This window comes from Ambystoma mexicanum, chromosome 13 (assembly GCF_040938575.1).
Source record: "Ambystoma mexicanum isolate Mex_15411 chromosome 13, UKY_AmexF1_1, whole genome shotgun sequence".
NCBI classification, from domain to species: Eukaryota; Metazoa; Chordata; class Amphibia; order Caudata; family Ambystomatidae; genus Ambystoma; species Ambystoma mexicanum.
This window is the reverse complement of record NC_090938.1, coordinates 577137359-577209447: the sequence shown is the minus strand read 5'-3', so window position 1 is coordinate 577209447 and position 72089 is coordinate 577137359.

Below are 72089 nucleotides of genomic sequence, written 5' to 3'. Positions count from 1 at the left end.
TGGTGAAGTGCATGTGGATTGCTGTGCAGAGATGTGGTTGTGTGAGTTTGTGTATGGGAAGCGTATGCAGAAAATTAAGATATTAGTTACGTTTGCTCATTTTTTCTTAGCTCTTTGTCTCCGCGTCTCTGTGCTCAATATCCATGAACATCCTGTGTGCCTGGTATTGCAGTCCGTCCTCCTAACTGGCAGGCATGTAAAGGTGTCACAGCATTCCTCTGTGTTACTCTAGTGTTATATCTACCTGACTGGGGAAAGCGTCTTCCCGTCCCTGGATTGGCGATGTTAGAGTTTGGGGTTCTGGTCAGGCCCTGCATGTCCCTTGGGCGTTCTTACCTATCTAGGTTTCTTCGGCGGACTGGCTGCATGTGTCGCCAGGGGTTTGTGGGGTGTGCTCCCACCGCCTCTTGGTTAGGGAAGATTAGGTCAGGGTCATGGGCTAGTCATTTGTATTCTTGTTTCCTGTCAGGTGCATACTTCTTAGTCGTTTCCCTATGGTTCTGGGGCAAAGAGCCAAGATTTGAGTAGTTTCCTGAATTCCAAATGCTCCCTTATGTTGCGTATGTTTTTGGGTATGAAGGAGGATACTACCTGGCCCCCACCATTGAGTCGCTTATGGGCTCCACTGATAAGGGACGATATCCTATACCCCGAGAGATACCAGAGCTGGTTTTAAGCAAGGCTAGCAAGGGGGAGGGACAACTATGCGTGGATGTGAAACTCATCACTGTCCAGCAGTTAGAAGCATCACTACAAATTGTAAAACTGTCAGTATTTATGTATCTACAGTTAAAGGGAGTACTGACAGTGGAGAGGTGGAAGTTATCGGTGCCGAAAGAGTTCACAGAGACGGAAAGAATATTGGCTGCCCACACCGATAGGAAGGGGCTAATCACGCTACTGTACAAATTGGTGGTAGCGACTAGTATGGGAGATACCAAGGTACTTTGAACCAAATGGGAGCAGGATCTGGGACGGGAGGAGGACGAGTAGTTATGGCAGAAAATGTGTAGGGTGCCTTTAAGACCCCCATCGCCTGTCAATACAAAGTGCACAGGTTCAAGCGCTTACATCGATGGCAATATGATCCAGTTCAGCTCTCAAGGATGTTCCTGGGCAACACGCAACATATTGGCAGAGTGGTGGTCCTGCAGGAAGGTGCAACTGTACTGGTCGGAGTTGTTAGGGTGGCAAGGAGTCTAGAGCTCATGTTGGTACTATTTGGGTTGGCAGTGGTTGCAAGGGTGAAAGAGGGCGGGATAGCTTGCTTGGCCACATTTTGGAAGAGGGACAATTACCGGGGGTAAAAGAATGGTCCTCTAAAGCCAAAGAGATGTACCTGATAGAGAAGATCACTGCTGCACTCGACGGAAGCTGTTCGGGTTGGATGGAGAATGAACGGGGTTCCAAAGCAAATTTACAGTATCAGAACCCAACATTTTTCAGGGAGGAAATGGCCCTGACTCCGTGAAGGGGTAGAGTGAAAGGTGATGACCATATTGCCCCCCTATTTAACTACCCTCAGTTGAAGGGACATAGGTCATGGACCAATGTTGTACAGGATGGAGCAGCAAGTTTAGGGTATTAAGGTATTTGTACCATAGTTTCTAGTTTGTTATAAGTGGAAGGTTTCCGCACTAGGGGTGGTGGTTGGGGCAAAGGGGTTAAAGGGTAGAAAGACAAGGTACACTTTTTTTTATTGTATGACCAGATATTGATTTGTCTTTCTTTTTATGCTGAAAAACAATACAATGTAAATAAATGTTTTTAAAAAATTGGGTCGAGTTGCATAGGCAAGGGGGATTCGCGCAATAGCAGACTTCTCAATTCCGGTAAAATCTAGAACTTAGTTCTTCACCCTCATTTTCCCTTGTCCATTCCCACACTCTCCCACCTCTCCAATCTCCCCCTCTGCTCCCTACACTGTACAATCTGTGATGAACACTGTATCAATTGCACATGTTCCCCCTCCTGACCTTCCCATGTACATATTGTTATATTTCGTCTATGGGTACAACCATCTGCTTCCTCAATCTGTTTCTGTTCAAGGTATATGTCAGCACAAAAAATGGCATCAGCCTCAGGGATTGCCTGTCACCATATGTTCTCTGTACAGATGTTTTTATCAAAGCTCTTCACCATGCTCATATTTATTGAACGTTTGTCAATTGTCGCTATGTTCGTATCAACTTGGAGACAACTTTGTTTTAGAAACTGGCCTTGTGCTGCCCTCCAGTGGCTATATGTCAGATTGCAAGTGGCGAATATTCAGTGGATATATGTACATGGATCCCCTCGTGATATTTGAAATTGCCTCTCAATAATGAAATGTAAGTTGCAGAAGTTATAACAATAGAAAATCAAAAGATACATTTGATTAATTGAAATGTCTGTCATTACAGAAAACAACCTTTGTTTTAATCACAATCACTTTGCAATCTTTCCCACTCAGATCTCTTGGTTTCTTGCCATTGGCAAATTATATGTTATGTTATGTTAAAGGTTCTTATACCACGCACTGTAGCCACCTGCATGGTTTCTTGGTGCTCTGGTAGATCTGTAAAGCAAAGAGGGAGGTAGATAAATTAGTAGGGCTGAGCAGGGAAAAAAGAGCAAGGGAGCGGTGATGTGATGTTGGCAGCTTCAGTTTGCTGACACTGTTCACTGAGCGTGGGTGTGTTTTTTGGTTGGTAGCCACAATATCATGTTGGGCGAGACTATGTGTGGTTTGTTTCGTTGTTGTGGTGTTGTGAATTGTGTGCGGTTGGTGTAGGCAGAAGGGTGAGTATTTAGTATGGTTAGTTAGGGGCAGTACCTCTCCTTCCCCGATGCTCTGACTAAATGCAGCCCATATCCCTTGCCCTGTCATATATTATGGTGTGCACAAAAGTCCACCTCCATGGGTTCCCCCAGAGGTGTTGTGTTCCCTGTGCCCCGCGGCCCGTCCGTGCGAGATATGGCTCACTAACACAAATGTAGCAAGTCAAAGATTGCTCATCAAATAAATGGGCCAGATGTGAGACATGACTCACCAACACAAATGGTCTGAATGGGAGACATGGCTCACCAGCACAGATGGGCCAAACACAAGACATGGCTCACTAACATAGATGAGCTAGATATGGATCACTAACAAAGAAGGGCTAAATGTGAGATATGGCTCACTAACCAAAATGGTCTAAATGTAAGACATGATTCACTAATACAAAAGAGCTATAGCTCTCCTATACAAATGGGCTAAATGCAAGATAAGGCTCACCAACACAGAAAGGTTCAAAGCAAGACATGGTTCACTAATACAAATGGCCTAAATGCGAGACATGCCACACTAATACAAAAGGGCTAAGGGCAAGATATGGCTCACTAATACAAATGGGGTAAATGTGAAACATGACTCACTAATACAAAAAGGCTAAATGCAAGCTTTGACTTGTTTATAGTGAAGGCATTTTTTGTGGAGTTTCCCCCCCAAACTTCTGTTTCCCACCCCTAAAAATCCACCTGACCATTTCCAAAAATATTTAACCCTTTACCCCACCCCTAAAGGCATTCACTATAAAGGTTTTCGTAATAAAATATTTGATATATACTCTTTCAATATAAACGATTAGATATAAACACTGTATACCATGTGACTCACTAATACAAATGCGAGATATGGCTTGCTAACACAGATGTTCTAAATGCGAGCTATGACAGACTGACAAAAATGATCTATGTCCAAGGAGGTAATAAGAGTGGTGGGGCTTTACTACAGTACAGTAATGGCTGTAGTCCCTGGCCAGACCACATTTACCTAGTAAGTCACTGCGGGTTGACAGCGGCAGGTTTCTCAGGTGAACACGGGCAACACAGAGTGGAGCTGGTTCTTAGGGAGCTGCACTTTGTCTTGGGGCCCTTAGCATGGGGCTGCCTTCAGTGGATGTCTGAAATGGGGCTCTAAGGCCCAATCAGGAGGATGGTGGGTGGGTGGGCTGCAGGCAACAAGGAAGCCAGAGCTGGGGCTGTGGGAGGGGGAGACTAGTGCCGAGGTGCGTGGTTCAAGTAAAATAATGGAAACGACACCTTTGCAGGGTCGCTGGTCACACAATACCACTTACCCAAGGTCTGACGCAGAAGAAAAGTTTGGAATAGATGCACAAGCAGCCTCATGCTAGGTCCTTATTTGGATTTTGCTAATTGCAGTTTTGATTTTTCAATTATTTATCGAGCGAACATTCAAGATTTGTAGTGAGTTTTCATGCACTGAAACAAGTAGCACTTTTCTTTCTTTATGCAACAAAGCAGTGCACGCTCCTCATGATTTAAAATACCCTGATGACCCTGAACTCAAGTCTGACATCGTTCCACCTGTTAAGGATTTCAATCAGGCACACACCCAGGTCTCGCCTAGCATGTTGTGTGCAATGAAATACTTATCTATTTGCGTCTATAAGTTCAATATTCTGAATGATATACCACTCATATCACACCCTTCTTAAAATACCCCCAGGTCACACTGAATCAGGAATCAGGCTAGTTTTTAAAGGTAAATATTTATGTATTTATATAATATTCAAATCACACATACATTTTAATAGATATATATGGGGCAGCAATCACCAGGTGGTGACAATACAATTAAAAAAATAAGTAAAACAATTGAATTCACTTATATTAATGTAGAATAAAAAACACAGGAAAAATAACAGTTTTGGTTTGTGAACAGGTAGTGTTTAGGTTAATATTTCCCCCTGCAAAGTTTGTAAAGTACAAATGAGCAATCCTACACAGATGTCAATAATCAGCAGGTATTCAGGAATGAAAGATAATGTCTAGAGTTTAAATGCAATCTTCCCTCCCCAAACAAGAGAGAAAACCGTTTTTGGAAATTGACACTTTTAAAATGACAGGTGAAAATGGCTTTGTGTAACAATGCAAAAGGGTGTAAAAATGCTTAAATGAAGAAAAATTCTTAGGAAAGCAACATTAAACAGGTCCTAACAAACATGAGCTACAAGATAAACAACAGTACAGACTTTAGATCAGGATGGGAGTTGAAGAAACACTTTAAATGGGAAAAAGACACGTGTAAACTTTTGAAAACTGCAAATTCATGGCAAAATTTCACTATGCAACTTTTGATAAAAACGGGTTAAATACACTGATCTATCTATAAAATTGAAGAGGTTATGGAGGTTTTAGTGAGAGGCATTTTTGAAAAATAGGCGCAAAAATGAAAACAGAAATTTGGTTTTAAAAATTACAGATTGGTTTGATTACACTATATTTATAACTATGAAAAAGAGAATGCCACCCGGGAATCTTCACAGTTACGTGGCCAGCATAACCCTTCATGTGGTGGATACTCTATTTCTTTCTGGGATTTACCTTAGTTACTCAAAATCACTAATGGCTTATGGTTTTGTAACACAGATGTGAGAAAATCAGCACACTAATGGTTCTGACAATACTAGGGTTCTGAAGTTAAAGATGGGATGGGTTGAGATTGGCATAAGACAATGCAAATGTACTATGGGTCACTGTTCTTCCTATTAATACTTACAGTCCCTTGTAACAAAAATTGGATCATCAAGGTTCTGGTCATTGGATCGGGTCAGGTCTACCGGCAGCAGGGCACCTCTGGCGGGAATGGATCAGCAGCGCGTTCTGGTCAATTTTGGACTGGATTTGGATGAGCCCTTCTGGTCACTCGACATGGTAGATAGCAGGATGCAGGTTTCAGTGGGCAGGCCTTAATGGTAGCAAGCCAAGCTGAATCAGAATTAAATCCCCTTAAGTTTTGGGATTGTTGAATCTGGGCCTAGCTAAGAGTCAGCTACAAGATAAAGAAGTCAGGAACAAGACGCTGCGTGGAAATCTGGATGTGTTCTGGAAGCAGTGTGTGTTATGTGTGGTGAAGTTCCTATATTTATCCTCCCAAGTGACATCACAAAGTTTATGGTGTAGGCAGAATTTCAAAAACACACCCCCACAGCTGTGAGTGGCCTCAGGCATTTACCTTGTTTCTGTTGGCAGTCAGAACAGAGATGTCATCGTTATGATGGAATTTAGGAACTCCCACATTGATTTTGACCAAAACTTAACTTTTGCACAAATGTACATTTTTAAAATTATGTCATCTAATAAAATCATACACATACATTGGATATTTGATGGGCTATATTCACATTCAATCCCCATCTCTGTGAGAGCTGTCTTGGTCATTCTATAGAATTTTATCAATTTTAATCATAACAGTCTGGACTAATAATTTCCAATTCAGTACATCTCTGGGTGATTATTACTGGAGCATGAATATACAATCTTAGGCTTGCAACATTAATAGTTCTGCCACAATGAGGGTTTTCCTGTAACTTTGATTCCTTAGGTGGTACAGGTTTCATCAATGTCTTCAAAGCAAAAGCCTAAAATTAGGTTAACATCTACCAATTTTTAGATTTATCCTCCTTCAGGTTGCACAGTTAAAGAGTTTCAAACTTAACCACAAATAAAGATTTAAACACCAAAAAGTTCCTTTGAACAGTTTTTTTTTCTCTCCTTTCAACAAACAGCAGCTGTCAGATCCCTTTGATCAGGGTGGGGTGTAGAGGAAAGTATCCTGCCCCTCGCCAGCAGAGGTCATTGCTCAGCCTGTCCTTTGTTCTTGGCTCAGCCAAAAGACGAATGTCTAATGAAGTCTATTTTGCTCGAAATTGCGAGAACCTCCAGCATCCCTTAGCTTTCCTGTAGCAAGGGAGTGTCAAACCTAAGTGTCAAACTTTCCCAGGCTGGCCACTGCCCAATCAGAATTAAGCAGTTACTTAACTCCAATACTGGGTTGCTTTAAAATTCACAATGAAGTCATTTCTTTAACACATATAAAAATAAGCACAGTTTATAAGAGATTTGGACATTTAAAAGAATTAAGCCCTTCACAAACATGCTTTAAATAGGCACATTTTGCAATTTCTTCAGGAAAAAGAAACACATTTAAACTGGGGTTGACATTTAATTTCCTTATGCAGCTGTCAGGCAGTGAGGCCCGGTTTCTTCTGACTGTTCTGGATGATCTGTGGTTTCAGCACACTTTAATTTCAATAGTTCACTTGGAAAATGCCTGAATTTAGAGCCAAAACAGCACTTTGAAGCTTGCAATTGTTTGGGAAAACTGTATTTTAAAGGTATTGTCAGATTTTAGCCCACTTCTGTGGCCTTGCTTCATGTGACAGGTAACAGCATCCACTGGCATTCTCCTGCAGGGAGTTCTGTTTTGACATCAACTTTGCCTGTGTGTGGCAGGGTGATGCAGCCTTTTTGTGATTTATGAACCATGCACAGTTTTGCAGATTTGGCACGCACAGGGGTTAGTGCCTCCATTTTTGTCAGTTTCTTTCCCCTATTGGCAAAGGGATGTAGTAGGGTGCATTAGCATGGGTTGAAATATCCCAAACTTTGCTGATATCGATTCCATCGAGTGTATTACTTTGCAAAGCACAGTTGAGCTTGTGTTGAATCTTGGTGTTTTTCACTTTAATCATGGCCGCCACCTAAGCATGCACCCCTGTGCCTGTCCTTGCCCTCACATCTACCTGCCTGATTGGCCCAGCGTCAAACGTCAGGTGAACGCAGACCCCTCGCACCAAGACCTCTCACTAAGGCTCCAGTCTGGTCTTTGAAGCGTTCATAGGGCCCCCCATCTCACCCCCCACAGCACCTCACACACAACCACCTCCAATCACATGGAACAGTCTCCCAGCATGCAACCAGCCACTCCAAGAACTTGTGCCTCTCCTGGTGCTTTGCTCTCCCACTGCAGAGTACCTGTGAGTTATGTTCTGCCCACCTGTTGTCTATTCATTAATGCAAAAGTTGGCCTTAAGCTGTGTCAAAATCCAATTCCTGCTGTTTTGCCTACAGCTCACTATACCTCCTTTATTTTACTGCCTTTGTGTGCTGTTTGGACAATTTTGAACCAAGGTGGGTTTAGAAACTGTTCATAACACCTCCCTGCCCATTTTTGCATTGCTTTTGTGTGCTGTTTGGGCAATTTCTAACCAAGGTGTGTTTGACAACTGTTCACCATCCCGCCTTCCATTTTGCATTGCATTTGTGTGCTTTTTTGGGCAATTGCGAACCAAGGTATGTTTAACAACTGTTCACCCCTCCACCCTCATCTTGCATTGCATTTGTGTGTTGTTTGGGCAATTTTGAGCCAAGGTGTGTTTAACAACTGTTCACCCCCCACCCTTTTTGCATTGCAGTTTTGCTGTTTGGGCAATTGGGTAATAAACTGTACAGCCCCAATTTTGTACCCAAGTGTTTCTAATGCACTGTTTGCTCTCTTCTTTACTACTAGGCGGCCTGGTGATTTTGTAATAAGGCTGTGCAGTTATCCTTCCATCCTCCATCCTTATCTCTCCGACACCCATATTGCACTCACTGTCTCGCCTCCCTATTCTAACTGCTTTACTATCACCTATCCTCCTCTCTTGAACTCTGGTAGGAAAAGGTTTTTAAAAGAGTTCCTGTTCCCCAACCCTGGTCTGCCCATTGCAGACAACTACGTCAGCGCAACCTCCAGTCAAATTGTCCCTGATATTCTCTTTTCTGTACCCTCTCCAGTCCAGATCTCTGGACCCCTCATCTTATATTTACTCTCTCTCCTTTCCTTTCCTATCCTCACCCATAAATGGTGGCACTGGATGGGAAGTACTCTTGGCAGGCTCCTCATCATCCAGATGCATCATTAATGTTTGACGCAATGGCACTATCATGGCTCAGGGTCCTCACCCAAGCTGCTCCTCTATGACCGGCACCTGCAGTTGCAGATCAACTTCCTTCCTGCGCCTGCTACTCCTCCCTCCTCTCTCTCTGTCCCTCTTCCGCCTCCTCTGACAGGTGTACCACGCCTCTGTACCTCTCCTCGGAAAACCTTCAAAGGCAGAGACCTACTTCATCTAGCCATGCTTAATGCTCACTCTGCTATCAAACACTCCACTGGCATCTGTCTCCTCCTTGAAGACATTGACCTTGATAGCCTCCCTCTTACCGAGATGTGGTTCAATGCCAGCTCAGTCACCGCTTTTGACTCCCTTCTCCCTGATGGCTACAAGATCATCTCCAAGCCTCACCCTAACCATTCTGATGATGGGTTTGCCCTATTCTTCCCTGAGTTGGTCCCTTCTTCCCTTGTACCCACCCAGCCATATTCCTCCTTCGAGAGCCTAGTCTGCAAGCTGGTCATCCTCCTCCCTGACCACTGCCACCATCTATGGGCCACCTGGCTCTATTCTTCTGGTGCTCTCTGAATGTGCTCCTACCTCCTCCTCTCTCCTGTCATCTTCCTCTATGCTCCTTCTACTGGGTGACTTCAACATCCCCTTGACATCCCCCTGGCCGCTGCCATCCCCTTGACTACAGGAGCGTCCCTGCAGCCCGCGATCATCACCGCCGCAGGCCCGGATCCTGATTTGCTCCCCCGACTTGCCTGCCCCTCCCCACCTGCTTTAAATGGAGGTAGAGGGTGCCGTGAGGCGAAGCCGGGAGAAGAAGGCCGCAGAAAAAGGCCGGCGCTCCTCTTAGCAGCTCTTCGCTGCTCACAGTCTGCCGTTCGCCGTGGAACTCGGCATGAATCAAAAGGTAAGGAGTCCTGCACTCCTGAACTGTTCAAATCACTCGCAAACAGACTACAGCGGCTACGCACACGTACTCTCCCGAGCGTAATGCTCACTTTACCCATCCCCACAAGGGTACGCAATACACGCCTACAATCAAGAACCCTGAAATCAGCCACTAGCCTAAAGGCTCCTTCCTCAGTACTGCATAAATCCTATAGACTAAGCCACACAATGGAGCTGAGCCCACATAATAAGCATCGCCCTGACCCAACTGCACTTGATACAATGTCTAAGACTCCCGATAATGTGCCCCCCATTGGTTTGAATGTAATTACTGCAATGTGCAAATCTTCTACCCTAGCCATGCTACCCACTAATGCAAATGCCACTCTGCCTATGTCTATGGCCCCTGAAAATGTGCCCCCACTGGTTTGAATGTAATTACTGCAATGTGCAAATCTTCTACCCTAGCCATGCTACCCACTGATGCAAATGCCACTCTGCCTATGTCTATGACCCCTGAAAATGTGCCCCACACTGGTTTGAATGTAATTACTGCAATGTCCAAACCTTCTACCCCAGCCATGCTACCCACGGATGCAAATGCCACTCTGCCTATGTCTATGACACCTGAAAATGTGCCCCCCACTGGTTTGAATGTGCCACCCTCTACCATTAATGTCACCCCTGAACCGCACCTCAAATGTGCCCTCATCAACGCCCGATCCATCAATGCACATGCGCTAGACATCCACGACCTCATTACCACCCTAGATCTAGATCTTCTAATGGTCACTGAAACCTGGCTACACGAAGCCTCAGGCCCCGCCCTATCCCTCGCACTCCCACCAGGCTATGCCATCACTAGACAAGATCGCCTGACCACAGGGGGCGGTGTCACCCTCATAGCCAAAGACTCGATCACCATCAGAAAGGTTGACAAAACTATTAACAATAACAGCGACTACCTTCAACTGAAACTCACCATCTCTCACCACTGCACCATCACCTTACACCTCATCTATCGACCACCAGGCCCCCTAGGAGACTTCCAGGCTTCCCTCACCCACCTCCTGGCGGACAACTTGAAAAAGTCATCCAAAGCCATTCTCCTTGGAGACATCAACCTTGGCCTGAATGACGCCAAAGACCCTGCTGCCAAAGCACTTGACACAGCCTTAGCCACCCTAGGATTCGTCAACACCATCACTGACCCCACACATGCCCTAGGCAGATCACTAGACTGGATCGCCCACCACAATTGCCCCCTCACAGTCACAGGCAATACCCCCACTCCATGGTCTGACCACCACACCATCACCTTCAACATCCCCACCACCACAACCACATCCCATCCCCCCTACCCTTACCACCAGCCCTCACAAGAAGTGCCCGTCAACTGACCTAAAAAAAGACTCATACCCTTCTTACAGGGACCTGCCTTCAGAGCCCCCTTCTCCAACGACCCAGAAACTCTGGCCAAAAACTACGATACTGCTATCACGGCAGCAATCAATGCCATCGCCCCACTTAAACCGCGCAAAACCAAACCCACTAGACACGCCAATGCGTGGTTCACCCAAGACCTTCTAAAACTACGCACTGACAAACGAGCAGCATTAGCTCTATGGCAAACATCTCGTGATGATAAAGACAAACTTAACTTCAAATCTCTTGCAAATGAATACAAGAAAGCCATCATCAAAGCCAAAGCTAAATCATTTGAAGATAGAATCACGGAGGCCAAATCGAACACCAAGGAAATGTTCGCCATATTAAGGGAACTTGAGACCCCTACACCCACCCCCCAAAACTTCACCAAGGATAAAGAATGGTGTGACAGCATCCAAACAGCCATGCGTAATAAGATTAGCTCCCTCCAAGCCAAAATCCTGAACACCAAACTAGCACTCTCCACCCCCCCTACATCCTCCCCATCCCCACCGCTCCCCCCACCCACATAGGCTCCACCCACCTTCTCATTTAAAACCATCCAAGAGAAAGACATGATCAACATCATGAAAAACATAAAACCCTCCAATTGCAAAGGTAACCCCTGTCCTGCCTCCATCATCAAAGACTGCGCAGACACCCTGGCTCCTTTCCTAACAGCCTTCGTCAATGCCTCCTTTACCACAGGGAGAGTCCCCTCATGCCTCAAGGAAGAATGGGTCCGACCTCTCATAAAAAGAAACACACTTGACCCCACCTCCCCTAATAACTACCGCCCCATCACCACAGTCCCATTCCTCCTGAAGATTCTAGACAAAGCAGCCTACCTACAGGTCCAGCACTTCCTTGAAGAGCAGAACCTCCTTAGACTGAGACAATCCGGCTTTCGCCCCAGGCACGGGACAGAGACCGCCCTACTTGACCTCAAAAACCAAATGGATGACGCAAGGGACCAAGGCAATCCTGTCCTGCTCCTTCTCCTTGATCTCTCGGCAGCTTTTGATCTTGTAGATCACGCCACCCTCTGCCACCACCTCTCCTCCACAGCCAACTTCTCCCAAGAAGCCACCACATGGACAGCTCCTTCCTCCAAGGCAGATCCATGCAGGTCTTCTCTCACCTAGCCACTGCGTCACCCACCATCATGCTATGTGGGGTGCCCCAAGGCTCCTGCCTCTCCCCTACCCTTTATAACATCTTCATCCGCCCCCTCTTCCTCATCCTTGACGCCATGGGCATCTCTTACACCAACTACGCCGACGATACACAGATCCTTCTCACACTGACAGGCGACTATGACACGGACTGTGCTACTCTCAACAACATCTACAACACAATACAAATGTGGATGGCTATCTGCCTTAACTCTGACAAAACTGAGCTCCTACTCGTAGGCTCCCCGGACACCCTCAAGAAACTTAACGCCCAGTTCAGTCACTTTACCTTTGACTCAATCAGAATCCCAGTACTAGACACGGTAAAAACACTAGGCGTCTACTTAGACTCCAACCTATCCATGACCAGACAAGTAAATGCCATCGCCTCCTCTGCTGCTTACCATGCAGAACTCCTCAATGCAATCAGACCTTATCTGTCAAAAGACACTTGCACTAACATAGCCAGGGCCATAACTGGCTCGCGGCTGGATTACTGCAATGTTCTTTTCCTAGGGACCTCCAATAAAAACCTTGAGAAGCTTCAAGTAATACAGAACAGTGCCCTGCGTGCTGCACAAGGCATTGCTAAGAGAGAGCACATCACCGCTGCCAGAAAAGCGTCCCACTGGCTCCCCATAAAGGAAAGGATCCTGTTCAAAGCGCTAAGCATCACCCACAAATGCGTCCATCTCGCCGCCCCAGTGTACCAATCCCAGAGGAACCACCCGGTCTCCTCCACAAGACCCACTAGGTCTCCCTATGCCAACATGCTCTCAGTACCCAGGGTAAAAAGAGCCAGAGCAGGGGGCTCCAGCTTCTCGTACCTCGCTGCCTTACACTGGAACACCCGTCCTACCTCCCTGCGCTCCGAACCCTCACTGACTGCTTTTCGTAAAGCCATGAAAACTACCCTATTCACCTAACCAACACCATATGTCCAAGCCCTCATGAATATCATGTATGATGTATTAGGCTCTATGATACCACCAATAGCTTATCACAGGTCACCGCCTCACTGTAACCCAAGGCACAACCTGTACCCATTGTAACTAAGTCTCCTTACAAGTAACAGTGCCACAATGCCCCTGGGCTGCCTGTGCTCTATATAAATGTAATAAATAAATAAATAAATAAATAACATCCACCTTGACTCCTTGAGTATGGCTTCCTCTCTCTTCCGTGACCTCTGCACCTCTCTCTCTCTCTCTCTCTCTCTCTCTCTCTCTCCATTCTCCACTCTGATCCTACCCTCTTGGCTGGACACACTCTTGATGTCTTTATCCACACAGATATTTTGCTCTCCGCCCCACTTGCCACCCGACTCTCCTGGTCAGACCACTCCATCCTCGTCACCCACCTGGGTCCTCTCAACCCTCTGACCACACCTCCCCCAGCTCTGCCAATCACGTTCACGGACATCCACCCGATGAAACCGGTGTCAGTTGCTGCCTTTACATCCACCTTCATCCCACCCTCTCCTCCCACGGCTGACTCTACCTCCTACTCTTTTCTCAGCAACCTCCATCCCGCCATCACTAACACTCTCGACATTCTTGCCCCAGTCATGAGGATCCACCTGAAAGATGCCAACGACTCTAATCTAGTAGTACTGAAGCACAAATGCAGAGCTGCAGAATGGAAGTGGCAGACCACAGGCTCATACTCTGATAAATTGGCCCGTTGCCTTCTCCAAAGGCAATATCGTCTCTCCATTCATTCTGAGAAGAGGGCCCACATCCAGGCCCAAGTTTCTGGAGCTTCCAACAACATGGCTGAACTCTTTAAAATCAGAAAGGAGCTAGCAAATCATTCTGCAATCTCCATCTTGCCTCTTCCCTCTCAGGCCTTCTGCACTGCATTGGCCACCCACTTTACTGCAAAAACTCAGGACATCCTGACCACTCTTTCTTCCTCCCCTTCTCCTCCCCCCACTCTCAACACTGGCCTCCCATCTTCCCTCAGCCATTCTCTCCTCCTTTTGTCCAATCTCATTGGACAAGGTCACTAGGGTTTGTTCGCTCCATGAAGGTCTCCTCCAAACAGGTCTTCCCCTTGTTCTTCCAGAAATATTAAGGACAACATCGGCTCCCTTTAGCATGCACTTCCTGATTTCTGCAATCCCTCTCTTGCTACCGGGTCTTTCCCCTCTTCCCTCAAGCACTCTCTTGTGCGGCCCCTGCTGAAAAAAGCCTTCCACTGGCCACTTGTGTACAGCTAACTACCGTACCATCTCTGGCTACCACCCTGTACTCCCTGGGTATCTCGGAGTGGGCACTGGATTGGCTGACCTCCTTCCTCACTGACCGTTCCTCCCAGGTCGTTCTGGGCTCTTTCTCCTCTCCGACCTCTATCTCCACCTGTGGCATCCCCCAAGGCTACAACCTTTCACCTTTGCTTTTTAACATCTATCTTGCACCACTTGCTCACCTTATTTCCACTTTCTCCCCTCACTTCCAGTGTTATGTAGATGGCACCCAACTCTTCTTCAAACTTCCCTATGATTCTCTCCCTACTTCTTCTACCATCCTTCACTGTCTATCTGCTATTCACTCCTGGTGTGCCTCCAATGATATCTGCCTCAACTCTAGCAAGACTGAGATCCTTCCTATTGGGACTCCCACTTCCTCTTTCCTCCCTTCGCTTTGGCTACCCTCGATGGGCTCTCCCCCTTCTCCTGCATCTGAAGCCAGAAACCTTGGAGTCATCTTCGACTCCACTCTCACCTTCCTCCCTCACATCTTGGACCTTGCCAAAAAGGCTGATTTTCAACTCTACCTCCTCAGAGGTATCCTTCCTTTCCTCAATTTTCCCCAGAAGCTCAATGTCTTTAGAGCTCTAGTAATCTCTAGGCTGGACTATTGCAACAGCCTCTTCCTTAATCTACCCTGTTCCTCTCTCCGCCCCTCCAGCTTGGCCAGAATAGGGCTGCAAAACGTAACCTTGGCCTCAAGCGTATGGACTGTATCTCTCCAGCCCCAAAACCCATCCACTGGCTCCCGGTTTCTGCAAGGATCAAATTCAAATCCCTCTACATCATCCATAAGGCTCCATGGGGCCACGGAACAATCTAGCTACACCTTGCTCTCATCAAATACTCTCCTTCCAGATCTTTATGCTGCTTTGGCTGCAGCTCTCTGTGTGTCAAGCGCTTTTCTAAGCAGTGAGCTGGTGGTAGATCTCTCCCTTCAGCTGGCTCCCACCTCTGGAATAGCCTCCCCCTTCCTCTCCATCTTGAGTCAGATCCCCTCAAATTCCGGAAGCTCCTCAAGACTTTCCTCTTAACCTCCTTCTGCCCCCATCACTCCCTCGCTAATACCCCACAGTCACTGAGATTGGTGGCCTGGACCTTAAGTGTCCTTCTGGGTCCTGGCCTTCTGCCCAATTGCCCTCAGCCTAACGCCCCATCACTGCACTTGCCTCAGGCACCCACTGGATTATGTTCTCAAAGGCCTGCACTTATTATATTGGCAGGTTACTACCCTGTACGATAGCAATCTCTGCCAGGCACTTCCTGCTGCACACAACTGACTCCTGGAAATTCCCTCTGTGAAACTCCTACCACTTTCCCCCTTTCCCCTCTCTCTCTCTCCCTGCACTTGCACGTTCGGAATGCTCACAAGGCATCGGTTTATTGTATTGCCTTTTTGCTCCCATGTTCCTTCCTCTGTTTTGTCCTGTGGGCGCTTTGAAACACAATTTCTTGATGTATAAGTGCCCTACAAATGCACAATAAAATAAAAAAACGTTTTTAAAGTAATGTGTGAGGAGAAAATGGCTAGGGTAAATGTGTCTCGGGGGCACAGTGAGACATATGCAATTTTAATATAAGAATTGAGATGGAACTGTTAGATTAATTAGGAGAAACTAAAAGGTGTGCCTGTAACTGCAATATTTCCTGATTTTCATAAAAAATCCTTAAGTTCCAAGGAAATTGAAAGAGAATCCTAGAAGTGCTCCTTAGAATGAGGAAATTCTGTATCTTAAAAGAAGGAATAGAAATGAAGCAAGAAAAATTAAACGACAGCGTGTAGAAACTCCGATGGAATTGGAGTTGATGGAGTCAGTTGAAAAGGTTAAAATAATGCTATAAAAACAGAGTTAGAGGCATTCAGGCACTGGCATGTCAAAGAGAGGGGGAAAGATGTTTTCTTATATCAGGGCTAAGGGGGAAACAAATTACTGGAAACTCGTTAAGACGTAAGATGATTTTTCAAAGATTGACCCAGTCAAACCCTATTTTAGAATTCACTAGGACACAACATTTCTCACAGTTATACGCACAACCCGCTGATTCATTAAATAGATTGTGAAAGTCTGAAGAAAGAAGCCCTGATGGACTTTGTAATAAAGTAATCAAGGGAGAGCCCGAAATGTGGGCGGGAATTCTTTGTAATCTTTTCCAGTCTATCAATTTTTCAAAGAAGGCTCCAGAGACTTGGAAAGTAGCAGATATAGTACCCATTTACAAGATGAGAGGGACTGTCCCTTAAATTATAGGTTGATCGCTCTACTAGACGCAAATTCAAAAATGTTTGCATCAGTAGTGCTTTCAGTAGTGTGCGGATGAAAAGGGCATCCTTAAGCCCAACCAGGTGGGTTTCCGAAGGGCAGTTGGTACAACAGCAGCAGGGTGGGTGCTAAACTATGTGCAGTGCCTGGCCTCAAAGGCATTGCAAGGTGTTTGTCATTACAGTGGATCTTTCTCTTGCCTTCGACCAAGTAAAAAGTGACAAAATATGGTTGAAATTACAGAAATGGGGATTGCCGGTGGGTTTGTTAACAATATTGATTCCATGCACACCATGCAGCTCCCTCACCAGTAGACCTTTCAGAAGAATGTCGTGCGGCAACTACTGAGAAGCCTGGAACCGAAATGAGAGGCAAACAGAAGCTCTGACTGGAAACAACCTGATGTCTAGCCCTGCAGAAAGAATGACCACTGCACCATTGAGAAGGGAACCACCACTTTATTGAGAAAGGTACATGTGCATGGAATATGTGCAAAGATGGCCGCCGCCATAGCACACTCTCCCCTGTCCATGGTCAGTCCTCCTTCATTGTCTGTCACTGGCCCTGAAGCCTGTAAATGGACCAATGGATGAGCGCCAGCAGGCGAAGCCGGCCCCCTCCAAAGGCCCACTCACAAGGCCACTTCCTGTCTGGCCCTGTCAGCCATTACACCATCCAGCACCCTCATCAGCAGACCTGGATGCAGAATGTTGTGCTGCAACTACTGCAAAGCCTGGAACCGAAATGTGAAGCAAATAGAACGCCCTGACAGGAAACAACCTGATGTCTAGCCCTGCAGAAAAGAAGGACTGCTGCACGATTGAGAAGGGATCCACCACTTTATTGAAAAAGGTACCTGTGCGTGGAATATGTGCAAAGATGGCTGCCGCAATAGCACACTCTCCCCTGTGCCTTGATCAGTCCTCCTTCATTGTCTGCCACTGGCCCCTGCAGCCTGTAAATGGACCAATAGAGAAGCGTCGGCAGGCGAAGCTGGCCCCCTCCAGAGGCCCACTCACAAGGACACTTCCTGTCCGGCTCTGTCAGCCATTACACCATCCAGCACCCTCACCAGCAGACCTGGCAGAAGAATGTCGTGCTGCAACTACTGAGAGGCCTGGAACCGAAATGAGAAGCAAACATAATGCCCTGACTGGAAACAACCTGATGTCTAGCCCTGCAGAAAAGAATGACCTCTGCACGATTGAGAAGGGAACCACCACTTTATTGAGAAAGGTACCTCTGCATGGAATATGTGTGAAGATGGCTGCTTTCATAGCACACTCTCCCCTGTGCCTTGATCAGTCCTCCTTCAATGTCTGCCACTGGGCCCTGCAGCCTGTAAATGGATTAATGGAGGAGCGCCGGCAGGTGAACCCGGCCCCCTCCAAAGGCCCACTCACAAGGCCACTCCTGTCTGGCCCTGTCGGCCATTACACCATCCAGTACCCTCACCAGTAGACCTGCCTGAAGAATGTTGTGCTGCAACTACTGAGAAATCTGGAACCAAAATGAGAAGCAAACAGAATGCCCCGACTAGAAATGTGATGTCTAGCCCTGCAGAAAAGAATGACCGCTGTACGATTGAGAAGGGAACCACCACTTTATTGAGAAAGGTACCTGTTCAAAGATGGCCGCCGCCATAGCACACTCCCCCCGTGCCTTGATCAGTCCTCCTTCATTGTCTGCCACTGGCCCCTGCAGCCTGTAAATAGACAAATGGAGGAGGGCCGGCAGGCGAAGCTGGCCCCCTCCAAAGGCCAACTCACAGGGCCCCTTCCTGTCTGCCCCTGTCGGCCATTACACCATCCGGCACCCTCACCAGCAGATCTGGCTGAAGAATGTCGTGCGGCAACTACTGAGAAGCCTATACCCGAAATGAAAAGCAAACAGTACGCCCTGACTGGAAACAACCTGATGTCTAGCCCTGCAGAAAGAATGACCACTGCACCATTGAGAAGGGAACCACCACTTTATTGAGAAAGGTACATGTGCATGGAATATGTGCAAAGATGGTTGCCGCCATAGCACACTCTCCCCTGTGCTTTGATCAGTCCTCGTTCATTGTCTGCCACTGGCCCCTGCAGCCTGTAAATAGATAAATGGAGGAGGGCCGGCAGGCGAAGCCGCCCCCCTCCAAAGGCCTACTCACAAAGTCACTTCCTGTCCGGCCCTGTCGGCCATTACACCGTCCAGCACCCTAAGCAGTAGACCTGGCTGAAGAATGTCGTGCTGCAACTACTGAGACCCCTGGAACTGAAATGAGAAACATACACAATGCCCTGACTGGAAACCTGATGTCTAGCCCTGTGGAAAAGAATGACCGCTGCACGATTGAGAGGGCAACCACCACTTTATTGAGAAAGGTACCTGTGCAAAGATGGGTGCTGCCATAGCACACTTTCCCCTGTGCCTTGATCAGTCCCCCTTCAATGTCTGCCACTGGCCCCTGCAGCCTGTAAACGGACCAATGGTGCAGCGCCGGCAGGCAAAGCCAGCCCCTTCCAAAGGCCCATGTACAAGGCCCCTTCCTGTCTGGCTCTGTCGGCAACTACACCATCCAGATCCCTCACCAGCACACCTGGCTGAAGAATATCGTGCTGTAACTTCTGAGAAGCCTGGAACTGAAATGAGAAACAAATAGAATGCCCTGACTGGAAACAACCTGATGTCTAGCACTGCAGAAAAGAATGACCACTGCATGATTGAGAAGGGAACCACCCCTTTATTGAGAAAGGTAGCTCTGCATGGAATATATGTGCAGATGGCCGCTTTCATAGCACACTCTCCCCTGTGCCTTGATCAGTCCTCTGTCATTGTCTGCTACTGGCCCTTGACAGCCTGTAAATGGGCCAATGGAGGAGCACCGGCAGGCAAAGTCGGCCCCCTCCAAAGGCCCACTCAACAAGGTCACTTCCCTGTGAGGCAACGAAGGGCCTGAACCCTGCCCCTCTGCTAACCAGCCATCTCCATGTTCACCAAACCTGCACTTCACCACCTGGCAGTACTGCACAAAGGTAAGATGCTTTCAGCCTCACTAAGTCGCAGCACACTCTGCTAGCCATATATGCATCACAGGTCTTCGCCAACTCCCGTCTAGCACTAAGAACAACCAGTGCCTCCCCACTGAAATCTTACCCGTGCTTCTGCTCCTGCTGCACCTTTGCCCTAGTCAAAAAGGAAGATCATCCTGGAATCATTCTGGAGTCATCCGATGACTCCATTCTAGAGTCATCCATGGATAGTTCAGGAAGATCATCCAAAGTATTCCCACAGGCCAAAATATGTAATGAGATGATGACTCTTGAGTCATCACAGAAACTACTCCAGGATGAGTTTGGATTACTTCCAGTGATGATCTTGGATTACTCTAGGATGACTCCATGAGAACTTCAGGATGAGTTGGGATTACTCCCAGATGACTTCGGATTACTCTAGGATGACTCCATGACAACTCCAGGATGACTTCATGACAACTTCAGGATGGGTGGGGATTACTCCAGGATGACTTCAGATTACTCTAGGATGACTCTATGACAACTTCAGGATGAGTTGGGATCACTCCCGGATGACTTCGGATTACTAGAGGATGACTCCATGACAACTCGAGGATGACTTCATGACAACTTCAGGATGGGTGGGGATTACTCCAGGATGGTTCCATGATAACATTAGGATGGGTTTTGAATTGTGAATGATTATTGCAGACCACTCCAGGATGAGTTTAAATGATTTCAAGATGCTTCCAAAAGATTTAGGAAAAGGGGTTGGATTACCCCAGGATGTATCCCTTTTGAGTAAGATTGGTGGCATCACTTTAGAATGACACTATTTAGACTTACGTATAGTGTACTGGAAAAACTCCTAGGGAATTTTGCAGCCGTCACTTTCCCTCTTTGACTTCTATGCTATAGCACCCAAATGTCGTTAACTAAGCTGATTTAGCGTACAAAATTGCAAATCCCCCCATGTCACGAACCAATCTGTAAACTCCCACATTTCATTTCTCACCTCTAGCTAACATGTCCTCACACCCAATAAACTCCCACAATTACAAAGTGCTGCACTAAAATACACAATCTTCAAATAAACCCAAGCAATGGCTTCCTTTTGGTTTAATGCACCCGAAATATGTTAACTAGAAGTCCTTCCTGGTAGAAGCAATGAAATCCCACAACAATCCTATAAAAATCCAAAAGCAATGCAAACCCAAGACAATCCTATAAAAATCCCAAAGCGATGTTAACTATAACCCTGAAAAGAAACCCTCTTGTAGGCATTACACTCACTGGGTCTTAGTCGTCATTTGGGTAAAATGATATGACAGTCGAACAAGGCTAATGGGATATTATCTATTTTTAAAAAAGAACACACCTGCTTTTAATTAAATTGCATTTATTAAAAGAGGCACAATGAGGTTCAACCTGAAAATGGGCCGATATACACAAGCATGACTGTAGCAATCCCAGAACTGGGTACTTTACAATTAGTGCACATGTATGGATTTTAAAAAAAACAATACCAGCCAGGGAGTCGAACCCGGATATACCCAGTAAGCAAGAAGTCAGGTACGGACCAAGCTCACAGAGCAATTGTGAAGCAGGTACCCAGACTCAGCACAGCTTTCAAGGAAGTTAGGTGGGGAGCCAGAACCAGGCAATGAGTCAAATTGAGACCCAGGGCAAGCCCAGGGAGCAAGGGTGAAGGAGGGACCCGGAACCAGCGCAGGGAGCCAGATGGGTACCCAGACACAGCCCAGCAAGTAAGGAAGTTTGTTAGGGACCCAGAACAAGCCAGTGAGTCAAATGGGGAACCAGAGCAAGCTGGGGAGCGAGGGATTCTGATGTGGACCTAGGGTAAGTCCAGGGGAGTCAGATGGTGACCCAGAACCATCCCATGGAGCAAGGGGGGGCACAGGCACAGACCAGGGAGTTGGGGGGCACGTCGCATCCCAGGGAGGAAAACGGAGGTGTGCACACAACCCAGAGATTAAACAAGATGGTGGTGCAGACTCATCCCAGGGATCAAGCAAGTGTTGGGGCGGCCCTTGATTACCCTTGGGAGCAGAGGAGAGGGAAGACGCAGACCCAGCCCAGGACGCCAAGGGAGGGATACCGGCCCACGGAGCAAGAGAGTAAGAGAGGGGAGGGCACAAAACCATGTGAGGTAGCAAGGGGTGGCGGGGACTCAGCCACAACGCAGGAAGCAAGAGGGCCGGGGGGCCCCAGACAAGTACAGGCAGCAATGGAGTTCCCCTGAACCAACCCAGTTAGCATTTTATAATACAATAACTAAATGTTTTGAAAAATAAGATGAATTTTGCATTCTGTAAATAGTGACTAGACTTGCGTAGAAAAAGACAAGTCTGGTGCCTTCTGCTTCAGACAGTAGATCCCAATTGTGTTCGGCAGTGCTTTTCGGTATTCAACAGCAGAGTGTTCTCCAAAGCCCATTTCTGTTGCTTTAATGGATACATTCTGAAATGAAAAAAGGAATCATTCTGTAGAAATTGTTTGAAAAGAGCTGGAAAAAGATGCTTAACAAACATAACTTTGCTGAAGAAGTGCCTGGCACAGAGATGCCTGGATGAAAGGAAGTGCAGTAGACAATTAGCAGTGTACAAGCTTCAAATAAATATATTTAACATATGTGTTCTGAATGGCATTTATGTACCTTTTATTGCTTCTTGTCACTGACAATCCAATGTTAATCTTCCCTTTTCTGCCATTTTGCTACATTCACGTGCCAGCGCTTTTTTCAGCAGGTAGCGGGCCGAGTTGCTCATCTGTCTTTTTGTGCCGACATCACAATCTCCCTTGGTTCACCATGTAGCCTGTAACGAGACGAATGTTCCTATGTGTATATAAGAAAAGAAAAATGATTAGATTTCTCAAACCTGAAAAACTATATCAAGATCTGGAAATTGTTCAGATTTCAATATTTAATAAAGCCACATCCACAATTATATGCTCTCTTTTTGGCGGTCTGTTTATCTTGTTTCCTTACTGCTTTTCTGCCTAACTGGTTATTTATTCACATAGTATCGTGCTTTGGTGAAACAGCTTTGTAAGCACAATACATACAATTGTAGATCTGTAGGCTTAGGCATATAGTCAATTGCAAACTTTACAAGGGTATCAACCCCAAGATGTCTTCACAGGAATGCCGGGGTAGAGGCGAGAGATGAGGCAGGAAAAGACTAAGATTTCACTGGCATATTGACTGAGAAGATAAAGCATTACATTTAATAGGGGTGTCAACCAACTTGCTTTTTACTCAAGGAGTGCTTACTTCTGATGCTGATGCCGGACCAGGATCAGGCACTCGGTGGTTCCGGCTCCCCTCTTTCTTCACTGAAGAGCCAGTTCCAGGCAGTGTCCGTTGGGCAGCTTCCGATGCCAGTCCATTCTATCCCAGTACACCGAAATAGTAGCACAAACATTAATATTACACATGACCAGTGACCAAATTCCCTTCTGCCCCCAACTGCTTCAAGGCGAAACAAAGGGAGGGTGGACAACAATCATACTAAGCCAGGTGACATTCGGATCGCGCTAGTGCGTGGGAAGGGGGCAGGGATAGTGCAGTACAAGATGATAGCAATAAGTAAGTGACGGCCAGCAAGTGGCAAGTGCATGGGTAAGTGCAGACATCAGGGGGCTGGTAGGGGGACTGTAGGGGTTGCTAGGTGGGCAGTGCAGGTGTGAGACGCTGGCGGGGGAGGGACCTGGGCCCGTGATCAGAGGGTGTCCAGGTAGCCAGTGCAGTTCAGGATACAGCCAGGAGGTCAGCAGAGGAGAGGAGAAGAAAAAGCAGAAGCAAAGAGAAAGGTTTTGAGGTGCTTCCGGAACCAGAGATGATTCTCCTCAAGTTTAAGGGAGGCTGTTCCAGAGGGATGCATCAGCCGAGGAAAGAGATCTACCACCAACTCGTTGTTTGGAAAAGCGACTGACCCTGAGGGATTTGGAGGCGGATGAGCGAAGAGCACAAGAAGTAAGATATTTAGGAAGAGAGAGTTGAAGGTGTTGAGGCCCCAGAATGCCTTGTGGACGATGCAGAGGGTTTTGAAGTTAATCCTTGCAGCCACTGGGAGGCAGTGCAGAGATTTCAGTCCTGGAGAGATACGATCCCTGGGCTTGAGGCCAAGGACAAGTCTTGCAGTACTGTTCTGGATAAATTGCAGGGGGTAGAGAGTAGAAGCAGGCAGATTTAGAAAGAGGCTGTTGCAATAGAGTCCAGCCTAGAGAGAGAGCTCTGGAAACAGTGAGCTTCTGTGGGGAAGCAGAGGAAAGGAAGAATACCCCTGAGGAGGTGCAGCTGGTAGTGTGACTTCTTAGAGACGTCAGAGATGTGAGGAGAGAAGTAGGGTGTGGCGTCGAATTTGATCCAGCGGTTTTCAGAAGCATAAAATTGCAGAAGTGGTGCCTGGCACACGGATGCCTGGATGAAAGGACGCGCAGTAGACAATTAGCACTGTACAATCCCCAAATAAATATATTTAACATGTGTGTTACCTTCATGTCACCCTAGGGACTCAAAGACTGCACACCCCTTACCTGGGTCGACAGCAGCAACAGGCTGAGGATCACAGGAGAGGCCGCAGCATCTCCTCCATCCAACGAGCTACCTGCAAGAAGTAGACACAGTTTCAGGCTTGGCTGAACCCCTTCCTAGAGAGTGCGGTCTGAGCCTAGCTGCACGCGCATAATGACGCAAAGGCACAGAATTGAAAGCAGAGCACCAAAAGTTTATAGTCAGGCAAGGCTGCAAACAGGAGCACAGCCGAACGTCTGAATTGGGTCTTACTCCCCCCCCCCCTCCCCTTCTCAGAGCAGGATGTTACTACATCCGGAACTAATAGTTCGCCTGCAGCTCCAACACAGCCCCCCCTGCACCTCCCCCAGCTACCTGAGTCTACCGCACCAACCATACCCCTTCCAGGCGGGCTTCCTTTTGTTGTGCAAAAAGTAAAACACAGAGAGCGAACCAAATGAAATAACAGCGGATTTCCCACCTGTTACATTCGTCCGTGGTCGCAAGCTAGCACCCCATTTTGCTGCCCTTACACCCTGTGCCAGGCTTCCAAGAGGAGGGGGGGGGGTCTGTTATTTACCTGCACAGCTGCGAGTAATGCAGCCATCATGGCAGGGATGGAGTGATGCCCTGAGTCTCGCGTGATGACATAGTAACCACATTCCAGGATACGCTGGGGTTGCACCGATGAATACATCACATTTGCCAGGGCTTGTCTGCAATCATGGCAACAGAGACCACACGTTATACATATAACTTTTCCTTCAAGCTGCCTTGCTATCTTTATCATTTCTTTGAAATGCCCATTAAGTACAACCGAAATGGGCATGAATTGTTTTCTTACCAATTTGATACTGTAATTGTATTGTTCAAATTGTTCCATAACATGTAAAAAATTACTTTCTAACGGGTACATAATAATTCTTTACTTCCGAATCCTTCACATGGCGCCGAAACAACTGTGGGTTTGCCCTGAATAATACAGCGTGCGTGCGTGCGTGCACTGTGTGCGAGCGAGAGACAGCTGGCCTGCCAACATAGAATTTTGAACCCAGATTGCCCTGGTAAACAACCCTAATGATCGCTAATGCTATACCCGCTTTATATTCCAGTGACACGTATAGTTTCTGGTGTGCAGAAAATCCCCGTTGATTCCAGTGGCATCAGGGAACTGGGGACCGGTGTATTTTGTTCTCAGTTGGCATCTTTTACACAGCCTGATCCGTAGGGGAGCGAGAAGAAAGACTCTGCACATGCACACGAACTCTGTCGACAAGAACACAAGTTTTATTTGAATTTGTTATGAAACATTAGCGTCCCATATCTCCTTTGCCTGCAGGACATCCAGATTTCACGCAGGTAGGGCTTCATTGCGTGCGTCGCAAAGGGAAGGAGAAAGGAATTATTTTTCAGGGCGGCAAAGGCAGCAATGGCGGCGCCTATAAACTTTCCTCGAAGTGCATTCACATAGCGACTGACATTGAATGGGGAGCGGAGGGCGAGTAAACAAAAGTGAATTGGGGTGAAAAGGGCATCTACTTAAAGGCCTGCTTTGGCATAGCAGCGGCTCTGGTAGATAGGGGACACAGACTTTGCCGCGCTGATTGGGACAGGATGCTTTTGAACAAAGGCAGCTACGGCTCGCCTTGTAAATCAAATTAATGTGTCCTGAGAGACACGCAGATCCCCAGCATGCCAACCGAATGCCTTAGAATTAAATAAGCCCAAAAATGCCCACAAATGTACTGCCTCCTTAACTTACTGTGGCTTAATTTGCTCAAACCACACGGACGGATCATGCAGGTCAAATTCTCTTTATCCGCCATTGCTGCACTTGACTTCCAGAAACGGAAGCCTTTGTGTAGCCCAACGGACCCAGGAAAATAGCACAAACATAGCCCAATCAAATTGTGACCAATCAGCTCCAATATTCAGTGTCAATCAACAATTATTTATTTATTTATTTATTTATATTTATTCATACTGTTGTGGTTAAGTAAATCTTTAACACACCAAACAATAAAATACAAAAATACATTAACAATGCAATACAGTACATGTAACCCATATGTTATTAATAATTAAAACATTAAAACATCCCATACTCTGTCTGTTAGGCTTCACTCCTAACAGAAAGAGTATGGGATGAGGTGTGAACGCACTGCTTTCCCTGCGCTACTCTAAATTCTTTAATACACAGTTATGAACCCTCCCAATGGTATGTATTTTGCCAACCTCTGAAGCCTGAAAACTAGATACACGCAGGATTGACATGTGGCCAACTTTGCACCAGACCTGCCGATGAAATGGCCAAGCGTTAAATCTCAGTTACCAGTTTAATGGTATCCACTACTGAGTTTAATTTGCTTTCTGACTTTGAGAACATTCAGACATGTAATTGCTGATTTTACGATAGCTGGCAAGCTAGCAATAGCCGGGAAGATGACTCAAGAGGTTGAGCGCTTGCTGCTGCGTTATGTGTGTGATCTGCAAGTTGCAGGTTCGAATCCCGGCAAGGCCAACTCAGCCTGTCATACTTCTGAGGTTGATAAATGCATACAAACACAGGTTGGGTGTGTTTTGTTGTATATAAAGCACTTAAGTGAAAGTGCTATATATTAACATATCATTATCATTTGGCCTTGGCCATCTGCTTGCATTCTCAGTAATTTGGTGATATGGGCCTATACACACTGATATTAATGATGCATATGCTGATCCATTCTTGTATGAAATGTATATCCCATTACAGTGATAGTGTAACCATATTTTTCGTAGTGTACTTAGGAACAATGCTATGCGATGCCACTTCGTGTTTTGTCAAGGGGTGAAAGGTCGTGTTCATTCGCTTCCTGTGATGTCACTTCGGGGTGGGGTCAAATGTGGTGAAAGGTAAAGTGATGACCCTTCAGTTACCCCTGGCATTTTGGTGAGATTATGTCCCTGTCTCTATCCTGACCCTCTCTACACTACCCCCACTCATACTACCTCTACTTTCTCTACCCCCACCCAGCCACCCTACCCCCTCTTTATCTACCAGCCCCACATTGCTTTTCGATATTCATATGTCTCAAAAGTAAGACATTTAACAGAATAGCATAACTATACATAGGACACAGTGTGTTTAAAAATACAAATATTTTACTATAATCTGCTGCTCCCCCAGCAACCCCACTCTCCTCAGAAACACACTTTCTTTAAAAACACACTTTGTTATGAAAAGCACAGTTAAATGAAATCCTCTTTATTAACCAGCTGCACGCCTCTGTCAAACAATGACTAAAAGTAGGAGACATTATCACAAAGGTTATGTTTGTCAGCTGGTTTATCATGTGATTTCCATACGTTTTAAGTCATCTCCATCAAAACCCAAACATGTCCACAAACTGTAGCTGGTAAGATATGTGGTTAAGTACTTCAATTGCAAGACTGGACTCCAGTGATTTCACCACTTCCCTAAAGCGTCTTATCATGGGAAAATCATTTTGATCTTGCTGTCCCTAGTCTGACAACATTTGAGGTCCCTGGGAGTGATTTAATTTATTTGCAGGGAATGCACTTCTAAAAAGGCCTCAGTCATGGTATTGCTCCAAATGTTTCCTTGTCTCCCCTGGGGTGCTAATATCTCCCTTTCCAGTGCAGGGAACCACACAAGGGGACATTCTGGGTTCATGTATGAGGTTTTCCAGTCCCGATGGTGGACAATTTGCTATAAGGTAAGGCAATGCTGCATATGCCTGTTGTAATACAATGGGAGGAAAGTATATTCTTAAATGAAGGCGTTTTTCCAGCAGGGTGAAGTTTGAGTTTGTTCCACCACTAACAAAGAATAGCTTGGTACCTGTTTTTTTTTTTTTTTTAAATAAAACTTTCTTGTATTGTTTTACAATAATAAACAGGTGCCCAAGTGGGCACTAAACTCTCCCAACAATGTCCCACCAGCTCCACCGCCCCCCAACAAAAGAACTCACATTTCACAACCATCATTAGTGACGATCACCCAAGTTCCATGTACATTATCCCAGCCGGTTTACAGATTATTCGAGCCATCGGTTATGGTGACCTTCCCATATAGGTTTGAATCTTACCTCCAAATATGTATCACCCTGGTGGGTGTCCCGGGGAAGAGTCAGGCTTCTGCGCCTCTTGCGCTTTTTCCAATTGGTATTGCCTGAAAGGTGGCCAGTAGTCAAATGGGCGACTTGTGCTTAGGTGTGATGAGGCAAACATAGTCTCCCTGCGCTCACACAGGTCCATGCTTTCCAGTCATCTTGCAAAGGTGGGGGGATTGGCCTTCCCCCAGGTTCTGGCCACCAAGCATCTAGCCACCACTAAGGCCATGCTCAACATGGTCTCCGGCTTTACCCATGACACATTGGGGCTTTTGAGGGTGCTGGGTGCTTGCTTTTGACTGTGATAGCAAAGGATTCTCACCCAGGGGGTGCATGCTATGTTAAGGCCGGTGGCTTCCATTTTCGCCAGCATAGTCAAAAAGGTGTGCTTAGCAAAGCATTTGAAAATCATTTAGCACAAGTGCAACTAAGCAAAAGCTGAATGACTCTTGAAGTAATCAGTAGGTCATCCCAGAATCATCCCCACATCATCAGGGACAAACATGTTTTTGCCCTTCAAGTAATCAGCAGGTCATCCCAGAATCATCTGTTGATGCTCCTGAAGTAATCGGCAGGTCATCCCAGAATCATCCCCAAATCATCATGGTGAAGCTCTCGAAGTAATCAGCAAGTCATCCTAAAGTCATCAGGAACAAAGAGTTTCCTAAAATAGGGATGATGTTGGCATCATCAGCAAGTCATCCTAAGCTCATCCCCAAATCATCACCCACCATTCTGAGACATAGCTGATTACTTTAACAGCCTGATGACTTCTGATGATGTGGGAATGACTTCTAATGTAGTTTGATGATCATCGGATGACTCCAGGATGATCTCTAAAGTCATCCTTTTAGACCTGGGTGGCCACTGCTATAGCACTACAGTGCTCGCTCTCCGCTACAGCAAAGGCTACGGCCCTCGCTCTGTGCATAGCGATGCATGCCAGGCAAATCTTGCTCAACTCCTCAACTTCACAGTTCGGTCCACTTTCATCAACCTCTCCAGAGTCATACACCAATACCGTACCAGCGACATATGAGCGCGTGCTAGAGCCGTGCCTTGATCAGTGCTCCTACGTCACCATGGAATAACAACAAGAAACGAGCGACTGCCAATGTTATCACTGCCACCAAATGTAATGGTGATTCTCATATGGATACTCACAAAGCCCATACCCATATGCTTGCTCTGACACGTGCGTAAAAGCCACCGCCTGCATCGCTTACAGCTCCGCGAAGATGGGCCCGAGCAAAGGCCGCTCCACGTGCTCAATATCCCTCATTTCCGCTGCACCAAAGACTCCCTGCACTAACCCTGCACCAAAGACTCCCTGCACTAACCCTGCACCAAAGACTCCCTGCACTAACCAAACTCTTCCAGAGACGAAAACACCCAGGAACTCGAGTCTTCACCTACCAAATCAAACGGCCCATGACGCGCATGCTGTAACCGCTCTGACTTTTCCTCATACCTGTAAAGACAATAAGCCACTGCCCACTGCTCCTGCTGGGCTAAATATGCTGCATGTCCTTGCATCAGCGTTATTTTTTTATTTTTATATTTTTTATTTTACACAGTTTATTAGAACGTTTAAAATATATAGATCATACATTTTGTAATATTTGAATATCAATTTTGAGCAAATAGAAACTTTATCACTGTATAACTTTCTCAATTTCACATAGACATTACTATTCGCTAACGTCCTTTTCGCAGTGTAAGTAAGTTAGCTTAATAGTGCAAAAGTTAGTTCTTTGTCGGAACAATCTGCCATCTGTTTCCACCAGTCATCGGCACTCTGATGTTCCCACTTTGTGAGTATCCTACCCATATGGGCTGATCCAAGATCGCCTAATATCATGCAATACAACACCAAATGCTTTAATGTTTCTTTTCCATCCTCACAGAACCTGCAAGATCATCAAAGGCATTGCCTTTGGTTCTCGACTTCTTTACAGCTCGGGTCAGGAAGAGGTTAAGCCGAAATTTCAAAAATGTTCTTTTTTTTGCAGATGGAAAGATGCATGGATATCCAGGTAGCGTATTCATTGTTCTTGCCTCAGGTGCCACATGAGCCATGCACCTGTGTAATGCTCATTGATCAGAGTTCTCACACCAATCTTGCATCCACAGTTTTTTCTTGACAGCATTTGGATTTTGAATCAAAGTTTCCTTATCAGTCTGTAGTTGGATCAAAATGCGGTCCCACGATTGTTTCCACTCATTTAGAATGTTTTTACCTGTTGATCGTTGGGATGTTGTATTCAAAATTTTGAATTGTGGTATGTTGTCAGCCCCACATACTTTCCTGTATATATTAAGCATCTGCCATATGATGTTCGCATGTATTGATATTAAACAAAGTTTGCATCTAATACAGGCAGTCAGGGTGCTTCTTGGTATCCCTAGGATCTTAGTCCAATATGCGTTTCGCACCAAGACCATAACAAAAATGGACAGCCCAGCATTGCTTCTCCGCCAAAGGTTAGTGCTGGAATAACCTTCAATTTATAGAAATCAATTGCCAGCTTCAAACTGAAATTTCCATATTTTTTGTTAATGGCAACTCCCTGTGCAGACAAAAACTTACATTTCCTTTTTATTTTTAGCTTCATTGAGTCATCGTTTAGATGTGAGTTTATTGAGACTCCCAAATAGGATGCTTCAGTGGTTATATTCAATGGATGTTTCCCAACCAGCCACTTGAAACTTTTTCTTGTTTTTTTACTCCTATCAGATTCTGAATAACTAGTATCTCAGTTTTTACAGGGTTAATCACTAGATCGTTATTTTCAGTGTATTGTTTTAAGGCCTGAAGTTTCCTCTGAAGGCCTATCGGAGTAACATCCAGAATGACAATATTGTTTGCATAGATCATGCAGTTTATTTTGTGTCCATTTATCATTGGAGGGAATGATCGTACTTCCTCCATAGCCCCAACAACATCCGATATAAACAGATTAAAAAGTGTGGCTCCCAAAGGACAACCTTGTTTTACACCTCTTGTTATTATGGCTGCAGACAAAGTTCCGTTTTGCTAGAGCCTCACTTTCACTTCCGTCTCGGAGTATAGTTCCTTAATGGCCATCAGCAGACTAATCGGACATTTCAACAGATGCATTTTGTTCCATAATAATTCAAGGTCAATGCTGTCAAAGGCTTGTGCCATATCAACAAAGGGTACATATATTTTTGTTCTTTTGCTGATAGCTTCCATCTTTAACAAATTAATAAGAAGTAGGTTTAGCCCACAGCCAGTGCCTTTCACGAATCCCATTTGACAGACATCGAAAACCTCATTTTGTGTAATCCATGTTAATAGCCTCTTCAGCAGGTGAGAGGCAAAGATTTTTTCCACAACGTCCAATAGCGCTATAAGTCTGTAGTTTGTTCAGATTGTAATCCTTTTTTAAAGACAGGCACTATTATAGCGCGTTTCCATGATGCAGGCACTCTTTTTTCCGTGGCAATGTTGTTCAACAGATTGGTACAAACCTCAACCCATTCTTCTGGGTGTTGTTTGAGCATGGCATTTGTCAAACAGCCGGGCCCTGGTGCCCTTGAGCCACTGAGTTTTGAGATGTTTTCCAAAATTTCTGACCTAGTAAAACAAAGGTCCCAAGGCCCTGGGGGATCCATTTAGTTATATTAGGTCTTCATACGTTTTTTAAATAATTACGCGAAAGGGGAATTCCATTGCTTTTTTATACCATATTTGTTTGCAGTGCTTGTTGAGTAAACTCCATGTTTTTTATAATGACTCAAAAGGTTCTGGTATTCCATTGTATTCCATTGTTTTAGGCTTTCTTCAGAATCTCTCAGGAGCATAATTGCTTTGTGGGATACTAACCAATTCTTATACTTCACTTTTATTTTTTTGGATTCAATATTATAATTACATTCTACGTTTTTCTTCTTTTTCCTGATTTCTTTTCTCATTATAACTTTGCATATCGAAAACATGTTTGTTCCTAAAGTGACTGTTTTTATTAGGTCTTTTAGTTTCTACAAACATCTGAAGAATTGATGGGTATTCAATTGAGTCATGTATAGCACTCGATGTTAATCCAGAAAGTACTTGTGTAAGATTTGCAATTTGGTCTCGATTTATTCTTACTCTTCCACGCCCAGCCTCTACCTCAACGACCTGTGTCCATTTGTGTTGATGGACCAGGTTTGAAAACTCAATCTCAACTTTGACCAGGCCATGATCACTATACATCATCGGAATGACTGTTAGCGTTTTGATCTTTCCAAAGATATTCTCTGTGACATAAAAGTAATTGAGTATTGATTTCGATTTCTCTCTCCTCAATGTAGGATTTGGAGGAATGTCAACACTGATATTACCATTTACTTGGTGCATATGTCGGCATTCCATCTCTTCCTTAAAAGCTATTTTAATTTGGCCTTTTGGCTTGGGAGCCTTGATCTCATTTAGCATGATACACTCAATATTTAGATCTCCACATAATATAAATTTTGCCCGATCATCAGCAGTCAGGATTGAGTCTATTACATTAGTCATTACGTCCAAGAATTCCCACTCATTCGTTGCTTCATGCTGCCAATAGATATGCATTATATACAACTTCAATTGCTCACTGTTGACGTTATCTTGCCATGTAATGTTTACTTGTAAATAGGCCGAATGGTTTGTTGCCTCATCAATCCGTAGGCTGTACTGCAGTTTGAACATTGCTATTAAACCTGCTAATGGGCACCCCTTTGCTTTCCTGATAGCTGGATTTGCAAAAACCTCAAAGCCCTCTGCTATTGGTGGATCGATAAACCAACTTTCTTGAAGACATATTATGTCTAATGTATCGATTATTCCTGCCTTATTATTAAACAAGGGAATATATCCGCTTGTATTCCAGGAACCGATTTGCAGGGATTTTGATTAATTTTTTCCTTGGCATTAGCTGTCTGTACGTGTATTTAAGCTACTTGCCAGCCAACTCCATTGATCTTGAGCATCATTCCTATCAATAGTTTGATCAAATGTGTTAAGAAGCGTTTGTTTTCTCTCATTAGATGTGAATGTGATTTTAATTGGCCTTTTTTCATTCTTCGTCAATATATTGAGTTTATCAGCTCTGCTAGCATCAGTGTTAGATCTTACCAATTCAATTCTCTGGCACTCAGTCAATGTATGTGCTTTATTCTCACTTGCCAACTCTTGCGAAACAGTTACTTCTTGGTGTCCAGTTGATTTAGTTTTAGCATCCCATTCAACTGATTGTACTTCTGTAATGTCATAACCTTGTGAATTCAAAACATTGCAATTTCCTACAATTAGATCTCTTATGAGTTTTGAGTATATATGCAAAAGGACACAATCTGTTGTTTTCTCGTCAACAAATTCCACCGTCTTTATATCATTGGTTAAGATAGATCGTAGTTGGGGAATCTGTTTAAACAACTGTAAGACATTAAATCTGTTCAAAGAAAGTCTATCGTCAACTTTAAAAATGTGTTCCAATAAGATGCAGTAATTTGCCATTATTTGTTTCGTCTGTGCAACTCATTGTGGATGGTGCATTCTTAGCTGTCTGGTATCCTTTCACCAAGATTCATTTCTAGGTTTTATTTCATTTTGCCCATGCTCAGCTTTTGGTCTAAACCCAGTAGGAGTCTTTCCATCTTTATTAGAACTTTCCACCAATGAATCGGGCTCGACGTTGACCAAATGAGTGGCCTTTATGGCAATGAGGTCCCTCCTCTGATCCAATGGCAATACGTTGTTCATGCACATTGAGTCCAAAGTTTCCTTACTTAGATCTTTTTTTTCTTTTATCTGCATTAGTTCCATAATACAAATTATTTTATTTCCTGGCTCGCAGATTAGATGTTCCAATTGATCAGAGTTAGTATTTTGTTTCTCAAGATCGAGCTCCGCGTCCTTTTCACCCTCAAATTCCACATCTGTATCTCCACTCTCTGTGTTGTAAGTTGAGAGGTTCATTAGATCAGCTATTATTTGAGCTTCCTCATGTTGTTGATCTTGTGGTGGAACTTCGATACATGTTCGGTCTTCAGTAATAGGTTTGCAAGTCTTTGGCTCTCTGTGACCTAGATTGAATTCTAGTCCACTGGTTTTTGGATTTCGCTCAGATTGGATCGTTACATTTAATAATTTGATGTTCCGCAGAAACGTACAGGAATTCTTTGAGTGAATATTTTTCCTGTTCGGCATGTTTTTGATTTTTTTTTGCATTTTACTGGTGCTTTTAATGTCGCTTCTTTATTACTGGCCTCCAACCCATGTTTAGCATTAGAAAAAATTACATAAGCCTCTTCTTTCTCCTGAGCATCAGTAGTAATCTGTTTCGCTATAGAATTAGGGTCTTTTGCAAGGCGTCAGCCATTGCTGAGGTGGAAGACAACACTTTATTTACTTAATCGGCAGATTCCTCTAAATTAATGACCAATGGGTCATTACTGACATTTCAATCCTCCACTTGTACAGTTATTTCTTCATTAGTCTGATCTCGTTTAATCGCCTCATGATTTTTGTTACTCGTCTTTGTTGAGCTTCCAACATCAGCGTATTCATCTAGCGTATCATTTTCTTTCGCTGATGAGTTTTGGAGTGAGGATTCAGCAGTGGGAGGATAGGCAATTTTATGAACTTGAGTTGTTACTCTCGACATCTGGTCACCAATTTTTTTCTGTCTTTTTAGGATTAACACTGCTTCTCTGGCAACATCCGCTAAGAGTTGTTTCTCCTCAGCGTTAGTTTTTATCTGTTCCCTAATAGTGTGTGCCATTATATCAGCGTTTCTATATTTGTTTAAGACCTGAGTTCATGTGTTCTTAAGGGTCATATTTGTTATTTTTGAATTTACCAGTGCAATAAGTGTATTTTGATCTTTTACACTTTCATGAAGATTTTCATATAATTTCATCAATGGGGCCACAGTGATTGAGAGAGCTGACATTAGATTTGGTCTTAATTCATTAATCACTTGTTCCACCATTTTATAGCAATCTGATCATTTTTTCTCATTGTTTTGAAGGTTCCTTTGGTTTGATGTATTAATTAGGCACCTGACCTTTGGAAACTTTCTTTCAATTATAGGGGAATCTGAATCAGAAGAAGACTCAGCAGACCTTTCAGAAGTGTCCGATCACGAGTTTTCCCAATTTTGGTTTTTCTGACACTCTGCACTACTGTGAGTGTGCGACAAGAATCTGATCGGGGTTTTGCGATTTTGGGAACTTAAAATTCGCATAATCGGACTCTGACTCGAATGTAGTCTTCTTCTCTTGTTTGGTCGATTTGACTGTTGTGCCTCCAGATGTTTGTTTCCATCTTTGTCCAGGGTAGTCTGGCTATTTATTTTTATTGGTGTGTCTATCACAGGGGAAAGACCTTTCGCACAGTAAGCTTCTGATCCAGTCAAATCAGTCGGCAGAGAGACACTACCTATTGATGCATTCATGATACATAAATCACTAATTGAATTGTCCACGACTGATAAAGAATTGCACCTTTCATTTATCACAACCTTATGTGCAAGGGATTCTGTTAGTGGGTGAGTGATGTTGTCAGTTAGTTTAGATGAAGCTGACGGAGTCGCCAAATTCAATAACACTTTGTTCTCAATAAGCTCACATGGCTCTTGTCTCCATACATCCCCACTCATATTATTTGTACTTTGTTTCCTGTTAATAGCCAAAGCTTTGTTGGCACTCTCAATTTTTCCGAAAAGCCAATACGCGTAATGAGAGTGGATTGGTTAATAGCCAAAGCTTTGTTGGCACTCTCAATTTTTCCGAAAAGCCAATACGCGTAATGAGAGTGGATTGGTTAATAGCCAAAGCTTTGTTGGCACTCTCAATTTTTCCGAAAAGCCAATACGCGTAATGAGAGTGGATTGGTTAATAGCCAAAGCTTTGTTGGCACTCTCAATTTTTCCGAAAAGCCAATACGCGTAATGAGAGTGGATTGGTTTTTATCAGTGAAGCATCTATCAAGGTCTCTGTTAAATTTTGTAGGTTGGGGCACTTAAATGTAAGATTTGATTTATTAGAATGGTCCTTAAAATGCTGATCATGATTAAACCCTTTGTCTTGGTTTATTCCTCCCAATTGGGTGAGATCTCCCATCTAATCACAAGATCGCCTTGAGAAGGATAGTCAGCCGTGGCATGTTGAATTCTTTGGGCAATATCTGTGATGTTTGGAGTCAATGTAACCAGCATTTGAACAGACATTTGTTCATTTAGCAGGCCAGTCTTTGATTGTGAATTACTAGTAAGTTTTGTTGTTGCAATGTCACTCAAATTCCTTGCCCCAGTCATTGTCATGTCTTTTGAAAAACAACATGCAGTACTTACTAGCGCAGTCGGCTCAGTCAGGCGCATTGTTGTTCTGGCTCCGATTGGAAGCGTCTCAGTCGAGCTCGTGTGACTAGGGTGGATGGCGTGGCGGAGGTTACAACAGAAGTGGCAGCGACTCGCATCTCCATGAGCCATGTAACACCTCAACACCTCAAAGCCTATCACCAGACGACCCGACAGTGAGTGAATGGGACAGTACACCACTGATTTGTACTGCAGATCTCTTAACTCAGTCGGCGATCCAACTTACTTTCTTTACGGAACACCACGCCCCACATACTCCACGTAAACAGCGGCAAACAGCAAGTGGACCCAGTCTTTTTCTCCTCAGGGCTTCTCGGTGCAAGGGTCTAGTGACACTGTTTAAATAACCCCACTTCTGGGGGCATGTCCTTTATTTCCTCACGCTTTTTAAAGTGATAGAATCCACAAAACAGTGTCAAAAGCAAAAACAGCGGCAAACAGCAAGTGGACCCAGCCCTTTTCTCCTCAGGGCTACTCGCCACAAGGGTCCGGTGACACTGTTTAAATAACGCCACTTCTGAGGGCATGTCCTCGCTTTCCTCGTGCTTTTTAAAGCGTAGATTCCACAAAACAGTGTCAAAAGCAAACACAGCGGCAAACAGCAAGTGGACCCAGCCCTTTTCTCATCAGTGCTTCCCGCTGCAAGGGTCTGGTGACACTATTTAAATAACGCAGCTGAGCTAAATATGTTGCCTGTTCCTCCCATCAGCGTTATTGCCCAATTGCATTCTGCTCCCACTGAGTTAAATATGCTGCATGTTCCTTCCATCAGGGTTATTGCCCAATTGCACTCTGCTCCCACTGACCTAAATATGTTGGCTGTTCCTCGTAAAAGCGTTATTGCCCAATTGCACTCTGTTCCCACTGAGCCAATTGTGTTGCCTGTTCCTTGCATTAGCGATATTGCCCAATTGCATTCTTCTCCCATTGAGCCAATTGTGTTGCTTGCATTACCGATATTGCCCAATTGCATTTTGCTCCCACTGAGCTAAATATGTTGCCTGTTCCTTGCATTAGCGATATTGCCCAACTGCATCTCACTCCCATAGGGCCAAATATGTTGCCTGCCCCAGACATTAGTGAGATTGACAACATTATGCAGCACGCCACCAAGAATAATCATCCAAATCACCATAAGCGCAGACACCCAAGACCTTGTGATACACCTCAACCTCAAAACCAGACTATCAAAGCTGCCAGGTACAATGCGACGAATCCTTCTGTGTCACCTCCCCTCACCTGCCCATGCATCCCAGTCATTATCAAACACTTGCCAGCTGAAAGTGAAACAGATGACTGCTCCTTCCCTGATCACTGCTGCCTTGCCTGATATTGACCTTACACCGACCATTGATGTTGACCTTACACCGACCATTACCACCAATGAGACAGCCATCAAGGGCGGACTTATCAATGCTGGGTCACTGTTAGCCCATGTCCTTGACATCTCTGACCTTATCACCATTAACTGTCTAGACCTACTTGCAGTCACAGAAACGTGGCTAAATGCAGCAGCAGGCCCAGCACTCTCACTAGCCATCCCAGAGGGATTTACAATATACAGGAAAGACAGAACTGCGGCCAAAGGAGGATAGCTCAGCGGCAACATGCTCGCCTTGGAAGCAAGACGACACGAAGCTATATAGGTTCGATCCCCTTAGAAACCTCTGGGTATTTAAGCGCATTATAAATACGCAACTAAGACAAAAAAAAACAATTACGCAACTAAAACAATTCCTGTAACAGAGCCTCAATGCCTGCGGGCTATGTGAGTGCTTCAAAATACAAAAAAATAAATAAAAATAAAAATAAATGAGTGGGGGTCGCTCTGATTGCTAAATCCTGCTTGTCCCTTAGAGAATTACCTAACCAACCTTTTCCTTCAAGGGAACTACTTTCACTTAAACTCTCTATTCCAAACACTGTTACCATCGCCATCCACCGCCATCCTATATATACCACCAGGCCCACTCCAATCCTTCGACGAGGACATAGCTCTCCTATCCAGGTATACCAAGCCCTCATCTAGAATCATCATTCTAGATGACTTTAACCTTGGCCTCTACGACAGTCTAGATCCTAATGCAACTGTCATACAAAACACAATCGCCGCCCAAGGACTCATCCAGCGCATCGAACTGCCTACCCATGACAAAGGCTGAACCCTAGATTGGCTCGCCAATTTGAACGTGTCAACCAACATCAAAGCTAACTCCCCCTGCCCGTGGTCAGACTACAATGTCATCATCCTCACCTTTACCAAAAAAAACTTTTCCCAAAACTGTTCCTCACCTGGCCCCAGCATCTCTCGCAAGAAACACAAGCAATATCAAATGCACCAACTGGCTCCCTCTGCTAGGCTCAATCACTGAGTACACCCACTCATCAGCCAATCCTACCGTTATGGCAGATCTCTATAACACCACCATCCTCCATGCTATTGACAAAATCGCCCCACTCAAACACTGTAAACCTAAACCAACAGCTCGCCTCAACTCTTGGTTCTCACCTAACCTTAAGGATCTATGAGCCAAAAAACGTGACGCAGAATCTCAGATGATTTATGTTGGGGTACACATAGGGTAAGGGTGAGGGGGAGGTTGCAAGGGGATCAGTTTGGGGGGAGGGTTTGTTGGGGAGTTAAGGTACAGGAAGAGGTAGGTAAATGTGAGTGCAGAGAAGAGAGGGAGGCTTCTGGGGGGGGGTCACCATCCAGAATAGCCAGCATATGGGGGACCTAACTGAGGAATCGGGGGAGCGCTGGGATGGGCAGAAGCCTCCCAGCTGACTTGCATGTCATGGAACGTTACCAGACTATTAGATAACGTCAAGAGAGGGTTAGTCTCCAACTTCCTTACCGCTAACAGGGCGGACATAGTGTTCATGCAAGAAACACCTTTACTAGGACCGAACTGTGCCTTTCTGTGTTGGTCCAAGTTCACAGTGGTGGAACACACAGGTTTCACAGGAGGGTCCAGAGGCTTAGCTATACTGGTGAGGAAATCCCTCCCCATGGTAGTAGAGAAGGTGGTGCAGCATGAGGTTGGAAGGTACTTAATGGTCACGGGGTCTCTGCGGGGGGAGTCAGTGTGCTTAATCTCAATATATGCCCCCCCTACATGCAGACACATGTGAAGAGAGGTCTCCCGGAATGGCCCTTTTGTCCCCTATGCGCATTTCAGCCTGAAGGATGAGAAACGAGAAATGCCAGTCGCTAATTGGCCAACCTCCAGGGCAGATATTCTCTTAGACAACCGTTCAAACCCTATCCGGCTGATATCTTTGCCGACACAGGGGCCCCATCACTGGACCAGGTTGACTAATGATAAATATCCAGCTGTACTGATGTCATTAGTGACAACACAGCATAGTAACGTTAGCCACCAAGTAAACTCGCATCCCTGCACAAAGTTACACAGACACACACATGCACACACGGAAAACATGTATACACCGTGCTGTAGATAGAGGAAAGATACATTACACAGCCCACAGTAGTGGCTGTGTAGGTATGGTTAAGTTGCTAATCCCATAGAAAGAGCACTTTTTGGGCAGTTTATAACTTCGCTCCCCCTGGACGAATCCTCACCAAACTTTGCAAAAAAAGTATATCTCTGAATTTTTTGGTAAATTGTAGTGAGGTTTGGTCCAAGGGGGGCAAAGTTTTAGGGGGTCCCAACATTTCTTTTTTTCCCATAGACATAATGGGAAAAAACTTTGTGCATGCCTACAGCTCAAACTGCTGGACGAATTTCCACCAAATTTGCGGCAGGAGCGGCAGCTTAGTCCCAAAAGCGTGCTTTTGTTAATTTGGTGTAAATCCGTCGAGTAGTTTTTTTTTAAATGGCCAAAAGGTAACTCAAAAACATTTGTGATATCTATGTCCGCTCTGTGGACACACTCCCCTGTTCACTGCGCGGACAGGACACCGATTGGCTAATTGCCTTGCGTCATATCCACAGACACGAAACATGTTCTCTGATTGGCTGGGATAAGGCGTGAGGTGCATCACATTGTTTCGATGCGCCCGCCATCTTGGATCTGCTGACAGCGCGGAGGCGAACAGAGGCAAAATGCAATTTTTCGGGAGTGTGTTGGTGTGCAGAAGTGCTTGGGGAGTGTTGGGGAGTAAGAGATGGGTCAAATACTGTATTTGTTTAGGTGGAAGGTGCCCCTGATGTGTTTGCCATGTCCGCGGTCGTCGTGGTTGTCCGCGGACATAATAAATGCACTACTGGCTATTTTACTTTAGTATGATGTTGGTTTTGGGTTGTTAGTAGAGGATTGATTGTAATTAATATCCCCTATAAGCAGCTCACATACCACAGTCAAATTGTTTGGTATTATAGGTGTGTTATGCTGCAGTGGATATGGCCAGGGCCTAGAGTCTTAGGTGCATGGTCGAATGCCGTAGGTCGTGGACCATGCACCCAAGACTCTAGGCCCTGGCCGCAACCACCTCAGCATAACACACCCATAGTATCAAACACCAATCACATATCCACAACCCAAAAGTTTGTGTACTGTTTCATTTGTATAGTTTGTATGTGAAGTTTTGGCTAGGTTATGCAGTTAAGATTTTGGAGTTTGTAACAAGGAGTGCAGTGTTTCTGAGTTTATTTATTGTATACTTACTGGTTGGGTTTTCTGTGGTTGTATGCAGTTTTTTCATGACATGGGTAACTGGACCAGACATACCTTGACCTCTGTGATAAAAGAAAAGATCATATGTTAGAGCAGGTAGTTCATGATGAGTTATTGCATTGCATACAGACATTTCTGTATTTTTTTTTACTACTTTACAAGTACTATAGTTCAAACCAGTGTACTGTTCAATTTGCTCAGTGTCTGTGTTTGTTTTCTAAATCATTGGGTCTGTGGGAAAGAAAATCCATGCTGGATTTAAAAAAAACCTTCTCTGTTGTGGTACAATATATTTCTTTCATTGTTTTACTGTTTATTTCTTGTTTCTTGTTAATCTTCTATCTTTGGCTTGTTGCAGATTTTTGGGGCAATTAGACACCTGTTGGCGTGTTCGAATTGTTTATTTCTACTTTTATGCTATTCATCTATTTGTTTGGTTGTTGCAGATTTTTTGGGGCTGTTGGGTACCTGTTGACGTTTTCTAACTGTATATTTCTTGTTTGATTTTAGTAGTATTTGTTTACCTGTTTGCTTGTTGCAGAATCTTGGGGAAGTTAGATACCTGTTGGTGTATTCTAACCGTGTATTTCTTGTTACATTTTAGTAGTATTTATTTATCTGTTTGCTTGTTGACAAATCTTGGGGCAGTTAGATACATGTTGGCATACTCTAACTGTGCACAGTTTTGAAGTTGAAGTTTTGCTTATGCTCACATTTTTAAGAATATTAAGTAAGCGTTTGTAAGATTTGCTGGCATACTCTGCTTTAGAGTAATAGTGCTATCATTACATTCGAAACATCCACAATTCTTTTTTTTATATGTAGTGTAGTGACCTGCATTGGTTGTGGCTCCTGCGTGGTAGATTATACCTATTGTGGTGAAGGTTTTCTTTCCAAGTGATACGTGACCATGTGTGAATCCAGTCAGCTTAAAGTTGTTTTTGGTACCATCTGCATTGTAACATAAAAACATTACTATTTTGTATTTACTATGGGGGTCATTTCAAGGTTGGCAGTGAGGGAGACAGGTGCCGGTAATCCCTTACCGCCCTACAACAAGGTCCCTTAGCGGGTCCCACCGGTAACGGCTGGTCTGACCAGCCGTTGTGGACGGGACCCGTTAAGGGACCAGGACGCAAATAACGGGCTTGCAATTCGCGAGCCCGTTATTTGCACCCTCCCCATTTTCAATGGGGACTTACTGGTCCCGCAAAGGTCGGACTACACCGGTAAGTCCCCATTGAACTATACCGGTGCCGGACCCATTATTGGTGGCAGTCATGGCGCAAATAGTGCCATGACTACCACCAACCTCGGAATGAGGGCCTATGTCTCTGTATTTGTAAGGTGGAGCAATTATCTGAATTGCAGGTAGTACATAATCTGCCATGGTTTGCATTTTGCACAAGTTGCTGAAATGGAATGGATTCACAGTTAGGTATGGATACAGACACGAAGCGTTCATTAGGGACTTCTTCCTGTGCCACATGGTTGCAGAGAGTGCATGTATGTTTCCACATGTATGAAATCTAAAAGATTTTATTTATAGGTATGTTTTTGTTTTCCAGTACTTGTAGTAAGTACATTAGAAATTCTTGTGGAACTTCTTGAGAGTTTATAGTGAATTTGACAATTCCAGCACAGTATTCCATGAACACTGTAAGTGTTGTCAGGATTGTTGGTTGCATTTCTATGAAGGACTAACGTTTGCAAACACAATTGGTCTGTACTGTGTAAGTAAATGTTCTCAATAATTGGTGGCAATTGGAATAGAATATGTATGCTACATTTGCTTAGCAATTTACATCAGTAATATTTCAAAATTTGAATGGACCTGACAGTTCTGTGTCAAAGTCATTTGTTCGGAGTGTGTGTTGCTTCTTTGAAGAAGTAGTTGAGTTACTTTGACCAGTAGATTATTCTTTGGTTGTGGTACTTGATGAAGTATTAGTTTCTTTTTTTTTCTCTGGAGGATTTGCAGTGATGTGCTGTATAGTTCCAGTTTCAAGTAGTTTTCTTATATAACGTTTTGATTTTTGTGGAACAGGATAGGTTCTTAGATGGGGGTGTGGAGTGAACACAGCCTATTGTATTCTAGAATGCAAGGAATATCTGCATTTTCTTTACTTGCATCAAAGTTGATTAGAAATAGCCCATCAAGTGTACGTAAGCGTTATAGTGCTACGTAGCTCATGCCTTCTTTAAAGACTGTGCTACCAATGATGGAGCCCCTGAGGGACCCTCTGATGTGGAAACAAGGCTCAATCACCACACACAAACTAATACACCAGACACAAGGTTGTATTCCCAAGATCTAGGGTTTATTGCAAAACAAACAGTCCCAGTTGGCCAAATGGTCCCACGCCCCGCGACATGTGTCTAACAGACCTCGGGGGACGCAAGAGAGTGAAAATTGTACATCAGTTACATATATACAAAATGAGCATCTTATAATCAGTAATGACACATTTGATGCCACCCCTAATTCATTCCCTTTGAATTGGAGGCGATGATTGAACATGGTGACGAATATGACACCTTAAACCACCATATTTAGTAACAGTTTGCAATCTCGAATTTACAGACACCATTCTTTTTTGAGAGAACACAGCGCTTCTGTTTTCATGAGCAAGCTGCGCGTAGGGGACTGGCACATTCCAGGCCTCACTATCTCCTGGTTTCGATTCACGCTCTAGAGGTCAGCTTGCTCTCTGGGGCCTCACAGTGCTCAGAAAGGGGGGCCATAAGAAGAGCATAATTCAAACCTTTTAATATTAGTTTTGTACATTGCTATTCTTTTAAGGAGACTCGCTGGCATCCGTGTTCTGATTAAAATGCCTTGCTCCTTGCCTTCAAGGATATGTGAGGGAGGGAACCGGGCATTTCTGTCTGGCTCGCCAGCGTAATGTTTCAACATGTCTTTAGTAACCTTGGACCATTGAAGTGAAATAATATCTACAGCAAAGCAGTTTTACATGAGGCAAATTGGCAACGTTAGAGAGAGCAGAGAGAGAAAACAAAATGGCGATTCTGGTTATCTTAAAATGGCCGCACTCTAGTTGAGCTAATAGCTACGTAATGACTAATGAGCATATATTCTTAACACTTTAAATGAGGCGGTTGGTCTTCGGCCAACCAATTATCATGCATTACCTTCCGTTCGAGGGGTGTCTAGTTTTTCTAGACTGACAAACCCTCCTCTTGGCCGTATGCCAAACGCCTCATTCATGCATTGCATCTTCTTCCGACCAAGTTTTTAGATTAGACTCGGAATCTGATTCGAACTCTGACTCACATTCACTCCTTGTCTCCTCCTTATTATTTTCAATATCGATTGCCATGAATTCTTTAATGGTTTCGGATTCATTACTATTGTGAGTGTTTGGTCTAATAATGTTTTTTTTTTTGTTCTACCATTTGTACACATTCCTCACTAATCTCAGTGCATACTATGGGGAGACAATGTATGCAACAACAACATGTCACGAACATTCCCAGAATTGCTACTAAGATTGCAAATAGCTTCCATCCCCACGACCGCAACACTTCCCAGAACCAGGAGTTTATGTTCAATTCCCAGCCTCCTTCAGGGGGGTGAAGATCAGAGCTTAATACATGCACTTTTCTTATCGCTTCGAAAATCGTGGGGGAGGAGTCACTTACAAATATGCAACACGCTGATCCCACAATTTTGCAAACACCGCCGCGATCAACGAAGATTATATCAAGAGCCATTCTATTCTGTAGAGACATCAATCTAATTCCTTTTTCCTCAAGAGTCATGTTATATAATATGTCTGTTGTTCAATTTATTGTTTCTTCTAACATTCGGGACAGTCGTCTTATATTATAAGAGTTTATTGCTTGGCCCCAAAATGGTATAAATGATTTTTCTATATCTTCTACAATCAACCCGTCTTCAATATTCCGGCGAGGTCGTGACCTGGTCAATTTGGCTGTATCTGCTGTTTATGAAAGAAACACCCCAGGAAATAGAAAACCTAAATAACAAGTACCTCCCCAATTTCTAGGTAACCAAGGATATGCTTTTTCTCCACATATAAAGTACACAGGATCTCCCACATATATTGGTTCCACTTCTTTATCAAGTAATGCTATATTTTTGCATCTATTGAATGTCCCCACCTGAAAAGAGCCCTTTTTCTGTAAACAAAAATGGACAGAACGTGGATTATAATTTACTGTATAGGAAGGGGGCTTCACATCCTTGTTTCCTTCTGGGTTTATGTGAAATGTGATCACAAATGATTCTTAAGGCACAGACAATCTATCCTGTGGCATTATTGCTGGTGTAATGAATCGTCTTTTATGGAATATGGAGCAACCCACCGGTTTCATAATCACTTCCTCGAATTCATTCATGTTTGTTTTGTCTAGTTGACCAGTTCACTTTCATTACATTTCCCATAATATAAGGCACTCAGAGAGGCATAGCATGCAGAAGTCAATGGCAGGGGCTGTACATACCATCCTATTCCCTTACCACCATGCTGGGGCAAGTGGGCACAAACCCAACAGTTGTTTTTTCTTAGTATTGAGTGTGTCATGTTCATTATCAATAGTAATGTGTTGTTCCCATACCCTTCCCTATGTCTCTCTTCCATTGGGGACAAGGTATAGGAAATCACATAAACTGGGCTTTCCGTTGTGGAAATGTTCACAATAGGCAAGGGTACCTCTAGAGGGTGCATATCCTCCAGGTACCAAAATACTGATACGGTCAATATTGGGGCTAGTATACTCATTATACACATTATTATTGTTAGACCCAGCATACAATTCTTTCGACTATGTCCTTTTTTTACCTTTCTATGTACTGCGTTTAACTCATTATCAGCATTGGTGGAGGACGGGACATTTGCTGGTTCTGGCATCGTCTCTCGTCTTTCTTCTTCCGCCGTGCTCGTCGTGGAAATCTCCTGTCGATGCGCTTCTTGGAATGTTAGAAAGTTCGATAAATGTCTACAGTCTTTCCATGCCAATTCTTATCAGCCTGGATTGCTTAGTCGCTTGGCAAGATCTCTGTGCATTCGCACATTGCTCTAGAGTTTCAGAGCAGTTGCCTTTGTACCATGTGCACCCCGCTTGTCCGCTCGGGTTCCGGACACATTGATTTAGCGCCGAGGAGTTGCGTTTGTTGAGCTGTCTGGCTTGCACAACCCTCACGCCACTCTCCTCTAGGCCTCCGGTTCCTACTTCATCCGAGAATAGGAAACAGAGACAATAAAACCACAAAAAGATGAAGATGCGATCACTCCTTTTCTCTGCTCCGCAGATTATACCAATTTGGTCCTGGCATCATGTGATCGACAAATAGTGTGGGTGCACTTCCGGTCTGAAGCTTGGAGTCAGCCTGGGGCACAATGGCAGATGATGATGGGTGCCCAGGCGACGATGCAGGCTGTGGCGCAACGGAAGATGGTGGGCGCCACAGAGGTATGCGCTTGATGTCGGCCAGCAGTGATGCAGAATCTGCTGGACAATGTTGGGACACTCTTTGCCCTTCCTCCTTTATGGCAATCTCATCAGGCTTTGTTTCAGGAGCAGGCAGTTTCTGTGGCAAAGAACTGGCAATTGTATTTTTCGTTTCTGGAACCGCTGTCTCTTTCTGGTTGTTCTCCCGATCAATCAAAGTGTCAAGTGGTGGTGGGACTTTCTTGGCATGCGTGGCACATATCCACGCCTTTCGTCCATCCACCCATATTGCCGTCTGCGTAGACAGGAGGATCTGGTAGGGCCCACGCCACCTGGGTGCTAATGATGTTTTCCATTCAAAATGTTTCACTAACACCCAGTTTCCTGGCTCCAATGCATGTCCTGGGCCAGTGTATCTGATAGGCAGTGCCTCCTGCACCTGCTGATGAATCAAACACAGTTTTTGCATTAACACCTCACAATAAATGCTGAGTACAGGATATTCCACTTCCCTTAGCCTTTTCGGCTGAGGTGCACACCAAACATTCGCCGGTCTCCCCAGGATAATTTCGTACGGGGAGAGCCCAGTTCTCGCCTGCACAGATGTACGCATACACAGTAACGCTATTGGCAATGCATCTACCCAACTTAGCTTGCTTCCTGCACAGATCTTGCTAATCTTGGACTTCAAGATTCGGTTGTGGAGTTCAATAAGAACGGCCGACATCAGATGTTTCGAACAATGGGATTGCTTATCAATCTGTAAACCTGCGCAAATTTGCAGTATTACTGCACCTACAAAATGCGGACCATTGTCCGACCATATGACACGGGGCAGACCAAAGCGAGAAAAATACTCCTTCAGCATTACTTTCCCAATGCTCATGGCAGTGCAGTCTTTCAATGGATATGCTTCCACCCACTTGCTGAACGCACATATGACCACCAGAACATACTTCAAGTTTTGGCATCCCTCCATTTCTATGAAATCAAAATGGATCACCTCAAATGGCACTGAGGAAGGGCCAAAACTGCCTGTTGAGTCACCGTTCCCTTCCCCACATTGTGTTGTAGACACGTGATACAATTCTGTACCAACCTCTCGGCATTCTTTTTTATGAGTGGATTTTCCCAGACTGTGGCTAGATGTTTAATTATTTTCTTTGCACAAATATGGGTGGGACTGTGAGCCATTGTAACCATTGGCAACATCCAATTCCCGCTCTTCTTGTCCACCCAACAACCCTCCGGATCCAATTCTGCAGAGCCCTCAGCCCACCCTTGTATTTCATCTGCAGTGGCTTCTCCCTGCATCTCTTTGACGGTGGCAATTCCATTCTCTATCATGCAGGGCACTTCCTCTGACTGTACTGTTAACATTTTGGTATTCAGGTCAGTGGCAGTTTGTTTCGCAATTCTGTCTGCAAATGCGTTTCCCTCTCCCACCTTGCATGTCACCTTTTTATGTGCTTCACACTTTACTTTCGTCAAGTGCTTTGGACAAGTAAGTGCAGACAGCAATCGTACAATCAAAGGACCATGTTGGATTCTAGCCCCATGTGATGTTAGAAAACCTCTCTCGGCCCACAATCAGCCAAAATTATGAACCACGCCAAAGGCGTATTGGCTGTCAGTGTATATGTTCACGCTTAGATTTTCAGAAATCTCACAGGCTCTCGTTAAGGCAAGTATTTCCGCAGCTTGGGCGGATTTGTAGGGAATTCTTTTACTCTCTACAATGCTTTTGAACGTGGTGATGGCATATGCGGCAGTTGATGTGCCGTCAGGTAATTTAAAGCAAGAACCGTCACAAAACAGTTCTCCATCTGTTTCTTTTAGTGGAATATCACTTAAACCAATTCTCCCTTTTGTTTCTTCCTCAGTAACCATTAAACAATCATGGGGGGGGGTGATTCATTTCCACCAATGTCTTCCTCGGGAATTAGCATCAATTCTGCTGGATTCAAAGCGCTACACCTCATAATTTGAATGTGGGGTGCGAACAACACTATTTCATATCTAGTTAATCTAGCAGAGGTGAGGTGTTGCGTCTACGTTCTATTGAGTAGAACGTCTATGGCATGTGGCACCATCAAAATGAAAGTGTGCCCAACACCATCCCTTCTGTTTGTTTCACTGCCGCAGCAGCCGCTGCAACAGCTCGCAAACATTGTGGTAGTGCGCGCGCTACAGAGTCCAGCGCAGAAGAAAAATAACCGCACTGCCTATTTCTTCCACCTTGTTCCTGCGTTAAAACAGGTAACACGCAGCCTTCATTCTCATGCACAAACAACCTAAAAACGTTTTTTATAATCTGGCATGCCCAAAACTGGAGCAGAACACAGCCCAGTTTTAAGCAAATCAAATGCTTTCTGACATTCTTCATTCCACTGCAACGGCATCACTACATCCTTCTTTGTCAACTCCACCATTGGCTTCACAATTAATGCAAAATTCATAATCCACTGACGACAATAAGAAGCCATGCCAATTATAGCTCTAACTCCTTTCTGTGTCTTTGGAATAGGCATACCAGAAATGCTCTCTATTCTCTCCGGCGTTAGTCTTCTCCCTTCTTTTGAGAGTAGGTAACCCAAATAGGCTACCTCCTTCTGACAATACTGACATTTCTTTAGGCTTGCTTTATGGCCATGCGCAGCTAGATGAGTCAATAACAAGACAGTACCTTTTTACAAATCTCTTCCGTGTCAGCAGCAATTAATAGGTCGGAAATGTACTGGAGCAATACACAACCTGTCGGAAGTTCTAACATGTCTAGCTGTTCTTTTAATGCTCTACTGTATATACTCGGACTTTCAGTGTAGCCTTGTGGAATGCGTGTGAATGTGAATGATCGCCCTCCTAACGTGAAGGCAAACAAATATCTGCTTTCCTTGTGTACTGGAATGCTGAAGAAAGCATTCTTCAAATCAATAACACCAAAGTATTCTGCTGAAGCAGGAATCATTGTCAAAATTGTGGTAACATCTGGAACTAACGGGAAATGGGGATCTACTACTTTGTTTAATGCACGCAAATCAATTATGAAACGGTATGGTTACCCCCTTTCTTATACACTGGAAGAATGGGGCTGTTGCATGTGCTGCCTGTAATCTTTTCAATCACTCCCAATTTCACCAAATCAGAAACAATACTTTTCAATCCTTTCTCTCCGTCTGTTGAAATTTTATACTGCGGGATGCGCGGTAACGTTACTCCTTCTTTTAAAACAATTTTCACTGGCTCTATCTTCAAGCATCCCACATCATTGTCATTCACTGCCCAAATACAAGTTGGCACCTTACTCAATTCCCCAGTTAAATGTTTAGTCACAAATTCAGATGTTGGCATATTCTGAGGAGAAATTGTCAAGAATACCCCATCTGGTGTACAGTGGATAACTGCGCTTAGTTTTTTCAATAAATTCAATCCCAGGAGATTTTCCCCACAATTCTCTGTTAAATGAAATGGACAATGTTCAGTAAAAGGCCCTATTGTCACTGCTACTGATTTGGACTCGGGATTTATTACTGGGGTACCTGCGAACCCTACTGAGATATTTTCCCGCCCTGACAGAGGTATATCTGGAACCAAGTGATGGTCTATCAAGCACTTCTGTGCCCCCGTATCTACGAGGAATCTATGCTCTTCATTCCCGACTTTCATCTCTACGTAGGGTCCTTTCTGATTCACGGGAATAGACACTGGCTCCGACCCCTGTCGTGGGCTGTCCTATTGCGGTAACAACACATCATCCGAAGTGTAGTCACTGCTATTATTGTAATATGCACCCGATTGAGTAACAAAAATGTTCCCGCCTCTTCCTCTATTTCCATTTTGTATACCCTGCTGATTTTGACTCTGGGTAAAAGTAGTTTGATTCGGAGCCTGGCCTTGATTCTGTGCACCCTTGATTATTCTGGTGCTGCTGCATATGGTTTCTGTTGTGGCCATTTGTTCCTAGGTGCCCTCTGTGCTGCCTTCTCTGACCATACCCACCTCTATTTTGCAGATGTGGACATTGCGCTCTCCAGTGTCCTTCCTCTCTGCAATACGCACATTGATTTAATCCCAAAGGCCCTCCATGCATGTTCAAATTATTCCTGCCATGTGCATTTCCTTTTCCCCTGTTGTGTCCCGATACTTGCTGGAGTAACACCCTTGTTTTCAAATGTGTTCTATCCTTCGCTTCTCTTTCTTTCTCGGTATTCACTCGATTCTCGTAATATTGGGCCATGTGTAATACTTCTCCTAACGTTTTTGCTTGCCATGCACTTTCTGATGTAATTATTAAATTTTGAATCGGGAGTATTAATCCTCTCACATATTTATCAACAAATACCCTTTTTCCCGCTTCTGTGCTTACATCCTGCCCTTGAAATCTGTAAATACCTCTTCAAATCTGTTAAAATAGTCTGTAGCCAGCTCATCCTTACCTTGAACACACGCAGTCAATTAGTCCCATTGAATTCTTTTCTCTGGGACAATTTCTTTCAATTTTTGTACTATTCGTGCCGGCAATGCTATCATATTCGGCCCTGGCTTCGCACCTACTCCTTTATCTTTATCTTCCTGTATTAAATTTGCCCAAGTGGTGCCATAGGCGGTCTCATCATCTACCTTCCTTATTCGTTTCCATATGTCCGCTGGCAGAATTACAGGGAATATTAGATCTATATCACCCATGGTGAACACTGAGGATTGAAATAAAGACTCTACTTCTTTATAGAAACCCGATGGATTTTTCCATATGTCAGGTATCGTTTGTTTTATATTATTCGCTTCTTGTCTAGAGAAGGGAACATGCACATATTGGGCTGTGTAATGTGCTGGAATTACCTGAGCTGGCGTAGTGCCTACCGCGGGAGTCTCTACCATTGGTACAAAGTTAGGGGGCACTTCTCTCATGGGGAATGCCACACTCACTGTTCCTCCCCCTTCTCTCATATGCAACAATATCCCCAGATCGAGGGATAAGGCTGTTTCTGCCGTCCCTCATTCCATTGCCCTTTTATATACTGCCATTGTCTCGGGGGGGGCTGGCTTTCTTCTCGCTTATATCTCTGTTTATCAGATATTCAACCATCGTCTGCAGTGCTTTCCTTTTCATCGGTAAAGAATATTCATCAAATATGCCGTGTATTTCCATTGCAGGAATACTAGGATCTGAAATCCACTTTAACGCTTCACGTGTGCATACTTTCAATACACCACTAACCTGACCTGGTGGCGGCAAAGATTTCTGCATATAAGGTCTCGCTGCTTTCTTCCTACCTCTCTCAATATCCTTCTTCCTATACCCTGGTGTAGCAAGTACTTCGGAATATTCCTCATCAAGTTCATTCTTAAGTTCAAACAGTCTGCTCACATGTTCTTTTATTTCTTCATCTCTCCCTCTACAACGGGCTAATGCATTCAAATCCAACAATCATTGCAGTGGTAACTTCCCAATCAACTTTTTCCATTGTGCCGACAAATATTCCCCCATGCATTCCAACAATACCTGTCTTTCATTGTTCCTTCTGAGGTCATACAGTGACGCTAGCATGGATGCCCCATCATTCTCGTCTATATACATTTCCGCCTGTTCTTGCAGCTCACACTTTCTCTCCTTGCTGATCGCACTGCGGGTCACTCTCATACATTCACCTTGTTCAGATTCGCTCATGGGGGGGGGGGCAGTCGGGACAGAGGCACCCTCTTGGCCGGGAGGTACGGAGGGGGCAGTGAGAGTGGAAGATGTCTGTTGGGGCTGTGGTAATTGCTAAACACTCGGGGCTGGCTGACTAGTGGGCAGTGCAATTACTGATGCCACCTGTGGCTGTGCTGGGGTTGGGAGGGGCTGAGCAACGGGAGGGGGTTGAGCGGCAGCTACTGACATAGTCATTTTAGTCTCTCCCCTCGGGCCTTGTTTTGTTTCAGTTAATATGTTGTTTATTAATTTGTCTGATGAGTGTAGCTCTCTTTGTGGATATATTGTTCCAATATTCAATTGGTCGCGTCTATTTGCCTTCCTCAAACTATTACTCCACTCCTCCTCCTCCTCCTTTTCCTCAGCTTTCTCCGCTTTTGATTTATGCCTGTGCGCATGTTTCTCTCTACTTCTAGATAGGAGCATTGCTTCCCTCCTCCAGTCCCTAAGGATATCAAGTGCCGCAGGGCGTGCTTTCTTACTTATCAACACCTTTTCCTGGTTATCTATCCGATCCATCTCAAAACTACCATTACTCGGCCACTGAAGGTCTGCCTGCTTTCTGGTTTGCTTATGCCAAATTTCACAAAACATTATTGCTCCCACACCATACTTCACATGCATATCATAAGCCGGCGTTCCCCCCGGAGGCGCGACCTGGCCAGTTTCCAAAGATTGTTCGCCGCAGCGGAAAAACCCTGCTAAGGTGGACAATACCCCAGGCATGTTTTAACCTTACCCTTGGCTAATCTAACTTACTGTGGGTGTTTGATTTTGCAAAATCAACCCTCAACCAATATCAGGATCACTTACGAATCGGGGCACGACTCACCTGATTAGTCAATTTGTCTTTTCAAGACACAATTAATCCATATACTGATGCAACCAATGACGTTGTGTCTGCGTATCTTGGCTCGCTTACATTTCGGGACCCTCGCCTCCTTGTTCGCTGGTCAGGGACGTCGATCAGGGATCAGCTGTGTGCAGATCTGCAGCAAGGAATCTCATCACTTACGCAGGGCGCCACGAACACCTCTTGATCCCGGCTCGATCGCTCCCGTCCTCGCCGTTCTTACTGCCTTCCTTTTTTTTGCAATGTACACGATGGAACAAGTGAGGGAGGGTCCCTATTCGGGCGCCATCTTGATGGGGCCCCCGGATGTGGAAACAAGGCACAATCACCACACACGAACTGATAAACCAGACACGAGGTTGTATTCCCAAAATCTAGGGTTTATTGCAAAACAAATAGTCCCTGTTGGCCAAATGGTCCCACGCCCCGTGACGTGTGTCTAACAGACCTCGGGGGACGCAAGAGAGCAAAAATTGTACATCAGTTACATATATACAAAATGAGCATCTTAAAATCAGTAATGACACATTTGATGCCACCCCTAATTCATTCCCTTTGAATTGGAGGCGATGATTGACCATGGTGACGAATATGACACCTTAAACCACCATATTTAGTAACAGTTTGCAATCTCGAATTTACAGACACCATCCTTTATTTGAGAGAACACAGCGCTTCTGTTTTCATGGGCAAGCTGCGCGTAGGGGACTGGCACATTCCAGGCCTCACTATCTCCTGGTTTCGATTCATGCTTTAGAGGTCAGCTTGCTCTCTGAGTCCTCACAGTGCTCAGAAAGGGGGGCCGTAAAAAGAGCATAATTCAAACCTTATAATATTGGTTTTGTACATTGCTATTCTTTTAAGGAGACTCGCTGGCATCCATGTACTGATTAAAATGCCTTGCTCCTTGCCTTCAAGGATATGTGAGGGAGGGAACCGGGCATTTCTGTGTGGCTCTCCAGCGTAATGTTTCAACATGTCTTTAGTAACCTTGGACCATTGAAGCGAAATAATATCTACAGCAAAGCAGTTTTACATGAGGCAAAGTGGCAACGTTAGAGAGAGCAGAGAGAGAAAACAAAATGGCGATTCTGGTCATCTTAAAATGGCCGCACTCTAGTTGAGCTAATAGCTACGTAATGACTAATGAGCATATATTCTTAAAACTTTAAATGAGGCGGTTGGTCTTCGGCCAACTAATTATCATGCGTTACCTTCCGTTCGAGGGGTGTCTAGTTTTTCTAGACTGACACCAATATCTATTAATGCTTTATCTAGGGTAAGACCTTGTGATTTGTGAATGGTAACTGCGCATGCTAGAGTTAGTGAAAATTGTTCTCTGCGTACATACATGTCTTTGAAAAGAAGGAAGCAGGCCGTTGAGCGTCCTATCCTTTTAACTTCTGATAGTTTGTCAAAGAGAATATTTGAATTGACAAATTGAATTGGCAAATTGAATTGACAAATTGAATGTTGTTGTCATGTGGGTATGTTTGAAAGCCAACAACTGTACCAAGTGCTCCATTAACTAGTCCTTGCTCCACGTCAAGGTTACGTTTAAGCATTAATCTACAGTTTAAAGATAATTTTAATATTTTCTCAAAACCAGCTGTGTTGAAGATTGAGTTTTCTAGGGTATTTAGTCTTGTTGTGGCTGATTGACACATGGTTAGTGTCATACCATGTACGTCCAGTTTATCTGTGGAGCAAATTTCAGTTATTGGTTGCATTTCTTTTTTCAACATTGTTTCATTGAATTTTGAACAGCTTGCAAGAGTTGGCATCAAGGACATTCAATTGACATTTTTGTGTGCTAATTGTTCCATGACATCAGTAGCAAATGAGTTATGGCCATAGAGTGCATGGATGTGCCTGGTTTTTAATATTGCTTGTGCTTCTTGAGATAGTACACCAACTCTAATACTTTTTAAAATGTTGGCGTATGTGAGGTCTGCAGACTGGCGCGTGTTTTCTGTTAATTCTTTGTATTGGAAATGTTGCCAAAGGTTGACATTTCCTATGCTGCCAAGAGTTTTACGGCACAGTTTGTGCCCTAAGGTTTCAAAAATAGGTTCAGCTTTCACTGATGTCAATTGAAGCTCTCTGAAAACAATAATGCATTTTCCTCCAAAGAGCTGTTCGTAGTCTGTTTTGAGGACATCTTGTAATCTAAGGTGAATCCAAGCCAACATTAGGTTGGAGAACATGCTCACCTCATCTATTAGCAGCATTTTCATTTGTTTGAAAACTCTGCGTAGTTCCATTGCAGCTTCTGTGGAAAGTTTGTAATATTCTAATTAGTTTTGGTGTTCTACTGGAAGGAGTAGTAATCGGTGTAAAGTGACACCGCCTATGTTTTAGGCAGCTAAACCTGTGGGGGCAGTTACAACAGCTGACAGTTTGTTTTTTGTCAATTGCTGAAGGAACTTACTGATGATTTTGATTAAGAATATTTTGCCTGAACCAGCTTCACCACTCACGTATTGCAGTATAGGTTTGTAGTCTTGGCATGTACAGTTTTTATTTTCATGATCCACACCATGTTCAATTTGTTTTCTTATTTCTTGGAAAATGCTACGCTGCTCATTGTTCAGTTGTGATTTTAGTACAGCGAAGTCTTCTGTAGCTTGTTCATACTGACACATGGTGTTTTCTACTTCTATCATGGCTAATTCTGCCTCATTTGCTATTAGTGGCTGTCCAAGTGGTTCTTGGCTTCCTGTTACAGAAGGTTGACTACTGTTGGGCGTGTGCACTTGTAGTTGGGCCTGGAGTTCTTCTTCATGTTGCTGTTCATTGTGCAACATTGTTTGGTACTGTGTAAAGTTTACATCTGTTATAGTGCTTTCATTTGCTTTGAAAGTGTCTTCATAGGAGTTATATGTATCCAGTAACTCTTCTTCTTTTCTCCATGGTTTAAAAAGTTGTAGCAGGGACATGTTATACAGTTCTTTATGTTGAGGAGATTTTAATGACAATTTGATATGATTAATTAAGCTGCATTTGGTAAGTTTCACTAAGCTGCCTTCACAATTTATCACTCTGTATCTACCTTTCTTTTCATCTGGTTTAACATTATTTTTGTAAGTTTGGGCTACGTGGTAGAGACACATGGTTCCCAAAGTGGTACTCCTGTTTGGGTAGTATATGTCCAGTAATTGTTTTGGCTGTTGGGATCATTTCTGGCTATAGTTTCTATGTCCTCATATGATTTGAGAACTCTTTTTCTAGATATATCAGGACCAAGAGTTAGTCATACTATATTGTAAAATTTTCCATACAAGGCAGTACCGGTTAAATGGTCTGCAGCTTCATAGCAGCCACATTCTCTATGAGAGAGCATTTTTATGCCTAAACTGTACAATTTCTGTGATAGTGTTTTGTCAGATGATATGTCACCCCAGAGGTCCTGAAGCTCTGTTTTCTCTGGTTTGGTTAAGTAGGCTGAGACATATCGTGCAACTGCAGTAGAATTGTCTGCAATGTACTGCACATCTATGTTTGCATTCCATAGGAGGACAATGCTTGCATTGTAATCATTGATGTATTTTGATTCTTCTGTTCTTTTTATGTAATATGTATTCTTAGGTGATTTACCTTTGACACTATGTCTGACTGAAGACATGAAGTTGTTTACTTGACCTGTTGCTGAAACTGGTCTAGGGAAACCAAAGCGGCATTTGGTGTAGTATTTCCCTTTTTTTTAATATTTTTGCGACTCCAATATTTCCCACATTTGTGTCTTTGAAATTGTAAAATGTGTGCATGAAGGTCACTATGTGTTGTTTGTGAAGGGATTTCACAAGTGACATATTTTTGGGTGAACTGCAAAACAGTGGCATCACTGTCCTGACCATATTTAGGAGCATCTTCAATCCATAATAGCATGTGGATTTGTGGTGCTCCTCTGGCTTGGTATTCTTTTCTCCAAAAGAAGTGTTGAACTTCTCCGAGGGGAGGAACAGTCTTATTACAAATAAAGTGTAGCATAGCAATGAAGCGATAATGGCAATATCTTGATACATTTACAGTATCTAGAGAGCAGAGTTCTCCTGGTGTTTTTATATCTATGTTTGTTTTATTTTTGTTTGCGATGCGTAGGAAATTGTATAAATCTCCCCATGCATATTCTGTACAACTTAATGTAACAAACCAAGTGGGTGGGCCCAGGTTTCTTATCATACAGCGTACATCTCTGTGACATCGGAACCAGTATTCTTTTGTACCACACATGTTTGCTAAAAGAGTTGTAATACTTGACTGTAAAACCTCATCTTTTTCTTGCACTTTTTGTAATAATTGCGTAGCTGACATATTTTGAAAATGGGTTCCTGATTTTAATGTGTGTGCAATGCCGTAGCGTTGAGTTGCTAGTTCACTTTCAAGGAGGTGGAATATGTATTCCACGTTTTGTCTCAATCTGGGGTAATCAGAATACATTCGTAGAGAGTGATATTCTGATGCTGTTATCTGTGTGGGTCTATCATCGTACCTTCCTCCTTTTTCAGTAGGAAAGAGTAGAGGAAAGGCCTGTGCTTCTATATTTTTTTCCCATATGCTGATTGGACATCATTTGGCTTGTCGCATTTGGTACGTTTCCAGTGCATCATCTATAGTGTCTTTAGAGTGCAAAGGATGAATTCTATAATGGTCTAAAATATTGGATTCTGTAGCAGGATTTAGAAGATCAAATTGACCAGTTTCTGGTGATTCTTGAATTATTTCAATGGTTTCTCTCAGGTTTTCTTCAATATTAATTTCTTTGTAGTATTCATTGTTGTTTATTAGATATTGCAGGGCTTGTCTAACTTTATGTAAGTCCACAAGTTGTTGCCAAATTGTTTTGTCTTTTGTAGGTATGCCATTTACTAAGACAATTAAACATTGATCTATTGACCATTGCACTCCTAGAGTGTGTACATTTTCTTTGAGATCTAATGGTAAATATACTACTTTGCCATGAATGCCTTTGACTAATTCAGAGGGAGGTAATTTTGCTGTTTTTGGTTGGAGGCCTATTATTGCTTGAAATGGGTGCACTTTTTGAATTATGATGCTCTCATAAATTTAGTTGTTGCAGGGGTTTTGGTAGTGGGAATAATTCCAAGTTATTTGTGATAGCACGTGAAGGTGTTTGGTTGTCAAGTTTTGCAGTGCAGTAATTGCAAAGTATTAAGGGGTCAGTAATGTCCTATTTGTTTTCTGCTATAATGTAGAGAGGTAATTGGAACCATTTGGAATCTTCATTGTCTTCTATTTTGTACGTTATGTCTATAGTTTTTGTGGTACTTTTATAAAAAGTCCTGCGCCAACACACACACACAGACACACATGGTTTGGTCCTTCAGCGGAGGTACTTTTAAACTTTAGTATTTCTTTTTTGTATGTGTTTAATAGAAGGTTGCTATTTGGACTGTGTATTTGCGCACTGGACAGGCATCCATATTTTGTAGTAGTTTCATTTTGATTTTGTCTTTGCTTTTTACATACTGATTGAGGAACTGGCGTAAAGATTTTAAAGATTTTTTGGCAATGTTACACATTGATGTGCACGGCCATTTGTAGACTAGACGTTTTGGTTGAGTAGGATGGGGAGGTGATACTGAGTTTTCTGGGGATATTTTTGTTAGCAGAGTTTCTTGTTCCATAATGGTGTTATTAAGTTTTTCATACCCTCATCCATTGCTATGTATGGCAATTGGGTTTTTTTGCTTTTGTTTATATGCTTCTTCATTAACATATGGTTCTGTGGTCGTGGTGTGACTCCATTCACCTTGATAGATGTTTAAGAAGCTATTTTTGTTGATATTCCGTTTATTGAGAAATCTTTTTTGTAGTTTAGTAGTTAGTTTTGTTAGTGGTTTCATCCTGTTTAAAACTAAAATAAATAACTTCCTTTTGAGAAGGATTGCACTGTCTATGAGAGCTTCTAGGATTAATTTTCTACGGTAGGTTTTAAGGGTTGTGCATGATTACTCTCCTGTTTTTAAAAGGTTCTGAAGGACTCTGTGGCAGAACATTTTGTTTGTAAAAAAATTATTTGGTATGCTTACTTGCCACTACATCAAGACTTATAGGTGCAGCGTTAGCAGTAGTGGTAGCTGAAGTCTTGTTAATCACTTTCTGTTTGGCTTTACATTTTGATAGAGCAGGGAACGTTTCTGTACTGGAAGCTTGTTTTGTTTCGCTTAATGACTGTATTAGCTGTTTTGTTTGAACTTTTTGTACAAAATCTGCTAGAGATGGATCCTTATTTTGGACACTTATTTTGATTTACTCTACTTCTGCATTGCTTTCTACAGAATTTCTTTTTTGGTAGGCATTCTTTGGGGTCTGTTGGAGAAAAAAAGAAAGTGTTGGTTGGGCTGTTGTGCAGTGTATGCGTGATTTTTGCACTTTCTTTTGCCTATATGCATCCTGTATATTTTATTTAGAATCTGTTAGTTGAATATGTTTTTCAAATGAGTATAACAGTAAACGTATAGAGCACACTTGTTTTTTTAATGTTATGCTAATGGATGTTATGAGATAGAAGAACTGATCATGCAGTTTTTGCTATTTTCACAGAGTAAATGGCAGATATTGTACATAAACGCATTCAATGTATGGCTTTGTGAAGGTGTGGGAAATAAAGCAGAAGAATTTCAGATAGAGGCAGTGGTGTTGTTTGATCTGGGAACCTTTCTAATGATATTGTCTGCGTGTGTGCTTGAATGAAGATATATGTACTCATCCTGGCTGCATGTAATTTTATAATACACTGGACAGTGTTTTTCATAATTATACTGTTATGTTCGCCATCATATAAAATGAAACAATATTTTTTTAGATAGGTGTGCGTGTAAACAAAAATGTGGAGAGCTGAAAGGTTTGCAATTGACATTTCATCATAGCAGATGGTAGAAATGATAGTAACTCTGTTCATATTTTATTTATTTTATTTTACATTTTTAAAGCTCTTACACAGCCCGTGGGCATCAAGGCGCTGATACAGGAATTGTTTGTTTTTTAGTTGCATTCTTATTTTGTCTTAGTTTCATATTTATAACGCGCTTAAACACCCAGAGGTTTCTAAGTGCAGACCAGGGGATCGAACTGTGTTGCTTCGTGTCGTTTTGCTTTCAAGGTGCGCACGTTGCCGCTGAGCTATGCTCCCGGGATGTATTGTATTCCTAGAAGAGGTGTACATGTACAGTGTAGAAAATATTCATACCTGTAGTCTGTGTTTATGCATGTCGATGTGCATGAATCTGCAAGTAGAAATCTTGGGGAGTTTTGGGGGTGCTGTTGAGAAGCCTGGAAAATGGCTGCCTAGACTACAAGCTCCGTGCAGCACCATACTGCATCTTGTTCCATTGGTGGAAAATCTTCATATTCTCCCTGCTCCCTAGCCTCTACCTGCTCGTGTACACATCAGGCAGCTTTGCCTCCAACTCTGACTGAAATCGGAGCCCCAGAGCCAAATTGCGGCCATAGAAACCTTTTGCCGGGTGTTTGCCTGGCCGTCAGCCAAGGTGGTGGCGTTGTGGGCCTGGGCGGGCAACGACCAACCTTCTGCCTACACTGGTTCCCCATTGCTGTGCCTGCTGAGCCGGTGGCCACTTCCCCGCGATAGGGAGAGCGGTGTTGATTCTGTGCTGATCGGGCTGCCCTGCCACCGAGAACCGGAGAGGAGAGCGCAACCATTGCTGAATCCCGTGTCGGAGCAAAGGGGGCCTGGCATGGTGTGCCTGCCCCGGGCAGCCTGGGGCCGCAAGAACAACACCTGCGGGGGGAGACGTTGGACCTGCGCCGGAGCTGACCTGGACCACGGGGGCCGTGGGCCCTTCACCCATCTGCTGACCCGCTGCAGTGGTCATCACCTGCTGGGAGCGGGGCTGTCCACCCAACTTGGGGCTGCACAGTGCGGCGCTGCAGCGTGACCGGGGTGGTGGCCCCCCTCTTGCTAACATGAGGTGAGCCGGTGTTTGGGGTGTGACGGGCCTGCCGGGTGGCCGTGCTGGGGCTAGGCAATTCTCCTCTGAACAAGAGTACCAACAGCATCCCCAGACACGTGTTTCGGTCTGGTTGGACCTCATCAGTAGGGAGGAGCTGTGCCTCTCTAAGAATAGTGAGCAAGGGGTCCACGTCTGGATTCCCCTAGTAACTTAGGGTGAGACCCAAAGTTACTTGCATATGCAAATTAACAAGGGGGGTCCTGGGAGTCCCTCTGCCAGACATTAGTCCTGGTTGCGAGAGACTTACCCAGAGTCTTTAGCTCACTATCTTTCACACAGAAGAAATATCCTAAACATATCAGTCTTTATCCTGCCCTGGGGCAGTCCAGCACCGAAATGCTAGGCATTTCTCCTCTGAACAAGAGTACCAACAGCATCCCCAGACACATGTTTCGGTCTGGTTGGACCTCATCAGTAGGAAGGAGCTGTGCCTCTCTAAGAATAGTGAGCAAGGGGTCCACGTCTGGATTCCCCTAGTAACATAGGGTGAGACCCAAAGTTACTTGCATATGCAAATTAACAAGGGGGGTCCTGGGAGTCCCTCTGCCAGACATTAGTCCTGCTTGCGAGAGACTTACCCAGAGTCTTTAGCTCACTATCTTTCACAGAGAAGAAATATCCTAAACATATCAGTCTTTGTCCTGCCATGGGGCAGTCCAGCACCGAAATGCTAGGCAATTCTCCTCTGAACAAGAGTACCAACAGCATCCCATGACACGTGTTTCGGTCTGGTTGGACCTCATCAGTAGGGAGGAGCTGTGCCTCTCTAAGAATAGTGAGCAAGGGGTCCACGTTTGGATTCCCCTAGTAACTTAGGGTGAGACCCAAAGTTACTTGCATATGCAAATTAACAAGGGGGGTCCTGGGAGTCCCTCTGCCAGACATTAGTCCTGGTTGTGAGAGACTTACCCAGAGTCTTTAGCTCACTATCTTTCACAGAGAAGAAATATCCTAAACATATCAGTCTTTGTCCTGCCTGGGGCAGTCCAGCACCGAAATGCTAGGCAATTCTCCTCTGAACAAGAGTACCAACAGCATCCCCAGACACGTGTTTCGGTCTGGTTGGACCTCATCAGTAGGGAGGAGCTGTGCCTCTCTAAGAATAGTGAGCAAGGGGTCCACGTCTGGATTCCCCTAGTAACTTAGGGTGAGACCCAAAGTTACTTGCATATGCAAATTAACAAGGGGGGTCCTGGGAGTCCCTCTGCCAGACATTAGTCCTGGTTGCGAGAGACTTACCCAGAGTCTTTAGCTCACTATCTTTCACAGAGAAGAAATATCCTAAACATATCAGTCTTTGTCCTGCCATGGGGCAGTCCAGCACCGAAATGCTAGGCAATTCTCCTCTGAACAAGAGTACCAACAGCATCCCAAGACACGTGTTTCGGTCTGGTTGGACCTCATCAGTAGGGAGGAGCTGTGCCTCTCTAAGAATAGTGAGCAAGGGGTCCACGTCTGGATTCCCCTAGTAACTTAGGGTGAGACCCAAAGTTACTTGCATATGCAAATTAACAATGGGGATCCTGGGAGTCCCTCTGCCAGACATTAGTCCTGGTTGCGAGAGACTTACCCAGAGTCTTTAGCTCACTATCTTTCACAGAGAAGAAATATCCCAAACATATCAGTCTTTGTCCTGCCCTGGGGATGCTGTTGGTGTCTGGGGATGCTGTTGGTACTCTTGTTCAGAGGAGAATTGCCTAGCATTTCATTGCTGGACTGCCCCAGGGCAGGACAAAGACTGATATGTTTAGGATATTTCTTCTCTGTGAAAGGTAGTGAGCTAAAGACTCTGGGTAAGTCTCTCGCAACCAGGACTAATGTCTGGCAAAGGGACTCCCAGGACCCCCCCTTGTTAATTTGCATATGCAAGTAACTTTGGGTCTCACCCTAAGTTACTAGGGGAATCCAGACGTGGACCCCTTGCTCACTATTCTTAGAGAGGCACAGCCCCTCCCTACTGATGAGGTCCAACCAGACCGAAACACGTGTCTGGGGATGATGTTGGTACTCTTGTTCAGAGGAGAATTGCCTAGCATTTCGGTGCTGGACTGCCCCAGGGCAGGACAAAGACTGATATGTTTAGGATATTTCTTCTCTGTGAAAGATAGTGAGCTAAAGACTCTGGGTAAGTCTCTCGCAACCAGGACTAATGTCTGGCAGAGGGACTCCCAGGACCCCCATTGTTAATTTGCATATGCAAGTAACTTTGGGTCTCACCCTAAGTTACTAGGGGAATCCAGACGTGGACCCCTTGCTCACTATTCTTAGAGAGGCACAGCTCCTCCCTACTGATGAGGTCCAACCAGACCGAAACACGTGTCTGGGGATGCTGTTGGTACTCTTGTTCAGAGCAGAATTGCCTAGCATTTCGGTGCTGGACTGCCCCAGGGCAGGACAAAGACTGATATGTTTAGGATATTTCTTCTCTGTGAAAGATAGTGAGCTAAAGACTCTGGGTAAGTCTCTCGCAACCAGGACTAATGTCTGGCAGAGGGACTCCCAGGACCCCCCCCCTTGTTAATTTGCATATGCAAGTAACTTTGGGTCTCACCCTAAGTTACTAGGGGAATCCAGATGTGGACCCCTTGGTCACTATTCTTAGAGAGGCACAGCTCCTCCCTACTGATGAGGTCCAACCAGACCGAAACACATGTCTGGGGATGCTGTTGGTACTCTTGTTCAGAGGAGAATTGCTTAGCATTTCGGTGCTGGACTGCCCCAGGGCAGGACAAAGACTGATATGTTTAGGATATTTCTTCTCTGTGAAAGATAGTGAGCTAAAGACTCTGGGTAAGTCTCTCGCAACCAGGACTAATGTCTGGCAGAGGGACTCCCAGGACCCCCCTTGTTAATTTGCTCACAAGCAACTAGACACAAACAAGCAACAGAACAAACACTGTTTAATTTTCCTTCCGCAGTACATCATTGCCCTAGGACTGACCAGACTCGTAGTTGGAGTCTGGAAAAGAACAAAAACCATCCCCCTCAAACACACCCCGACCCCGTGCCTAACCCCTGCACAGGTAATATATGGTGTCCCTGACACCCCTGTTCAGTTCCCCAGATAATGTGTTAACCACATATACTAAACCCTCGAGTCTCTCAGCCTTATTCCTGTTGCCCAAGAATGTGAAGTAATTAATGGTAAATGTATATTACAGGCTATTTATGTTAAAGCAAAGCGACCCCGCATACCTTCAAGATGCTTTCATGTTCTAAGGTCCAGTGTATAACTACTCAAAATATTTACCCTGTGCCATCCAATGTTTGCTGCTATTGTAAAAAGGATAAGTGAAAAAGCAATATATAAAATGCGTGTGTATGATGTAACAAAATATGACGTATTACATGTAAGCCACGTAGGGCATCGAATCAGTTTGTAGTCTAATTGGAACGTTACATTAATATGCTGCTTTCGTGCTCCTGAGGGTATGACCCAACCTGATACTTCCTCATGTTTTATTCGTCTGCCGTTTTCATGAATTACACGTATTAAGACCTACTAATGCTATGTACTTTATGTGATATTGACAATTCTCTATTGTTATGAACTTAGTAATGTAGGCAAAGGAAAGCAACAGAAATGTGTAATTTCCCAAATGCTCCCAGCCTTAACATTCATCCCCTCCAATGGTATAGTGTGCCGCCCCATGAATAGAGAGTTGCTTAGTGCTACAAGGCCATCTCCCGCCAAGGCCCGCAGGGGCTCGCTGGTGAGCGAGCTGCACAGTCTCACCTCCCCACATTCCTGCTGGACCCGCTTCAAGTATTTACCTCCCCATGGCAGAGACCGCCGTGGCTAGGCCAAATGAATTATGAGCTACCTGGTCCTAAATCCCTCCGCCTTTGAGGTGCCAGTTAGGTGCCCCCACTGACCCAATGGTACCCCAGTTCACCCCAAATCCAACAGAACACAAAGGCAGTTATCCGTCCTTGTGCAAACATCCCCCAGAGTCACCCCATACTACACCAAACAGAGTATAATGATGAAGACAGCCTGACCCATGCCCCCTGATAAGATACCTGGTCCCACGGGACTGGACTCCTTGCAACTGACAACTTTATGATGATGTATAGAAACAGCCTCGTATTGCATATTGTTTTCCTGTGTCCCCACATAGGTATTAGGTTAATGTGTTAGAAGTTTTAAATAACAACTTGGTATAAATTAATGTGATGAATGGGTATGAAAGGTCACAAGGGCAAGTTTCTAGAACTATCGTGGTGAATCTTCATTGACAGCCACCGCTCACAAGCTCCACCCCCGATGAGCCCAGGCACGTCGGGATGCCACCAGGTGAATCTCCACCAAACATGGAGCACCGAACCTATAGCTAGACATCACCATCCAATCCCCAAGACTCTGTGGCCCCTATAGCTTACCTCATGCATGACATGTATTTGTAATATAACTGACTGTCTTTGCTATTGTCAGACAGAGCGCTCTCGGAGTTTGCAGTCCTTTGCATGCCCTATTTGATAAAACCTTTTAACTTCACCCGCACTTGATCGTGGTCTCATTCCCTCCTGGGGTGTGCCCTTTATTCCCTCTCATTACAGGTTTTTTTTTTATCTCATTGGGGGACGCTTACTTTCAGTGGTGACCCCGTCGACGTGATTCGTCTTAATTGTCCCCTTTGGCACGAGATGACCCCGGCTGCAGTGGAGACGCACGGCGCGCCCGCTCAAGAGAGCTGCCCATCTATGGCAACTGGCATGCTTAGACGTGCGCACGCAGTAGGGCGAAAGGGTATGGGTCCCGTTCCAAAAAACCCTTAGTACCGCTCGCTGGAGCCGGGGGCGGCCATTGAGTGTGAGGCAGCACCGCCTGGACGGACCAAGTCCAGAGAGTCTCGGATCAAGACGGGCACGTGAGTATTAAGTGCGAGTGACACTAAAAGGAGAGGGATATAAATAAGGGTACACGGGGTCGAGCAAGAGGGAAGGGGGTCTTTTAGGAGTAAACTGACTGGTACTTTAATACTTTTCTCTTTTCTTTTGCATATGGCCATTAGGATAAATTAAGGAGATTACAAGGTGAGAAAAGGAAAACGGGAACCTAGCTCTGCAAGGGGGTAGAAGGCGGCGCCACATGGTGCTATCTTGACTAGTACTGGGAATAGTGGAAATAGAAATAAAGGTGTCTGAGATAAGGGGGGCACAGTGTATGAATTAGAAACTGCTTTTTTCTTCTTCTTTATTCCAAGTGAATTGATGCTAGGTAAACTACTATAAACTCTAAGGGTCTAAGGAAAGAATTGGGTGAGGGACAGAGGGTCTTTTTCAAAGGAAAGATACAAAGCAGGAAAAGGGAAGGTCTTGTTATGTGTTGTATGTTCAATGTTTGTTAAATGTATATTTGTGTTAAATATGCTATGTGATTTATGTTTAAGAAAAACTGCACTGCAAATGAATAATGTTGAATTAATGGTACAAGAGATTTCTGTGGTATGGTCATTGTAAGTGTGACCCGGTAAGATTCAAGACAGATGCATTGTGTAAAGGCATTTTAACATTTGAGAATTGTTAGTGATAGAGCACACACACAAACCCACAAACGTGAGTCATAGTAACAGTCACAGACAACACAGGAGGGTGAACGACTAGAAAATAACATGGGGGTGGAAACACCCCTGGCTCATATTTGTAAAAACCTACCTGGCTATGCAGAATGCATAACCAAGTACCATGACCAGTGGGTTACAGAATTAAAAGGAGAAGGGCTACCCCATGTATGGCTGCAAGGAGGGTTGTTTGATAAAAGTGTCCTGGACATGGTTGCCACATGCATATTCATAAAAAACAAGGGAAAGCAATTTCATAATAGAAGAGAGATACTCGATCTGTGGAGGCTGTTTGAAGAGGTCCCGCCACTTAAAAGAAAAGACATCACTCCAGAACAGCCCACCACTACCAACACTCCCCTGGGAGCGAGTGAGGGTGAGGGTGAGGATGGGAAGAAAGAAGGGTCAATAGAGGTAACATGGCTGTACCCTCTCCTAAACAAGCCAGTCCCCGCTGAGGGGTATAGTGATCCTGTGTATGTACCCGCCCCTACCCCCGCAGCTGCCCCACGGCCAACTGCACCGCCACCATATAATTGCCCCAGAACTAGTGGGCAGAAAAGTACTCCTACAGTAGATATTGAAAAACTAACAGAAGACTTAGATTCCCAACTCTCTATGGCCAGAAATGAGCTATCTAGAATACGAACCATATGTGAACATAGTGGAACGAGTATGACAAGAACCGAACAACTGCCGAGGGTACAAACACTCGACAGGTCCTCCGAGGAGGGGTGGAAAAAGGGGGATATATTGTTCTGGATACAGGAAGAGCCAACTAGAATAATAGAATTGGAGCCACATGATCTCGGAGAAAACACAGGGGAGGAAGGGATGGCCACTGGGGGAATGGAAGAGCTGTGGTGTGATATAGAGGAGGATGAGCAGGAAGCTGGAAGACTGTGGGTAGCAGCAGGGGGAAGATCAGGAAGGATGGATGAGACACCCCTGGGAAGGGCTATGGAAGAAGAGTGGACAGGGAGGCTAAGAAACAGGATGGGAAGAATGGCCACGCTGGGGAGAAAGGGGTTGAAGTTAAGTACCGGCAAAGGAACCAAAAATAAACTACAGCTTCCCTTGATACATAGAGGGGGAGGGAGGCCAAACTACATACCCTGGGCTCAGATGGATAAGGCAAATTTATTAAAACTATTGCCCCCGCTGTCAGGAGGGGCAAGTAAGTGGATATATGCATTCGAGAAACACACTGAGGGAGTGCCATTAGCAGTAGGTGATGTCAAAAGTTTGTTGGTATCGGCAGTGGGTGACCAAGCAGACAGGATTTGGACAAAGGCAGGTTTTCCGGGAGTAACACTGAATTGTGGCCACCATTATGGAGCCTCCTTTAATACAGTACGTGCAAGGATATGGGAGGCCTTAAGAGAAACGTTCCCAGACACGCCAGATTTACAATCAGTAATGCAATGTACCATTAATGATGGGAAGATGCTATGGATTTCATTTTTCGAGTGAAGGAGATGTGGAGCGCGGAGACGGGTACGGCCTGGGATCAATCAACATCCCTATTTTTCTATATAATAAAGAGGGGGCTCCCAAAAGAAGTTCAAAAAGCACTCAACAAAATAGCAGGGATTGACGCGAAAGGCTGGCCAGAAATCCAAAGTAAAATAGTGCACCACTGCAAGAGAATTAAAGAACGAGAAAAGGAGATAGCACAGAAAAGGTTGGCAGATGAGGCGAAATTAATACAGACGAAACTGGTCAAGGTCGCCGCAGCCGTAGCTGCACTCCCCACAGATAGGGATGCAGAAGAGGAGGAGGGACCAGTAGCAATACAAGGGAGGATGGCAGCAAATCGGGCAGGCATTGGGCAGGCACAGTGGAATGGACAGGATCAGTACGGAGGACCGCAGTGGCAAGTGTGGAGCCCCCGGGGAGGAAGAGGTGGATACCGAGGGTGCAGAGGGGGTGGTCAGGGGTATGGAGGAAATGGCAGGTATGAGGGGCAAGGACCTAGAGTAGGACAAGGGAATTGTTGGAACTGTGGGAGGTGGGGACACTTCTTGCGTGAATGCAGGAGCAGGCCAAATAACAATTACCAGGATGATCAACCTTATGGTCACCCGCATCCAGGAAGTCAATATGGGCTACCAATGGGAGGGGGACAAGGACAGCAGGAACAAAGGTGCCCAGAACAACACAGGGAGCAACCACATAATGTCCAGCAGCACCCACAATGCCGCAAACATATACCATACACACAGAACAATCCCTTTGCCACAACAGCAAATGGCGCAGCTGAACCATATGGGTGAGTGGCAGTGGCATCGGAAAATGTCTTCAGTCGGGGGGGGGGGGACATGAGACATCCAGCAACAGAGAGCACTTGTGTGTCCAGTACTATCGACAACCTACAATGTACCAGAGAAACCATTGATAGGGGCGGAGATAGAGAACAAACAATTCATTTTTATGGTGGATTCGGAAGCTGAGAAGTCATGTCTGCTTGAAGGCTGGTTTCCACTATCTAATCGTAAATTGGAGACGCAGGGGTTCTCTGGAGCGGTGGTTGAAATTCCTTTTACAGAAGAGTTAGATGTCACAGTGGGGAGTAAAACAGTACCCCTATTGTACTATGAACAGTCGCCGATTAACTTACTGGGGAGGGATCTCCACAGTAAGCTTAACATGACCCTATCCTTCACAGAGAGAGGAATAGTGTGCTCAACACCAGGGATCTGCCCTATGCGCGTAATGCTGGTGGTGCACGTGCGAGCGACAGCACCAGAAGTGCGTGGGATACCAGTGGATCCTGACATGTTTATTCAGGGATTAAAAACATTGGCACGGGTGGTCCCAGAATTAAAGAACCTAGAATGGAGGGTACCCACAGACTTAATTTTTTTGCCCCATAGCACGCCCGGAGATAGTGCCTGGGACAGTGATGTCATTGGATTTACATGCAGTTCAGATCGCAGCCAAAAGAATAGACGTTACTGCAATGGACATACATGGCTGCGAGTGGCGCACAGTTTTGTGTATCAATGCCGACATTGCATTAAGAGATTTGTCAGACGAAGACCTCTTCACAGACTCAGATAGCGATGGGGAAATAATAATGGAGATAGCAATCCCCTGCAACATCATGATACAGGAAAGACAAGTTCCAGTCCAACTAATGGCTGTGGTGGGAGCACCACCTTCTTTTTCTGAAAGTGACATGAAATCAGTGCCAAGTACCCTGTGGACCACTGGCCCGCACAATGTGGGACTATTGCATAGGGTTACACCAGTTAATATAAAACTTGAACCAGGAGCTATACTGCCCAGAGTGAAACAATACCCCCTATCCCGGGAAGCAGAAGAAGGGATAAAAGAAACAGTCAGCGCATTATTGGCACAAGGAATAAGTGCCCTCAAACTCACCATGTAATACATGTATCTACCCTATTAAAAAAAGCAAAAGGAGGGGCGTGGAGGATGATCCAAGATCTACGCCCATTCAATGACACCATCCAAAAAGAGTTCCCGTTGGTCCCCAACCCTGCATCTATACTGTGCAGCAACCCAAAAGATGTGTCTCACTTCACAGTGGTGGATTTGAAGAACGCATTCTTCTCAATACCACTTGCAGAAGAGTGCAGATACTTAACAGCATTTACCTTGGAAGGGAAATGATACGAGCACTGCAGATCACACCAGGGTTACTGCGAGAGCCCCAGCATATTCAACCGAATTCTACATGAAGATCTTGGGAATATGACAGCAGACAGTGCAATTATTCAATACGTGGATGGTTTGCTGATCTGCGGAAAAAATGAGGAGGAGTGTAGAAAAGACTCTTTTACCCTCCCGACACTGTTGGCCAACAAGAGTTACAAAGTTGACAAAGAGAAGCTGCAGTACTGCCAATGAGAAGTGTTATAACTGGGACAGCTAATTTCAAAAGACGGCAAGAAAATAATACCAGACAGAGTAGCGGTCATTACAGCAGTAGGAAGACCAAAAACAGTGAAAGAGATGCAAAAATGTCTCGGCATGTTTAACTACTGCCGAGCATGGATAATAGATTACGCAGCATACACAAGGCCCTTTTGCAGGCACTCAAAGAAGCCCAAAGAGAAAACACTGAGATACAATGGTCAGCAGAACTTGATGATGCTTTCACATCTCACTCAAAGAACTGATTTCAAGTGCTCCGGTAGTCGCGAACCCAGATTATGAACGCGAGTTCTATCTGTTTTCACATTGTAAGGGATCCCTCATGACAGCAGTGCTAACACAAAAGACATTAATGGGACACAAGCCCCTGGCATATTACAGTAGCGCACTGTATGCAGTGATGATGCAAGGACACTTTGCTTGCGAGCAATCTCTCGCAGCCGCAGCGTTCGCAATTGAGAAAAGTGCAACAATAATGATGGGGTGTTCCATGAGATTGTTCGTGGAACACTCACTATTCGCAATCCTGGAACGATCAAAAAGCACACTCACAACACAAAGAGCCACTGCATGTGAAATTATTCTGTCCAGTGCAAGCATACACATAGTAAGATGCAAAACGGTGAACCCAGCTAGATTCATTACAGAGCCGTGCACGTTAGAGGACATGCAAGCACCCGATTGTGCAACATACAAGGGTGAGGAGGGAGAAACCACCATGGTGAGTGAAAATTCACTAAACGAAGGGGGGTATTCTTCATAGACGGGTCAGCATCAATAAATTCAGAGACAGGAGAAAAACACGTAGGGATAGCTGTTGTAAGGTTAGAAGAGGGTGAGTACGAAGTGGTAATACAACAACGCCTACCTGCCCATTTCTCAGCACCAGCAGCAGAGTTAATATCACTCATTGAGGCATTGCATGCAGCAAAGGGGTGTGCAGTCACAATATACACAGATTCAGCGTATATAACTACTACCGTGCATGGAGGATTGGCAAGATGGGGACGGGGAGGGTTTCACAGAGCAGATGGGTCACCTGTACAACACACAGAGCTCCTAAAAGAGCTGATAGAGGCGTTAAAAGACCCCACCACAGTAGCCATAGTGAAGTGCCAAGCACATACAACCAAAACAGATGTAATCTCTTTGGGGAACGCAGCAGCGGATGCTGCTGCCAAAGAAGCTTCTTACTTAGTGAAAGAGAGAACAGGTGAGTACCTGATACAAAAACACGTAGAAGAGGATCGCCGAGATGGCTATAAT